Raw genomic sequence first — 72,089 nt, forward strand, 5'->3', positions numbered from 1 at the left:
GTGCTCTTACTGCACTTTGAAATTTTTTTTGTTCTCATTAATATACAATCATATGCAGAACACTAGGTTTTGCAGTCTACCCACTTCACCAAGTCCCCCCAAAATCCCAGTTAAAGTCGCTGTCCGTCAGCATGTACTATGATGCTGTAGAATCGCTACATGACTTCTCTGTGTTGTACAGCCCTACGCATGACTCCCCACCCTACACATTACACATGCTAATCCCAATGCCCCCATTCTTTTCCCACCCTTATTACTCCCTTCCCACAAACCCTACCCAGTCAATTTCTCTTTCGTAACTATTAGTTCACTCTCGGGTTCTGTGTGTCTGCTGCTGTCTTTTCCTTCAGTTTTTCATTGTTATCATACTCCACACATGAGTGAATTCATTTGGTACATGTATTTCTCCGCCTGGCCTATTGACTGAGCATAATACCCTCTAGCTCCATCCATGTTATTACAAATGATAGGATTTGTTTTCTTCTTATGGCTGCTTACTGCACTTTTTAAACTGGATTTCATTCTTCTTTGTGTTTGTAGATTCGCTATGTGCTTTCACCATTGCTCTCCTGGTTATGAGCAGTAGCTCGTGTTAATCGATATGTACCTATATCTATCTATCTGTCTGTCTATCTATTTATCAATCAATCAATCATCTTTTTGTCTGCCCATCTGTCCTTGTGTACAGAACAGTTAACCATATATCCTAAATCTCTTTCCTACACTACGCTTCCAAAAATCCTGCAAAGTATCTAGGCTGTAGAGAGAGCACTGGTTTCACCGAGACACTTTCAGGTCGAGTCGGCCACGTGTACCTACAATACCAGGAAATGGTTGTTCCTGGACTTGAACCCATGTCTCTATCCTGTGTCCTCTTTCATCTCCTTCTAACTTGCTGTCTGTATTTAGCCACATTCATTGACTAAGTGCTCCCTGAAGACCACAAGTATCATTCCTCTGGGCCTGTTGTCGGCAGAAAAGTAAACATGTTGCTTTGCTCACCACCATGTTTGAAGGACATCAGCATGAACACGTCTGATAGGATGGAGGGACAAATGAAAAGGAGCACCAATTTCTAGACAGGAGCAGTTGGGAGCTAAGAGTGCATTGTGGAGTGACGTGTTTATTTGAGTGTCCCAACTTCCCTCTTTAGGTGGTTATTAGATCTTCACATTCGTGAACATCATAAAACTCACTGATTTCAAAGGCCCAGATGCTTATTATTACAGCAACTCAGTTGTTGAGGTGAGAGACAATGAGAAGTATGTTGCTGCACCACTAAATCTATGGCTGGGAACTGCTGAAACAAAACAAAAAGAATTCACTGTGTCCAGATAGGACTATTTTCTGCTGACTGTCTCTGGGGACTCAAACAGAATCCATTTGTTTGATTGGTTGTTTTTCAGTTTCACTCGTGTAGGGTACTTGTACACACACCTTCGGCTTGTAGTTTGTCTGTGTCCTTGGATCTCAAGTGAGTCTCCTGTAAGTAAGCACGTATGTGTCTTGAGTTTTCATCCCTTCTTTTAACCCTGTGTCTTTTGTTTGCAGCACTCAGTGCCTGACCTTTTATTCTGATGATTCAGAACTGTGCACTTAGTGCACTTAAAGAATTTTTTTTATCATTAATCTACAATCATTTGAAGAACATTATGTTTACTATGCTCTCCCCTTCACCATGTCCCCCCGAAAAACCTCTTCAGTCGCTGTCGATCAGCATAGTTGGATGCTGTAGACCCCTTCACCATGTCTCCCTAAACAGGCCCTGTTACATTCGCTGTCCATCAGTGAGTAGTAAGATGCTATATGATCTCTGCTAGTCTTCACTGTTTGTACAGTACTCCCCATGCACACCCGGCCCCACGATTTATACATGCTAATCCTAATGCCCACATTCTTTCTCCCCACACTTATCCCTCCCTTCAGAACCGCCATGCCCAGTCCTTTTCCCTTTGGTAACTTTTAGTCAACTCTCGGGTTCTGTGAGTCTGCTGCTGTTTTTTTCCTTCAGTTTTTCTTTGTTGTTATACTCCACACAGGAGTGAAATCACATTGTATTTGTCTTTCTCCACCTGGCCTATTTCTCTGAACATACTACTGTCTGGGTCTATCCACGTCATTTCAAATGGTAGTATTTGTTTTCTTCTTAAGGCTGCTTACTGCACTTTTTAAACTGGATTTCATTCTTCCTTTTTGTTTGTAGTTTTGCTATGTTATTCACCATTCAACACCTGTTTGTTGACAATAGCTTTGTGTCAATCGATATGTATCTCTATCTATCTATCTAACGGTCTGTCTATCTATGTATTTATGTATCTATGTATCTATCTATCTACCTATCTTCCTATCATCTATCTATGATGTCTATCATCTATCAATCTATTTACCTATCTATCTTTCATCTGTCATCTGTCTACCTGTCTATGAATCAATAATCTTTTTATCTGCACATCTATCCTTATGAACAGAACTCTTAACAACACAACCTAAGTCTCTTCACTACATTATGCTTCCAGAAATCTTGCAAGGTAACTAAGCCATAAGGAGAGCACTGTGTTCACCGATACACTTTCAGGTAGAGTCAGCCGCGTGTGCTTACAAAACCAGTAAATGGAGGGGAAAGGACATGAACCCGTATCTCTGTCCTCTGTCCTCTTATACTTTCTGCTCGCTTGGTGACTTTATATAGCCACATTCAGTGAGAAAGTGATCCCTGAAGACCACAAGTATCCTTCGTTTGGGCCTGTTGTCGTCCGAAATGTTTACTTGGTTCTTTGCACACCACCATGTTTGAGGGACATCGGCCTGATCACTGCTGATAGGTGGAGGGACAAATATAAATGAACACCTATTTCTGGACAGGAGCAGATGGGAACAAAGAGTGTGTTGTGGAGTGAAGTGTTTATTTGAGGGTCCAAACTTCCCTCTTTAGTTGGTTATTACATCTTCACATTCGTGAACATCATAAAGCCCACTGATTTCAAAGGCCCAGATGCTTAGTATTAGAGCAACTCAGTTGTTGAGGTGAGAGAAAATGAGAAGTACGTTGCTGCACCACTAAAAGTATGCCTGGGACGTGCTGAAACCAAACAAAAAGAATTCAAGGTGGCTAGATAGGGCTATTTTCTACTGACTGTCTCTGGGGACGCAAACAGAAGCTATTTGTTTGTTTGTTTCTCAGTTTCACTTGTGTAAGGTACCTGCTCCACACCTTCGGCTTGTAGTTTGTCTGTGTCCTTGGATCTCAAGTGAGTCTCCTGTAAGTAAACACATAGGTGTCTTGAGTTTTCATCCCTTCTTTTAACACTATGTCTTTTGCTTGCAGCACTCAGAGCCTGACCTTTTATTCTGAGTATTCAGAGCTGTGCCCTTATTGCACTTAAAAAATTTTTTTTGTTATCATTGTTCTACAATCACGTGAAGAACATTATGTTCACTATGTTCCCCCCTTCGACAAGTCCCCCCAAAAACCTCTTACTGTTGCTGTCCATCAGCGTAGTTGGATGCTGTAGACCCCTTCAACATGTACCCCCTCCAGACACCGTTACAGTCGCTGTCAATCAGCGAGTAGTAAGATGCCATATATTCTCTACTAGTCTTCTCTGTGTTGTACAGCAATCCCCATGCCCCCTCCGACCTCACGCAATATACATGCTTATCCTAATGCCCCCATTTTTTCTCCCCAAACTTATCCCTCCCTTCAGACACACCCTGCCCGGTCGTTTCCCCTTTGGTAACTTTTAGTCAACTCTCAGATTCTGTGAGTCTGCTGCTGTTTTTTTCCTTCAGTTTTTCTTTGTTGTTATACTCCACACATGAGTGAAATCACTTGGGACTTGTCTTTCTCCGCCTGGCCTATTTCTCTGAACATACTACCATCTATCTCCATCCACGTCATTGCAAATGGTAGTATTTGTTTTCTTCTTAAGGCTGTTTACTGAACTTTTTAAACTGGATTTCATTCTTCCTTTTTGTTTTTACTTTAGCTATGTGCTTTCACCAGTCATCTCCTGGATATGAGCAATAGCTTTGTGTCATTTGATAAGTATCTGTATCTATCTTCCTAACGGTCTGTCTATCTCTGTATCTGTGTTTCTATCTATCTATCTATCTATCTATCTATCTATCTATCTATCTATCTATCTATCTATCTATCTTTTATCATCTATCTATGATGTCTATCATCTAACAATCTATGTACCTATCTATCTATCTTTCATCTGTCATCTGTCTACATATCTATCTATGAGTCAATCATCTTTTAGTCTGCCCATCTATCCTTATGTACAGAACAGCTAACAACATAGCCTATGTCTCTTCCCTACATTATGCTTCCAGAAATCTTGCAAGGTAACTAAGCCATAAGGAGAGCACTGTGTTCACCGATACACTTTCAGGTAGAGTCAGCTGGGTGTGCTTACAAAACCAGTAAATGGAGCTAAAAGGTCTTGAACCCATATCTCTGTCCTTGTCCACTTATACATCCTGCTCGCTTGGTGACTTTATTTAGCCACATTCAGTGAGTAAGTGATCCCTGAAGACCACAAGTATCCTTCGTCTGGGCCAGTTGTCGACAGAAAAGTATGCTTGGTTCTTTGCACACCACCATGTTTGAGGGACATCGGCGTGATCACTGCTGATAGGTGGAGGGACAAATAAAAAAGAACACCCATTTCTGAACAGTAGCTGTTGGGAACAAAGAGTGTGTTGTGGAGTGAAGTGTTTATTTGAGGGTCCAAACTTCCCTCTTTAGGTGGTTATTACTACTTTACATACGTGAACATCCTAAAAAGCAATGATTTTAAAAGCCCAGACGCATATTCTTACAGCAATTCATTTGTTGAGGTGAGAGGAAATGAGAAGGAAGTTGCTGCACCATGAAATCTATGCCTGAGCACTGCTGAACTCAAACAAAAAGATTTCTCTGTGGCTAGATAGGGCTATTTTCTACTGACTCTCTCTGGGGACTCAAGCAGAATACATTTGTTTCTTTGTTTCTCAGTTTCACTTGTGTAGGGTACCTGTCCCCGCCCTTTTAGCTTGTAGTTTGTCTGTGTCCTTGGATCTAAAGTGAGTCTCCAGTAAGGGAGTACGTAGGTGGTCTTGAGTTTTCATCAGTTCTTCTAACCCTAAGTCATTTGATTGGAGCACTCCAAGCCTGTACTTTTGTTCTGATATTAGAGAGCTGTGCTCTTACTGCTCTTTGAAATATTTTTTGTTCTCATTAATATACAATCACATGCAGAATATTATGTTTTCCAGTCTACCCCCTTCACCAAGTCCCCCCCAAATCCCAATTACAGTCGCTGCCCATCAGCATGTACTAAGATGCTGTAGAATCACTACATGTCTTCTCTGTCTTGTACAGCCCTACCCATGACCCCAGACCCTACACATTATACATGCTAATCCTAATGCCCCCATTCTTTTTCCCCACCCTTATTACTCCCTTCCCACAAACCCTACCCAGTCCCTTGCTATTTAGTAACTGTTAGTCCACTCTAGGGTTCTGTGAGTCTGCTGCTGTCTTTTCCTTCAGTTTTTCTTTGTTATCATACACCAAACATGAGTGAAATCATTTGGTACATGTATTTCACCGCCTGGCCTATTAGACTGAGCATAATACCCTCTAGCTCCATCCACGTTCTTAAAAATGATGGGATTTGTTTTCTTCTTATGGCTGCTTACTGCACTTTTTAAGCTGAATTTCATTCTTCTTTTTTGTTTGTAGTTTCGCTATGTTCTTTCACCATTGCTCTCCTGGCTATGAGCAGTAGCTTTGTGTTAGTCGATATGTAACTATATCTATCTATCTGTCTGTCTATCTATTTAGAAATCAATCAATCATCTTTTTGTATGCCCATCTCTCCTTGTGTACAGAAGAATTAACCATATACCCTATATCACTTTCCTACACTATGCTTCCAAAAATCCTGCAAAGTATGTAGGCTGTAGAGAGAGCACTGTGTTCACTGAGGCACTTGCAGGTCGAGTCGGCCGCGCGTACCTATAAACCAGGAAATGGTTGTGCCTTGACTTGAACCCGTGTCTCTATCCTCTGTCCTCTTTCATCTCCTTGTAACTTGGTGTCTGTATTTAGCCACATTCATTGACTAAGTGCTCCCTGAATACCACAAGTATTATTCCTCTGGTCCTGTTGTCAACAGAAAATTATACTTGTTGTTTTGCTCACCACCATGTTTGAAGGACATCAGCATGATCACCGCCGATAGGACGGAGGGACAAATGAAAAGGAACACCAATTTCTAGACAGGAGCAGTTGGGAGCTAAGAGTGCATTGTGGAGTGACGTGTTTATTTGAGTGTCCCAACTTCCCTCTTTAGGTGGTTATTAGATCTTCACATTCGTGAACATCATAAAACACACTGATTTCAAATGCCCAGATGCTTATTATTACAGCAACTCAGTTGTTGAGGTGAGAGACAGTGAGAAGTATGTTGCTGCACCACTAAATCTATGGCTGGGAACTGCTGAAACAAAACAAAAAGAATTCACTGTGGCCAGATAGGGCTATTTTCTGCTGACTGTCTCTGGGATCTCAAACAAAATCCATTTGTTTGATTGGTTGTTTTTCAGTTTCACTCGTGTAGGGTACTTGTCCACACACCTTCGGCTTGTAGTTTGTCTGTGTCCTTGGATCTCAAGTGAGTCTCCTGTAAGTAAGCACGTATGTGTCTTGATTTTTCATCCCTTCTTTTAACCCTGTGTCTTTTGTTTGCAGCACTCAGTGCCTGACCTTTTATTCTGATGATTCAGAACTGTGCACTTAGTGCACTTAAAGAATTTTTTTATCTCTAATCTACAATCATGTGAAGAACATTATGTTTACTATGCTCTCCCCTTCACCATATCCCCCCGAAAAACCTCTTCAGTCGCTGTCGATCAGCATAGTTGGATGCTGTAGACCCCTTCACCGTGTCCCCCTAAACAGGCCCAGTTACATTCGCTGTCCATCAGTGAGTAGTAAGATGCTATATGATGTCTACTAGTCTTCTCTGTGTTGTACAGTACTCCCCATGCACACCCGACCCCACGCATTATACATGCTAATCCTAATGCCCACATTCTTTCTCCCCACACTTATCCCTACCTTCAGACCCACCATGCCCAGTCCTTTTCCCTTTGGTAACTTTTAGTCAACTCTCGATTTCTGTGAGTCTGCTGCTGTTTTTTTCCTACAGTTTTTCTTTATTGTTATACTCCACACATGAGTGAAATCACTTGGTACTTGTCTTTCTCCGCCTGACCTATTTCTCTGAACATACTACTGTCTAGCTCAATCCACGTCATTGCAAATGGTAGTATTTGTTTTCTTCTTAAGGCTGCTTACTGCACTTTTTAAACTGGATTTCATTCTTCCTTTTTGTTTGTAGTTTAGCTATGTTATTCACCATTCAACACCTGCTTATTAACAATAGCTTTGTGTCAATCGATATGTATCTCTATCTATCTATCTAACAGTCTGTCTATCTATGTATTTATGTATCTATGTATCTATCTATCTACCTATCTTCCTATCATCTATCTATGATGTCTATCATCTATCAATCTATTTACCTATCTATCTTTCATCTGTCATCTGTGTACCTATCTATCTATGAATCAATAATCTTTTTATCTGCCCATCTATCCTTATGAACAGAACTCTTAACAACACAACCTAAGTCTCTTCACTACATTATGCTTCCAGAAATCTTGCAAGGTAACTAAGCCATAAGGAGAGCACTGTGTTCACCGATACACTTTCAGGTACAGTCAGCTGCGTGTGCTTACAAAACCAGTAAATGGAGGGGAAATTACATGAACCCGTATCTCTGTCCTCTGTACTCTTTTACTTTCTGCTCACTTGGTGACTTTATATAGATACATTCAGTGAGAAAGTGATCTCTGAAGACCACAAGTATCCTTCGTCTGGGCCTGTTGTCGTCCGAAATGTTTACTTGGTTCTTTGCACACCACCATGTTTGAGGGACATCGGCGTGATCACTGCTGATAGGTGGAGGGACAAATATAAATGAACACCTATTTCTGGACAGGAGCAGATGGGAACAAAGAGTGTGTTGTGGAGTGAAGTGTTTATTTGAGGGTCCAAACTTCCCTCTTTAGTTGGTTATTACATCTTCACATTCGTGAACATCATAAAGCCCACTGATTTCAAAGGCCCAGATGCTTATTATTAGAGCAACTCAGTTGTTGAGGTGAGAGAAAATGAGAAGTACGTTGCTGCACCACTAAAAGTATGCCTGGGACGTGCTGAAACCAAACAAAAAGAATTCACGGTGGCTAGATAGGGCTATTTTCTACTGACTGTCTCTGGGGACGGAAACAGAAGCTATTTGTTTGTTTGTTTCTCAGTTTCACTTGTGTAGGGTACCTGCTCCACACCTTCGGCTTGTAGTTTGTCTGTGTCCTTGGTTCTCAAGTGAGTCTCCTGTAAGTAAACGCATAGGTGTCTTGAGTTTTCATCCCTTCTTTTAACACTATGTCTTTTGCTTGCAGCACTCAGAGCCTGACCTTTTATTCTGAGTATTCAGAGCTGTGCCCTTATTGCACTTAAAAAATTTTTTTTGTTATCATTGATCTACAATCACGTGAAGAACATTATGTTCACTATGCTCCCCCCTTCGACAAGTCCCCCCAAAAACCTCTTACTGTCGCTGTCCATCAGCGTAGTTGGATGCTGTAGACCCCTTCAACATGTACCCCCCCCAGACACCGTTACAGTCGCTGTCCATCAGCGAGTAGTAAGATGCTATATATTCTCTACTAGTCTTCTCTGTGTTGTACAGCACTCCCCATGCCCCCTCCGACCCCACGCAATATACATGCTAATCCTAATGCCCCCATTCTTTCACCCCAAACTTATCCCTCCCTTCAGACCCACCCTGCCCGGTCGTTTCCCCTTTGGTAACTTCTAGTCAACTCTCGGATTCTGTGAGTCTGCTGCTGTTTTTTTCCTTCAGTTTTTCTTTGTTGTTATACTCCACACATGAGTGAAATCACTTGGTACTTGTCTTTCTCCGCCTGGCCTATTTCTCTGAACATACTGCCATCTATCTCCATCCACGTCATTGCAAATGGTAGTATTTGTTTTCTTCTTAAGGCTGTTTAGTGAACTTTTTAAACTGGATTTCATTCTTCCTTTTTGTTTTTACTTTAGCTATGTGCTTTCACCAGTCATCTCCTGGATATGAGCAATAGCTTTGTGTCATTTGATAAGTATCTGTATCTATCTTCCTAACGGTCTGTCTATCTCTGTATCTGTGTTTCTATCTATCTATCTATCTATCTATCTATCTATCTATCTATCTATCTATCTATCTATCTATCTTTTATCATCTATCTATGATGTCTATCATCTAACAATCTATGTACCTATCTATCTATCTTTCATCTGTCATCTGTCTACATATCTATCTATGAATCAATCATCTTTTAGTCTGCCCATCTATCCTTATGTACAGAACAGCTAACAACATAGCCTATGTCTCTTCCCTACATTATGCTTCCAGAAATCTTGCAAGGTAACTAAGCCATAAGGAGAGCACTGTGTTCACCGATACACTTTCAGGTAGAGTCAGCTGGGTGTGCTTACAAAACCAGTAAATGGAGCTAAAAGGTCTTGAACCCATATCTCTGTCCTCTGTCCACTTATACATCCTTCTCGCTTGGTGACTTTATTTAGCCACATTCAGTGAGTAAGTGATCCCTGAAGACCACAAGTATTCTTCGTCTGGGCCAGTTGTCGACAGAAAAGTATGCTTGGTTCTTTGCACACCACCATGTTTGAGGGACATCGGCGTGATCACTGCTGATAGGTGGAGGGACAAATAAAAAAGAACACCCATTTCTGAACAGTAGCTGTTGGGAACAAAGAGTGTGTTGTGGAGTGAAGTGTTTATTTGAGGGTCCAAACTTCCCTCTTTAGGTGGTTATTACTTCTTTACATACGTGAACATCCTAAAAAGCAATGATTTTAAAAGCCCAGACGCATATTCTTACAGCAATTCATTTGTTGAGGTGAGAGGAAATGAGAAGGAAGTTGCTGCACCATGAAATCTATGCCTGAGCACTGCTGAACCCAAACAAAAAGATTTCTCTGTGGCTAGATAGGGCTATTTTCTACTGACTCTCTCTGGGGACTCAAGCAGAATACATTTGTTTCTTTGTTTCTCAGTTTCACTTGTGTAGGGTACCTGTCCCCGCCCTTTCAGCTTGTAGTTTGTCTGGGTCCTTGGATCTCAAGTGAGTCTCCAGTAAGGGAGTATGTAGGTGGTCTTGAGTTTTCATCAGTTCTTCTAACCCTAAGTCATTTGATTGGAGCACTCCAAGCCTGTACTTTTATTCTGATATTTGAGAGCTGTGCTCTTACTGCATTTTGAAATATTTTTTGTTCTCAATAATATACAATCACATGCAGAATATTATGTTTTCCAGTCTACCCCCTTCACCAAGTCCCCCCCAAATCCCAATTACAGTCGCTGCCCGTCAGCATGTACTAAGATGCTGTAGAATCACTACATGTCTTCTCTGTCTTGTACAGCCCTACCCATGACCCCACACCCTACACATTATACATGCTAATCCTAATGCCCCCATTATTTTTCCCCACCCTTATTACTCCCTTCCCACAAACCCTACCCAGTCCCTTTCTATTTAGTAAGTGTTAGTCCACTCTCGGGTTCTGTGAGTTTGCTGCTGTCTTTTCCTTCATTTTTTCTTTGTTATCATACACCACACATGAATGAAATCATTTGGTACATGTATTTCACCGCCTGGCCTATTAGACTGAGCATAATACCCTCTAGTTCCATCCACGTTCTTAAAAATGATAGTTTTTGTTTTCTTCTTATGGCTGCTTACTGCACTTTTTAAGCTGAATTTCATTCTTCTTTTTTGTTTGTAGTTTCGCTATGTGCTTTCACCATTGCTCTCCTGGCTATGAGCAGTAGCTTTGTGTTAGTCGATATGTACCTATATCTATCTATCTGTCTATCTATTTAGAAATCAATCAATCATCTTTTTGTGTGCCCATCTCTCCTTGTGTACAGAAGAATTAACCATATACCCTATATCACTTTCCTACACTATGCTTCCAAAAATCCTGCAAAGTATGTAGGCTGTAGAGAGAGCACTGGGTTCACTGAGGCACTTGCAGGTCGAGTCGGCCGCGTGTACCTATAAACCAGGAAATGGTTGTGCCGGGACTTGAACCCGTGTCTCTATCCTCTGTCCTCTTTCATCTCCTTGTAACTGGGTGTCTGTATTTAGCCAAATTCATTGACTAAGTGCTCCCTGAAGACCACAAGTATTATACCTCTGGTCCTGTTGTCAACAGAAAATTATACTTGTTGTTTTGCTCACCACCATGTTTGAAGGACATCAGCATGATCACCGCCGAGAGGACGGAGGGACAAATGAAAAGGAACATCCAATTTCTAGACAGGAGCAGTTGGGAGCTAAGAGTGCATTGTGGAGTGACGTGTTTATTTGAGTGTCCCAACTTCCCTCTTTAGGTGGTTATTAGATCTTCACATTCGTGAACATCATAAAACCCACTGATTTCAAAGGCCCAGATGCTTATTATTACAGCAACTCAGTTGTTGAGGTGAGAGACAATGAGAAGTATGTTGCTGCACCACTAAATCTATTTCTGGGAACTGCTGAAACAAAACAAACAGAATTCACGGTGGCCAGATAGGGCTATTTTCTGCTTACTGTCTCTGGGGATTCACACAGAATCCATTTGTTTGATTGTTTCTCAGTTTCACTTCTATAGGGTACCTGTCCCCGCCCCTTCAGCTTGTAGTTTTTCTGTGTCCTTGGATCTCAAGTGAATCTCCATTAAGGGAGCATGTAGGTGATTTTGAGTTTTCATCAGTCCTTCTAACCCTGTGTCTTTTGATTGGAGCACTCAAAGCCTGTACTTTTATTCTGATATTTGAGAGCTGTGCTCTTACTGCACTTTGAAATTTTTTTTTCTCATTAATATACAATCACATGCAGAACATTATGTTTTCTAGTCTACTCCCTTCACCAAGTCCCTCCCAAATCCCAGTTACAGTCGCTGTCCGTCAGCATGTACTAAGATGCTGTAGAATCACCACATGTCTTCTATGTGTTGTGCAGCCCTACCCATGAAACCCCACCCTACACATTATACACGCTAATCCTAATGCCCGCATTCTTTTTCCCCACCCTTATTACTCCCTTCCCACAAACCCTACCCAGTCCCTTTCTCCTTATTAACTGTTAGTCCTGTCTCGGGTTCTCTGAGTCTGCTGCTGTCTTTTCCTTCAGTTTTTCCTTGTTACCATACTCCAACCATGAGTGAAATCATTTGGTACATGAATTTCTCCGCCTGGCCAATTTAACTGAGCATAATACCCTCTAGCTCCATCCCCGTTATTGCAAATGATAGGATTTGTTTTCTTTTTATGGCTGCTTAATGCACTTTTTTTTAAATAATTATTTTTTATTGAAGGGTAGTTGACACACAGTATTACATTACATTAGTTTCAAGTGTACAACACAGTGGTAAAACATTTATATACATAATTCTATGTTCCAGCTATCACCCTACCGAGCTGTTACAATATCTTGACTATATTCCTTTAGCTATATATTACATCTCGTTTACTTATTTATTTTACCTTTGGAAGTCTGTCCTTTTTTTTTTTTTCTTTGTGAGGGCATCTCTCATATTTATTGATCAAATGGTTCTTAACGAATATAAAATTCTGTATAGGGGAGTCGATGCTCAATACACAATCATTAATTCACCCCAAGCCTAATTTTCGTCAGTCTCCAATCTTCTGAGGCATAACAAACAAGTTCTTACATGGAGAACAAATTCTTACATAATGAATAAGTTACATGGTGAACAGTACAAGGGCAGTCATCACAGAAACTTTCGGTTTTGCTCTTGCATTATGAACTATAAACAGTGAGTTCAGATATGAATACTCATTTGGTTTTTATACTTGATTTATATGTGGATACCACTTTTCTATCTTTATATTATTATTTTCAATAAAATGCTGAAGTGGTAGGTAGATACAAGATAAAGGTAGAAAACATAGTTTAGTGTTGTAAGAGAGCAAATGTAGATGATCAGGTGTGTGCCTGTAGACTATGTGTTAATCCAAGCTGGACCAGGGCAATAAAACATCCACGTATGCAGAAGATTTCTCTCAGAACAGGGGGGGTGAGGTTCTAAGCCTCACCTCTGTTGATCCCCAATTTCTCACCTGATGGCCCCCCTGCGACTGTGCCTGTCTTAGGTTGTTCCTCCCTTGAGGAATCTTACCCGTCTCTGGCTAACCAGTCATCTTCCGGGGCCATACAGGGAAATGTGAAGTTGGTAAGTGAGAGGGAAGCCTTATTGTTTGAAAAGGTTAGCTTTTTATTTCTTTGCATATTTATGCCCTGTGGCTTCTATGCCCAGCATTTGTCTTGAGGTATCTTTACCACTTGGAAGAATTATGATACTCGGTAAATTTGATATGAGGCACGAATTCTATTTAAGGTTTGTAATTAGGAAGGAAGAAGAAAAGCTATAGAAGTAGCAGGCAGAAGAAAACATGGGAAGATTGATTATTTCTTTGACATATCTTCTTGTAGAGTACTTCAGCATGTATAGGTTTTAAGCTACTACTTAAATTGCGCACACACATTAACATAATAGGAGTATAGTTACATAACCAAAGCATATCTGTAATTACCAGCCATCTCCAGTTAAACCAAGAAAACCAGTTAGGCACCTTAGGCATTTGTGAAAACTTATCTATGATATGGTGTATATTGTCCAACTGAACTTGAACCGTCTGAGAGAAATCAGACAAATTAAAACAACCCATTCCTGGGGAATATTCACCTCCCTTATGTTCTTTTAACAGTAAATAGTCTGTAGTTGTAAGATTTTGGAGCGCTACAATTTGCACTTCTCCTAATTCTTGGTTGAGTTCCAACAGTATAGATCCAGTCAAATTTGTTGTTTTACTGTATGCACAGGCAGGCTTAGATATCTCCTTCTTCATTCCCATGGCAAGTCCAGGAACTGTTGGGATGAGTGCATCTACAGCTGTAGCAGTGCGTGGATCTTTGTTGGGGTTTTTTGATGATCATCTTCTGGCATGAGTCTTCCAGAGAGTGCAGATGTTGGAAGTTCTTTTTCATATCGTATCTTAGTTCATTTTCGGGGTAGCCCAATTAGGCTTTGATCCTCTGTATAAACACAAACAGACCCTTTGCCTACACTTTTATATGCTTTTTATACCCTTGTGTAGAACTCGTTGGAGGTTACAACACAGGAACTGCCCTTTTTTTTTTTTTGCTTTGTTTTTGGTATCACTAATATACACTTACATGAGGAATGTTATGTTCACTACTCTCTCCCCTATACCAGGTCTCCCCTATAAACCCCTTTACAGTCACTGTCTATCAGCATAGCAAAATGTTGTAGAATCACTACTTGCCTTCTCTGTGTTGTACAGCCCTCCCTTTTCTCCTACCCCCCATGCATGTTAATCTTAATAGCCCCCTACTTCTCCCCCCCTCTTATCCCTCCCTACCCAAGCATCCTCCCCAGTCCCTTTCCCTTTGGTACCTGTTAGTCCATTCTTGAGTTCTGTGATTCTGCTGCTGTTTTGTTCCTTCAGTTTTTCCTTTGTTCTTATATTCCACAGATAAGTGAAATCATTTGGTATTTCTCTTTCTCCGCTTGGCTTGTTTCACTGAGCATAATACCCTCCATCTCCATCCATGTTGCTGCAAATGATTGGGTTTGCCCTTTTCTTATGGCTGAGTAGTATTCCACTGTGTATATGTACCACATCTTCTTTATCCATTCATCTATTGATGGACATTTAGGTTGCATCCAATTCTTGGCTATTGTAAATAGTCCTGCAATAAACATAGGGGTGCATCTGTCTTTCTCAAACTTGATTGCTGCTTACTTAGGGTAAATTCCTAGGAGTGGAATTCCTGGGTCAAATGGTAAGTCTGTTTTGAGCATTTTGATGTACCTCCATACTGCTTTCCACAATGGTTGAACTTACTTACATTCCCACCAGCAGTGTAGGAGGGTTCCCCTTTCTCCACAGCCTCGCCAACATTTGTTGTTGTTTGTCTTTTGGATGGCAGCCACCATTACTGGTGTGAGGTGATAGCTCATTGTAGTTTTAATTTGCATTTCTCTGTTAATAAACGATGTAGAACCTTTTTTCATGCATCTGTTGGCCATCTGTATTTCTTTTTTGTAGAACTGTCTGTTCAGTTCCTCTGCCCATTTTTTAATTGGGTTATTTGTTTTTTGTTTGTTTAGGCGTGTGAGCTCCTTATATATTCTGGACGTCAAGCCTTTATCGGATGCGTCATTTTCAAATATATTCTCCCACACTGTAGGGATCCTTCTTGTTCTATTGATGGTGTCTTTTGCTGTACAGAAGCTTTTCAGCTTAATATAGTCCCACTTACTCATTTTTGCTGTTGTTTTCCTTGCCCGGGGAGATATGTTCAAGAAGAGATCACTCATGTTTATGTCTAAGAGGTTTTTGCCTATGTTTTCTTGCAAGAGTTTAATGGTTTCATGGCTTACATTCAGGTCTTTGATCCATTTTGAGTTTACTTTTGTATATGGGGTTAGACAATGTTCCAATTTCATTCTCCTACATGTAGCTGTCCAGTTTCGCCAGCACCACCTGTTGAAGAGACTGTCATTTCGCCATTGTATGTCCATGGCTCCTTTATCAAATATTAATTGACCATATATGTCTGGGTTAATGTCTGGATTCTCTAGTCTGTTCCATTGGTATGTGGCTCTGCTCTTGTGCCAGTGCCAAATTGTCTTGTTTACTATGGCTTTATAGTAGAGCTTGAAGTTGGGGAGTGAGATCCCCCCTACTTTATTCTTCTTTCTCAGGATTGCTTTGGCTATACGGGGTCTTTGGTGTTTCCATATGAATTTTTGAATTATTTGTTCCAGTTCATTGAAGAATGTTGCTGTTAGTTTCGTAGGGATTGCATCAAATCTGTATATTGCTATGGGCAGGATGGCCATTTTGACGATATTAATTCTTCCTAGCCACGTGCATGGGATGAGTTTCCATCTGTTAGTGTCCACTTTAATTTCTCTTAAGAGTGACTTGTAGTTTTCAGAGTATAAGTCTTTCACTTCTTTGCTTAGGTTTATTCCTAGGTATTTTATTTTTTTTGATGCAATTGTGAATGGAGTTGTTTTCCTGATTTCTCTTTCTGTTGGTTCATTGTTAGTATATAGGAAAGCCACAGATGTCTGTGTGTTGATTTTGTATCCTGCAACTTTGCTGTATTCCGATATCAGTTCTAGTAGTTTTGGGGTGGAGTCTTTAGGGTTTTTTATGTACAGTATCATGTCATCTGCAAATAGTGACAGTTTAACTTCTTCTTTACCAATCTGGATTCCTTGTATTTCTTTATTTTGTCTGTTTGCCGTGGCTAAGACCTCCAGTACTATGTTAAATAACAGTGGAGAGAGTGGGCATCCCTGTCTAGTTCCCGATCTCAGAGGAAATGCTTTCAGCTTCTCGCTGTTCAATATAATGTTTTCTATGGGTTTATCATAGATGGCCTTTATTATGTTGAGGTACTTGCCCTCTATTCCCATTTTGCTGAGAGTTTTTAACATGAATGGATGTTGAACTTTGTCAAATGCTTTTTCAGCATCTATGGAGATGATCATGTGGTTTTTGTCTTTCATTTTGTTGATGTGGTGGATGATGTTGATGGACTTTCGAATGTTGTACCATCCTTGCATCCCTGGGATGAATCCCTCTTGGTCATGGTGTATGATGCTTTTGATGTATTTTTGAATTCGGTTTGCTAATATTTTGTTGAGTATTTTTGCATCTACGTTCATCAGGGATATTGGTCTGTAGTTCTCTTTTTCGGTGGGGTCTTTGCCTGGTTTTGGTATTAGGGTGATGTTAGCTTCATAGAATGAGTTTGAGAGTATCCCCTCCTCTTCTATTTTTTGGAAAACTTTAAGGAGAATGCTTATTATGTCTTCCCTGTATGTCTGATAAAATTCCGAGATAAATGCATCTGTCCCGGGGGTTTTGTTCTTTGGTAGTGTTTTGATTACCGCTTCAATTTCATTGCTGGTAATTGGTCTATTTAGATTTTCTGTTTCTTCCTGGGTCAATCTTGGAAGGTTATATTTTTCTAGGAAGTTGTCCATTTCTCCTAGGTTTCCCAGCTTGTTAGCATATAGGTTTTCATAGTATTCTCCAATAATTCTTTGCATTTCCGTGGGGTCCGTCGTGATTTTTCCTTTCTCGTTTCTGATACTGTTGATTTGTGTTGACTCTCTTTTCTTCTTAATAAGTCTGGCTAGAGGCTTATCTATTTTGTTTATTTTCTCGAAGAAACAGCTCTTGGTTTCATTGATTTTTGCTATTGTTTTATTCTTCTCAATTTTATTTATTTCTTCTCTGATCTTTATTATGTCCCTCCTTCTGCTGACCTTAGGCCTCATCTGTTCTTCTTTTTCCAACTTCGATAATTGTGACATTAGACCATTCATTTGGGATTGCTCTTCCTTTTTTAAATATTCTTGGATTGCTATATACTTTCCTCTTAAGACTGCTTTTGCTGTGTCCCACAGAAGTTGGGGCTTAGGGTTGTTGTTGTCATTTGTTCCCATATATTGCTTTATCTCCATTTTGATTTGATCATTGATCCATTGATTATTTAGGAGCGTGTTGTTAAGCCTCCATGTGTTTGTGAGCCTCTTTGCTTTCTTTGTACAGTTTATTTCTAGTTTTATGCCTTTGTGGTCTGAAAATTTGGTTGACAGGATTTCAATCTTTTTCAATTTTCTGAGGCTCTTTTTGTGGCCTAGTATGTGGTCTATTTTGGAGAATGTTCTATGGGCACTTGAGAAGAATGTATATCCCGCTGCTTTTGGATGTAGAGTTCTATAGATGTCTATTAGGTCCATCTGCTCTAATGTGTTGTTCAGTGCTTCCATGTCCTTACTAATTTTCTGCCCAGTGGATCTATCCTTTGGGGTGAGTGGTGTGTTGAAGTCTCCTAGAATGAATGCATTGCAGTCTATATCCCCCTTTAGATCTGTTAGTATTTGTTTCACATATGCTGGTGCTCCTGTGTTGGGTGCATATATATTTAGAATGGTTATATCCTCTTGTTTGACTGAGCCCTTTATCATTATGTAGTGTCCTTCTTTATCTCTTGTTACTTTCTTTGTTTTGAAGTCTATTTTGTCTGATATTAGTACTGCAACCCCTGCTTTCTTCTCACTGTGGTTTGATTGAAATATGTTTTTCCATCCCTTGACTTTTAGTCTGTACATGTCTTTGGGTTTGAGGTGAGTTTCTTGTAAGCAGCATATAGATGGGTCTTGCTTTTTTATCCATTCTGTTACTTGTCACGCGCCCCGTCCTCGCCGGCAAGAACAGCACGCAACAACAGCAGGATTCTTCTGAAGAAAGCTTTAATCTTCAGCTCTTTGTGAAACAAATGTGTCGGGCAGGACCCAGACGGGAAGAAAGGGTCTGCTTATATAGGCCTCATGCTCTACGCTGATTGGTGCTGTTGCATAAGCCTTAATTAGCATGACACTTTGGCCTGATTGGTTCATATGCTCAGACTCAATTTGCATGGGTTTTTGTTGCACAAGTTGTTTTTCTCCCTTATGCAGGGACTTCCTCTTAAAGAGGGTGCCATTTTCAGAGTGCGGCAGGCACGGCTACCAACATCTCCCCCTTTTTTGTTTTATAGAAACTCAGAACGGAACATGTCAGCTGAGGCGGAGATAGAGGCCTGATCTCCAGAAACATTTGATGTCCTATTTTCGGAGAGGGGTTTGTAGACATCTACCCCTATGCAATCAGGCATGTCTCTCAGAGGGGTCCAAAACCTCTTGCAGTGCACAGCCTCGCATCCTCTAGCAGACGTTGGGAGCGTCTGGTACAAAGGGTCCTGGATCTTTTCTTTGACCCTCTTGCACCGTGAGTTTCTTAGGGAAAGCTGCAGGTAAGCGATAAGGTACCCGGGCCTGGTGCAATGCCACAAGGGCTCAGGGTGCAAGGGCTACCTCAAGCTAAAGCTGAGCTTCTTTATTGAGCATGTTGAGCCATACTTGGGGAGAGGCGCCAATATCTACCGCCATCAAGGCTTGAGCAAGGATCACTTTATCTTGCCTGTGTTGGGCACGGAGCCTGCATAACAACCAGAGTAGGAGCATGAGACCCCCAAGCATGAATACACCCATCCCAGCCATGCCCGCCCACTCTTTAACGTGGGAGAGAGCTCTGTGGAACCAGGAAGAGAGTCCTTCTGCTACGGAGATATCTAGCCGGGTGGAGTTGATGTGGGTTATTTCTCACCGTAGCTCTTCCAATGCTCCATCAAAGTCTTGGGACCAGTTTCCTGAAAGATACTGGGACAGGCTTCGTGACAGATTAGCTGCTCGCGTAAAGTTTTCATATTGTATGCTAGTAATGCAGAGAGCGCGAAACTTTCGCTCACATCCCAATTGGGCTAACTGCCAGAGCACATCTAGTTGCTCTTCCACTAGATCTACTCGCTGATTGAGGACCATTATTCCTCCTTTCATCTTTCCATCAAGTGAGGATTGGCGGTCCAGAGCAGTGGCTACTGAATCCGCAAGATTATTCAATTCTGCAGCCGCTTTAACAGAGGTGTCCAAGGCTATGGCAGCTGCAGTGGCAGCCACTGCAGCCAGAGATATTAAAGCCACTATGGCGGCAGTGACACCAAAGTCACGTTTCTCACGAAACAAGGTCATGGAATCAGGTGAATCCACTGGGACAGGGACCCAGCGAGGAATGCGGGCCACTAAAGCATTGGAATGGACAGTTACATTCCAGCACTGAGACAAGAAACAGGTGTCATTGGAGCAAGAGTCAAAACTGTTATTGGATAAGATAAATAGAAATGGGGGATACATGCATACTGGAGTAGGTGGATATTGGCCAGGGGCTGGTGCAACTCTTTGACATGAAATATTATAAGTAGTCTTATTCACCTGGTATACAGTTTTGCCATCTAAGGTTGGGCTTGTAGATTCATAGGTACAGGAACTATTAGACATCCCAATCCCTCCCCCTTGTAGGACAATAAAGGGAGAAAGGTCTGAACATGAACCATTAACTCCACACAGCAGCCATTTATGGAAGGGGTTCCTGCCTACATCTTGTTGGAACTCCCCTCCTTCTGCCACCCTTCTATAAACACTGCCGGAAATTTCCTCCATATCTGGGGACAAGGAAAATTTGTGTCCCTCATCTGCCCAGGTTGTTGCATGTGACTGGCAATCAGTCCAGGGCCATTGCTCTCCCTCATAATCTCCCACACAATGGGGAGCATATTTGGGTTGACGGGGACGGTAAGGAAAGAATATGTTGCTATAATTAATCTGCTTAATAGGAGGTTTCACAAATGTACCATTGATCCGAAGGACCATTTGGCTTACTGCTGCATTAGTGTAGGTCTTATTCTCACGAAAGGACTGACTAAATTCACCCGATTTTCTATCACGGCTAAACCACCCGTACATATACTGTTTAAGGGACAGGCAATTTGAGTGGTTACGAGTGGTGAAGCACAAAGATCCATCGGTTTCAAAGGTTCGGTTTTCTCCTAAAGAAGCTGCTAGAGAATCTAATGGTAAGTAAGGCAGGTACATGCTAGAGTTAGTAGTAAAAAAGCGTGGAAAAACTGCTGCATTATAGCGAACAGGCATGGGCTTAGGGAAGACTGACAATATTCCCCATCTCAGTACTCCCTGAGTCAGGATTCCCATCAACAAGAGCAGGATCCACAGGCACAGAGACGCCATCTCCTTTGTTCAGGACTTTCCTGGTCAGGCGTTCCGGGATCCAGAAGTGGTTTTCTTCACCCTGGGGAAAAACACATACAGCCCCCCTGGATCTAATTATAATTGGATCCGGGCCTTTCCATTGGTTAGATAGTACATCCTTCCATTTTACCAGTTCTTGTGGGTCTTTTGGCCACTGATTATGGCGGTCCGCCGCTGTATGGCCTTGAGCGTCCAGGTTCAAAAAATTGAGAGTGAAAAGTGCTAGGGCTATAGCTGTTTTGGGTGTAGGGGGTATGTCCTCAATTCCCCCTTTTTGTTTAATTAGATAGGATTTGAGAGTGCGGTTCACGCGCTCCACAATCCCTTGACCCTGTGGGTTGTAAGGAAGACCAGTGATATGTTTAATTCCCATGTGATGACAAAATTGAGCAAATTTGGCAGAAGTATAGGCGGGACCATTGTCTGTTTTGAGGATTTGGGGTAACCCCCATGCGCTCCAAGCCTCAAGACAGTGGTGAATGACATGGGAAACTTTCTCTCCAGACAATGGGGAGGCAAATATGACTCCTGAACAAGTATCTACAGATACATGCACATATTTCAGCTTCCCAAAGGAAGAAATATGTGTTACATCCATTTGCCAAACTTGTAAAGGCTTAATACCTCTAGGATTGATCCCAACATGAGGTGTGGGAAGAAAACTGCAGCAGTGTTGGCAGCTAAGAACAATGTTCCTAGCTTCGGCTCTGGTTATGCTAAACCGCTTGCGCAGTGTTTCAGCAGTGACATGAAATTGTGAGTGGAATTTTGAAGCTGTGGCGACAGGGTCTAGCAGAGGGAAAGCTATACTCCTAGTCGCGAGGTCTGCTAGCTGGTTTCCGGGGGCCATAGGCCCGGGAAGTCCCGAATGTGCTCTGATGTGGGTTATATATAAGGGTGATTGTCTATTAAGTAATTCTGATTGCAGCTGCTTGAACAGAGTGGCTACTGTGCTGGATGCTTTGATTAGCCTGGCCACTTCCAGAGATTTGACTGCATTAACTACATAACAAGAATCTGACACAACATTCAAGGGTCCAGGGAAGGTTTGTATAACCTCTAAAACTATGTGGCATTCTACTATTTGTGGAGTATTGGGCGTATAATTTTTTGTTACAATTTTGCCGTTATGGACATAGGCACCCGTACCAGTCTTGGATCCGTCTGTGTAGACTGTTTTTCCATGTGGCAACGGGGTTAAGCTAGTGACCCGAGGGAACACTAGGGGATGAGTTTTAGCAAAATTGAGGAGGGGATACTTTGGGAAATGATTATCAAAGGTTCCTGAAAAGCTATAAGCAAGTATGGCCCAATCATCATTCATAGCGCATAATGTTTGTATTTGCTCCATATTGTAAGGGGTTATGATTGTTGCTGGAGCTTTCCCAAAATGTGTTAATGAGGTTTTTACTCCCCTCAGAGCGAGATTGGCTATGGCAGCTGGGTAGTATTCTATCGTTCTAGCCTGAGAGGCTTGGGGATGGATCCAGATCAGTGGCCCTCGTTGCCACAAGACTGCAGTTGGCAGTCCCGGAGTAGGGAGGATGCATAACTCAAAGGGTTCATTTAATTGTATCCTATTCAATTGTGCTGTCATTAAGGCCTGTTCTACCTTATGGATAGCCTGCACTGCCTCAGGTGTAAGGGAGCGCGGAGATGTTAGTTGTGAGTCCCCTTCTAGGATTTTAAACAGTGGTTTCAAGTCAGTGGTAGGTATCTTTAAAAATGGCCGCAACCAATTAATGTCTCCTAGGTGTTTCTGGAAATCATTCAAAGTTCGCAGTTGATCATGTCTTATCTCAAGCTTTTGGGGGTAAATAACATCTTTGGAAATAGTGGTTCCTAGGAATTTGCTAATACTAGATTTCTGGACTTTCTCACTGGCAATATGCAGTCCCCATGATTCTAGGAATTTAGTGAGCTTTACATAGGCCTCTTCTACCTCTGCTGATTGTGGGGAGCAGAGAAGGATATCATCCATATAGTGAATAATTTTTAGTTTGGGGTAGTTTTCGCGGACTGGTGCTAGCGCTTGCTGAACATACAGTTGACATATGGTGGGGCTATTTGCCATCCCTTGAGGGAGGACTTTCCACTGAAATCTGGCGTCTGGTTGCTTATGATTAATAGCTGGCAGGGTGAAAGCAAACCTTTCTCTATCTTTGGTGTTTAGGTGTATGAAGAAGAAACAATCTTTGATGTCTATTATGATTACTTTCCATTCTTTGGGTAGAGCAGAGAGAAGTGGCAGTCCTCGCTGGACAGGTCCAAATAGCCTCATTTGAGCATTTACTGCTCTCAAGTCATGAAGCAATCTCCATGATCCTGACCTTTTTCTGATTATAAATATGGGCTTATTCCATGGAGATACAGAGGGTTCTAAATGTCCTAATTGGAGCTGTTCTTGTACTAAATGGTGAGCTGCTTCTAATTTCTAAGGGGATAGGGGCCACTGAGGAACCCATATGGCCTCCTCTGTAAGCCAAGGTATGGGCATGGCGTCTTCAATGGCCCCTAGGAAAAACCCAGGCCATGACGGTCATTTTTTACTTTGGGAAGGATAGGCTCTGTACGTCCCTGTTGGTGCTTCCCTAGACCTTTACCAGGGATATATCCCATATCCATCATTATGCTTTGGGCACGGGAGGAGTATTCATTAATGAGTTTCAGTCCCAATACTTGCATCACATCTCTTCCCCATAAATTGACCGGTAGGGGGAGCACATAAGGGGTAACGGTACCTTCTTGCCCCTCAGGCGCCCGCCATTTTAATGGTCTGGCGCTAATGGTGGGGCTAGCTTCATACCCTAGGCCTTGTAGAGAGTGAGAGGACTGGATTACTGGCCACTTCGAAGGCCACCAGGTGGCGGAGATGATACTTTTATCCGCTCCAGTGTCTAAAATCCCTTCAAAACTTTTTCCTTCTATCTTGAGGGTTAATTTTGGTCTGTCTGCTAAATCTAATACTATGAAAGCTGAGTTGTAGTTAGAGGAGCCGAAACTCCCTTCTCCTCTCTCAGTGGTGGCGGCTGGGTAATTGGCATGGAGACTGGGCAATACTAAGAGTTGGGCTATGCGGTCTCCCGGGGATATAGGGTAGATTCCTCTGGGGGCTGAGCACATAATTTTTACTTGTCCTTCATAGTCCTGATCAATAACTCCGGGGTGGACTACAAGGCCTTTTAAGGCAGCAGAAGAGCGCCCCAAGAGCAACCCAACTGTATCTGGTGGTAAGGGGCCTTTAAAGTCTGAGGGAATGAGTTGAACTCCCATCTGCGGGGTCAGCACTATTCTGGTGGTGGCACGGATGTCCAATCCTGCTGAACCTGGAGTGGCTCTCCTCAGGGGACTTGGTTGCTCCCAAATGATACTTGTGTGCTGGTTGCCCCATATATTTGCGGGCCCTGGTGGCGGGGGCCCCTCTGGGAGTTTTTTGGCGACTCTAAGGGTTTCCCTTCTATGTCTTTAACAGATCGGCATTCCTTAGCCCAATGCCTGCCTTTCTTACATCTCGGGCATACTCCAGGGGTTTTTTGGGCCGTCTGCTCGAAGGCTGGGCCTCTACAGTCTCTCTTCATGTGACCCAGTTGCCCACATTGAAAACACATAACATTCCTATTAAGGTTCTTAGCTTGTCTATGACTCTGCAATATAGCGGCGGCTAGGCCTGCATTGGTGAGGGGCCCTCCTACTTCCCTGCAAGCTTTCAACCAAGCAGTCAATCCTTTCTGCTTCCAGGGGGTAATTGCCTGTCTGCATTCTCTGGTGCATTGTTCAAACACTAGTTGTTGGATAAGGGGCATGGCCTGCTCTTGATCTCCAAACACTCGGCCTGCAGCTTCTATCATGCGAGCAACAAAGTCTGAAAATGGCTCGCTTGGCCCTTGAATAATCTTTGTCAAATTGCCTGAAACCTCCCCTTTGTTAGTGAGAGCCTTCCACGCTTTGGCTGCACACGCATTTATCTGCGCATACACTTGTACGGGGAAGGCGGTCTGGTTAGCAACCCACTGTCCCTGACCTGTTAACATGTCAAAATTCCACACGGGCTGCCCCTCAGCAGCATTGGTGCGTGCTTGTGTCAGGCTAAGGTCATGCCACAATGCCTTCCATTCTATATACTGCCCCATGCTAGAAAGACAGGCTTTTGCTACATACTGCCAGTCTGAGGGCATCATAGCTGTTTCTGTCAGCCTCTCAATTTGTGCTAGGGTGTAATTAGCACTGACTCCATAGGTCCGAACGGCCTCTGCTAGGTCTTTGACCTCTTTATGGGTTAGGAGCTGATGGGCACGTGCTCCATTGTCTTCGATTACGGGGAACATCTGTCTAATTGCCCTTAAATCCTCCGGAGCACAGAAGGAATGTGCGCCGTTCGCATAGGGCGACGGGGCTAAGGGCGATGAGGAGCGTCTCGCTTTCATTTTCCCTTTAGTTTGCGTCTCCGTTTTGCTGGCATCTGTACTTCTGCACTTCGTGGTCCTAAAGGTTCAAGTCTCCTCCTTCTTTTCCGAGGACACTAGTTCATCTTCTGATTCCCTATTGGAAAGTTGAAGTTCCCTCAACTCTTTCCAGGGGTATTTACTATTTTCTCCGAGGCGGTCGTCACCTGCCTCTCGGGGTTCATGAACTTTAGGCCTAGGCGGACTTTCTTCCTCACTCAGAGGTTTTTTGCCTTTTACTCGTGCGGTCCTTCTACGGCCGCGAGCTAGCTCTGTCTCTTGTTCCGTTTCTGACATGCTTTCTTGGATTTATGTCAACGCTCTCTGTCCTGCTTTTATTACAAGTTCACATTTCTCATCCTGTAGGCACGCTCTAATGAGCTTCCACAGCGGTCTAGTGCCTACCCTCAAATGTCCTTCCTCCTCTTCTCTATCAAGATCTTTTCCTAGTTTGTCCCAACTCGGGAGAGAGAGAGAACCTGAGCAAATGAACCAAGGAGCAACACGATCTATCTCTTTCACAAAAGAACCTAAAACTCTGCTAGAAACTTTCAGATTCCGCTCTTTGAGGGCTGCCTGCAATGCTGTTACTAATGATGGCACATTACCCATGTTGTCTCTTTATCTACAGAGAACCATCAACCACCACCCTTAAAAGCACGTCTCTCGGAACTTACCTCTCCGGGCTTTCTTCTGTCCTGCAGTTCTGAATCCTCTCCAGATGTCTGAAGGGTCCTCCCTGTGCCGGTGATGTTCTGGTTCCCGGGTTTCGGCACCACTTGTCGCGCGCTCCGTCCTCGCCGGCAAGAACAGCACGCAACAACAGCAGGATTCTTCTGCAGAAAGCTTTAATCTTCAGCTCTTTGTGAAACAAATGTGTCGGGCAGGACCCAGACGGGTAGAAAGGGTCTGCTTATATAGACCTCATGCTCTACGCTGATTGGTGCTGTTGCATAAGCCTTAATTAGCATGACACTTTGGCCTGATTGGTTCATATGCTCAGACTCAATTTGCATGGGTTTTTGTTGCACAAGTTGTTTTTCTCCCTTATGCAGGGACTTCCTCTTAAAGAGGGTGCCATTTTCAGAGTGCGGCAGGCACGGCTACCAACAGTTACTCTGTGTCTTTTGATTGGTGCATTCAACCCATTAGCATTTAGGGTGACTATTGAAAGATATATACTTATTGCCATTGCAGGCTTTAAATTCGTGGTTACCAAAGGCTCAAGGTTAGCCTCTTTAGTATCTTACTGCCTAACTTAGCTCGCTTATTGAGCTGTTATATAAACTGTCTGGAGATTCTTTTCTTCTCTCCCTTCTTGTTCCTCCTCCTCGATTCTTCATATGTTGTGTGTTTGTGCTGTGCTCTTTCTAGGAGTGCTCCCATCTAGAGCAGTCCCTGTAAGATGTTCTGTAGATGTGGTTTGTGGAAAACAAATTACCTCAGCTTTTGTTTGTCTGGGAATTGTTTAATCCCACCGTCATATTTGAATGATAGTCGTGCTGGATACAGTATCCTTGGTTCAAGGCCCTTCTGTTTCATTGTATTAAATATATCATGCCATTCTCTTCTGGCCTGTAGGGTTTCTGTTGAGAAATCTGACGTTAGCCTGATGGGTTTCCCTTTGTAGGCGACCTTTTTCTCTCTTGCTGCCTTTAACACTCTTTCCTTGTCCTTGATCTTTGCCATTTTAATTATTATGTGTCTTGGTGTTGCCCTTCTTGGATCCTTTCTGTTGGGGGTTCTGTGTATTTCCGTGGTCTGTTTGATTACTTCCTCCCCCAGTGTGGGGAAGTTTTCAGCAATTATTTCTTCTAAGATACTTTCCATCTCTTTTCCTCTCTCTTCTTCTTCTGGGACCCCTATAATACGGATATTGTTCCTTTTGGATTGGTCACACAGTTCTCTTTATATTGTTTCATTCCTGGAGATCCTTTTGTCTCTCTCTATGTCAGCTTCTATGCGTTCCTGTTCTCTGATTTCAATTCCATCAATGGCCTCTTGCATTCTATCCATTCTGCTTATAAACCCTTCCAGAGTTTGTTTCATTTCTGCGATCTCCTTTCTGGCATCTGTGATCTCCTTCCGGACTTCATCCCATTTCTCTTGCGTATTTCTCTGCATCTCTGTCAGCATGTTTATGATTCTTATTTTGAATTCTTTTTCAGGGAGACTGGTTAGGTCTGTCTCCTTCTCTGGTGTTGTCTCTGTGATCTTTGTCTCCCTGTAGCTTTGCCTTTTCTTGGTGATAGGAATAGTCTGCAGAACTGGGACGAGTGACGGCTGGAAGGACTTCCTTTCTTGTTGGTTTGTGGCCCTTCTCTCCTGGGAGAACAGCGACCTCTAGTGGCTTGTGCTGCGCAGCTGCACGCAGACAGGGTTTCTGCTTCCTGCCCGGCTGCTATGGAGTTAATCTCTGCTGTTGCTGTGGGTGTGGCCTGGTTCGGGCAGCTACTCCAAAATGGTGGAGTCGCGTTGGAGCATGAGCTGCTGGGAGGCCATTTATCTCCGTAAGGGACCTCCCTGCTCCCTGCAGCCCAGGGGTGAGGGTTCCCAGAGATCCCGGATTCCCTATCTCTGGATTAAGTGACCCGCCCTGCGCCTTTAAGACTTCCAAAAAGCACCCGCCAAAACAAAACTACGACCACCAAAAAAAAAAAAAGAAAAAAAATTTTTAATTAAAAAAAAAAAAAGTTTTTAATTAACTAATAAAAAAAAGGTGGTCGTTCGTTTTTCTTTATTCTCCTGTGCCAGCCTCAGGCCTCTGGTCACCGGTCTTTCTGCCCTGTTTCCCTAGTATTGGGTTCCCTATCCCTTTAAGACTTCCAAAAAGTGCTCGCCAAAACAAAACAGCCAAAAAGCAAAAAAAAAATGGTCGCACGCTTTTCTTATGTCCTCTGGTGCTCAGCCTCCAGTGCCCACTCACTGTTCTTGCTGCCCTGTTTTCCTAGTATCGAGCCCCCTGTACTCTGGCCCGGATTGCTGGGGCTGGGTGTTCGGCATTCCTGGGCTCCGTCTCCCTCCCGCTCTGCCTGCTCTTTTCCCTCCAGGAGGTGGGGGGAGGGGCGCTCTTCTCCCGCGGGGCCGGGGCTTGTATCTTACCCCCTTCGCGAGGCACTGGGTTTTCTCAGGTGATGATGTGGTCTGGATATTGTCCTGTGTCCTCTGGTCTTTATTCTAAGAAGGGTTGTCTTTGTTATATTTTCATAGATATATGTTGTTTTGGGAGGAGATTTCCGCTGGTCTACTCACGCCGCCATCTTCCGCCCCTCCTCTGCACTTTTTAAACTGGATTTCATTCTTAATTTTTGCTTGTAGTTTAGCTATGTTATTCACCATTCAACTCCTGGTTAGGAACAATAGCTCTGTGTCAATCAATATGTATCTGTATCTGTCTATCTAACGGTCTGTCTGTCTATCTATGCATCTATGTATCTATGTATCTATGTATCTATCTATCAATATATATATCTATCGATCTTCCTATCATCTATCTATGATGTCTATCATCTATCAATCTATGTACATTTCTATCTATCTTTCATCTGTCATCTGTCTACCTATCTATCTATGAATCAATCATCTTTTTGTCTGCCGATCTATCCTTCTGTACAGAACAGTTAACAACATAGCCTTTGTCTCCTCCATACATTATGCTTAAAGAATACTTGCAAGGTAACTAAGCCATAAGGAGAGCACTGTTCACCGATACACTTTCAGGTAGAGTCAGCCGCGTGTGCTTACAAAACCAGTAAATGGAGGTGAAAGGACTTGAACGCGTATCTCTGTACTCTGTCCTCTTATACTTCCTGCTCGCTTGGTGGCTTTATTTAGCCACATAAAATGAGAAAGTGATCCCTGAAGACCACAAGTATCATTCGTCTGGGCCTGTTGTCGACAGAAAAGTGTACTCGGTTCTTTGCACACCACCATGTTTGAGTGACATGGGCGTGATCACTGCTGATAGGTGGAGGGACAAATGTAAAGGAACACCTATTTCTGGACAGGAGCAGTTGGGAACAAAGTGTGTGTTGTGGAGTGAAGTGTTTATTGGTGGGTCCAAACTTCCCTCTTTAGGTGGTTATTACTTCTTTACATTCGTGAACATCATAAAAAGCCATGATTTTAAAAGCCCAGACGCATATTATTACAGCAATTCATATGTTGAGATGATAGGAAATGAGAAGGAAGTTCCTGCACCACTAAATCTATTCCTGAGCACTGCTGAAACCAAACAAAAAGAATTCACGGTGGCTAGATAGGGCTATTTTCTACTGACTCTCTCTGGGGACTCAAACAGAATCCATTTGTTTTTTTCTCAGTTTCACTTGTATAGGGTACCTGTCCACGCCCCTTCACCATGTAATTTGTCTGTGTCCTTGGATCTCAAGTGAGTCTCCAGAAAGGGAGCACGTATGTGGTCTTGAGATTACATCAGTTCTTCTAACCCTGTGACTTTTGATTGGTGCACTCAAAGCCTATACTTTTTTTCTGATATTTGAGAGCAGTGCTCTTATTTCACTTTGAAATTTTCTTTGTTCTCATTAATATACAATCAAATGCAGAACATTATGTTTTCCAGTCTACCCTCTTCACCAATTCCTCCCCAAATCCCAGTTACAGTCGCTGTCCATCTGCATGTACTAATATGCTATAGATTCACTACATGTCTTCTCTGTGTTGTACAGCCCTACGTATGACCCCCAACCCTACATATTATACATGCTAATCCTAATGCCCCCATACTTTTTCCCCGCCCTTATTACTCCGTTCCCACAAACCCTACCCAGTCCCTTTCTCTTTCGTAACTGGTAGTCCACTCTCGGGTTCTGTGAGTCTGCTGCTGTCTTTTCCTTCAGTTTTTCTTTGTTATCATACTCTACACATGAGTGAAATCATTTTTTAAATGTATTTCTCCGCCTGACCTGTTTGACTGAGCATAATACCCTCTACCTCCATCCACGTTATTGCAAATCATAGGATTTGTTTTCTTCTTATTGCTGCTTACTGCAATTTTTGAACTGGATTTCATTCTTCTTTATTGTTTGTAGTTTCGCTTTGTGCTTTCAGCATTGCTCTCCCGGTTAAGAGCAGAAGCTTTGTGTTAATCGATATGTACTTATATCTATCTATCTGTCTGTCTATCTATTTATCAATCAATCAATCAATCAACTTTTTGTCTTCCCATCTGTGCTTGTTTACAGAACAGTTAACCACATATCCTATATCACGTTCCTACACTATGCTTCCAAAAATCCTACAAAGTATTTAGGCTGTAGAGAGACCACTGGGTTCACCGAGGCACTTGCAGGTCGAGTCAGCCGCGTGTACCTACAAAACCAGGAAATGGTTGTGCCAGTACTTGAACCCTTGTGTCTATCCTCTGTCCTCTTTCATCTCCTTCTAACTTGATGTCTGTATTTAGCCACATTCATTGACTAAGTACTCCCTGAAGACCACAAGTATCATTCCTCTGTGCCTGTTGTCGACAGAAAAGTAAACTTGTTGTTTTGCTCACCACCATGTTTGAAGGACATCAGCGTGATCACCGTCGATAGAATGGAGGGTCAAATAAAATGGAACACCAATTTCTAGAAAGGAGCAGTTGGGAGCTATGAGTGTATTGTGTAGTGACGTGTTTATTTGAGTGTCCAAACTTCCCTCTTTAAGTGTTTATTAGATTTTCACATTCATGAACATCATAAAACCCTCTGATTTCAAAGGCCCAGATGCTTATTATTACAGCAACTCAGTTGTTGAGGTGAGAGAAAATGAGAAGTATATTGCTGCACCACTAAATCTGTGGCTGGAAACTGCTGAAACCAAAAAAAAAGAATTCACGATGGCCAGATAGGGCTATTTTCTACTTACTCTCTTTGGACTCAAACAGAATCCATTTATTTGTTTGTTTCTCAGTTTTACTTGTATAGGGTACCTGTCCCGGCCCCTTCGGCTTGTAGTTTATCTGTGTCCTTGGATCTCAAGTGACTCTCCTGTAAGGGAGCACTTAGATGATCTTGACTGTAAGATAACTTTGTTTAGTCTGATGCTTTCCTATCTACCTACCTACCTATCTCTTTATCTATCTGTCTATCTATGTTCTACATCAATCTACTGTCATCTGTGTATCTGTCTAATTATTCTATCATCTATATGTGTGCATATCAATCCTGTCTATGTATCAGTCATCTGTCTATGCATCTGTTTTCTCACTTTTGTCAACGATCTGTCACTAGGTGCACTTTGATCCCTCTGTGTCCTTCTCAGTCTCAGTTCCTTGTGTTTTTTTTACATGAGTTAGCTGTGTGTTTGTGTATTGAGAGGAGTGGCCTTGGGTGAGAACTTCTCCTGTCTAGGTGGCACGAGTCTGCTGGGTATGGAAGGTGTGGTTGACGTGCTGGGCTCTTGAACCTGTGCAGGCCAGGGCCATCTGGCCCTTCTGTCCCTGGGCTGTTCCTGCTCTGGCGGCTGCGTGATCTGTGGGGCATATCTGAAGCCCCATGCAGGGAGCACTCTGGCTGGCCTGCGGGGTCCGAGGCAGGTGCATGCCCACTAGTAGGTCTTTTTGCCTGTGCACCGATGTTACCTAGGCTGCCCTGCTTGGTGGTCCATCTCCAGAGAGCATGTGTATAATCACTGGTTAAGGGAACTGACCTTTGGTGACACGCGGGACTCTTGTGCTCCAGTGGCACATGGGCTTGCTGATGTGACAGGCCAGGTAGCTTGTGTTGAAACTGCTCCCCTCTGCTTTCAAGGTGGGGGTGGAGTTTCAGTGCATTTAGGCATTTAGATGTGAGAGAGGTCTCTCTGAAATGGAATACTGGCATTGAGGGCTATGTTTCCATTCGTATGAAAAGGGCGCTGAGCATAAAGTGTTGGGTGATGGTGGCAGGAATTCTAGGAATGTTTATGTCCCGGCAATTATTTATTTTCTGTTAAGGGAGGTGATTCTGAAGTAAATTTTTATTCACGGATGAAGGTGGTGCATAAGGTCATCCCATGTCAGGCATGGTGAGATGAAGTGCTGTAGTAGATTTAAAGCCTGTACACCTTGGCCTGACACATAGGAGACACCGTGGGTGCCCTTTGCAGTTCTCCTGTCCTGGCTTATTACCTTAACTACCTTGATGGTTCAGAGTGGTCCCAGCACCATTTCCATCGAGATCTTTCTAAAATTCCCTAGAAACACTTGGCAAAGATATCCACAGAGGGTAGTGGATAATTTTACTCTTTCTGGTCATAGTTTGCAAGACGTTTGCCTTATCCTGCGTTCCTTTGTTACATTTGCATGTCCTGTGATTGTAGACCGATACTGGCAGTGGTGTACACACACACACGCACACGCACAGACACACACACACACACACACATGACTGAGAGTTATCGGAGACCCCAGTTATTGGATACTGCAGCCCACACTTTATAAAAGAAACGTGAATAAGTTGTGCTCCTGGTGTTCCCCCCATAGAGGATAGACTTCAAAGTGCAGAGGTTGTTGGACACAGATACCTATGCAGACACCTAAGCACAGATATCTATGCATATTCTCTCTCCATCCATCCTCTAAGTATATCTCTCTTTACCTACATATCTGTTTAGTCTACTCAAGCTGATTACCAGAGTGTCATTTAGAGGGGGCTTCATCCATAGACACTGATTTCTCGCCATTCTGGAAGCAGAATTCCAAAACCAAGGCAGTTTCAATTCCTGATGAGGTCCCTTCCTCTGGCTTGCATACAGCCGCATCCCTGCTGTGTCCTCACAGGGTCGAGGGAGAATGCTCTGTCCTCTTTCCCTCTTAATAGGACTGATTGCGAAATGGCAGCTCCACCCACAACCTCATGATATCTTCCGAACTTAATTACCTCCAAAGGCCCAACCTCCCCATACCATGACAGTGTGGGATAGGGCTTCAAACCCTGACTCAATTCAAATATGAACTTTGTGGGTTTGTGTGTGTGTGTGTTTGTGTGGTGGGGCGGGGCTTTAGGCGGAGCGGAAAATGGTGAATTGAGGGACCAAAAATTCAGTCCATAACTCTGTATCTATCGTCTATATCTTGTCTATCTAATCTATCGATATCTATCATCTATCTGTGTAATCTTACCTACCTATATCATCTATCCTATCTAGTCTATCATCTGTCATCTATATACATCTTATCTGTCTGTCATCTCTCAATCTATTCATCTAATCTATGAATATCTATCATCTATCTAATGTATCTATTTCTAATCTATCATCTGTCACCTGTCGTCTATCTGTCATCTAACTGTCGTCACCTTTTTGTCTACCCATCTATCCTTATGTACAGAACAGTGTAAGATAATTCTAGCTGAAATAAGCAGGTGAAGAGAGGCAACTAAGTTCCCGGTAGTTTATATGAATGCAAACACCCGGGGGATATTTCCCTAGTCTATAAAATGGAGGCTGGGGAATTCCCACGTAAGTAGACAGGGAGCGAGATTTTAAAGAGTTAGAGCTTAGATTTACAGCAATGCGTGGTTTGGCTAGCCCAAGGCATATTTTTCAGTTTGGGATGGGGCAACAGCCAAGAACTTCAGCACATCTTCAGTGTCCAATGTGGGATGGGGCCGCAGCAGGAGACATTGGCACATCGTCAGTATCCGACGTGCAAGCTCCTCCCATCAGTGACCCCAGCCTTACAGTTAACAACACGGCTATCTACCATGGCTATCTATCTATCTATCTATCTATCTATCTATCTATCTATCTATCTATCTATCATCTATCTATCTATCTATCTATCTATCTATCTATCTATCTATCTATCTATATCTATCTATCTATCATCTATCTATCAATCTATCTATCTAATCTATCTATCCAATCTACCTATACCTATCATCTATCCTATCTAATCTTTCATCTATCTGTCTGTCTAACTGTGCTATCTATCATCATTTTTGTCTACCCAACTAACCTTACGTACAGAACAGTTCACAAGATGGCTTATATATCACTTCCCTACTTATGTTTCCAAAAGCCTGAAAGGTAACTCGGCCCTAGAGACAGACAGCACTGGGTTCATTGAGACATTTGAACGTCGAGTCAACAGCATGTGACTACAAAACTATTAAATGGTGGTGCGGGGTCCTAGTCTGGGGTTGGGGGCCTTTGTATGAGCCTTTCCCGAGGGCGTTCGAGTGCCCATCGGGTCCGAGGCTCATTTATGGGTAGGGGCGAGGCTGTCGTATGTGCCTCCCACAGCATCGTATGGGTCCAGATGAGACCAGATGATGACTGCCCATGCGTTGCTTGTCTGGGGTGCACAGTAGGCTGGCGGTGGTGCTGCCCATGACCTCGTTCATGGCCGAGGCGGGCACGAAGATGATAGCCAGCGATGGTGGCGTCGTGTCCATCATTTCGTCCTAAGCGTCAGAGCCAGCCATTGGGCTGGTGCCTGTGCTGCCCAAGGCCCTGTCTGTTGGCTGACTCTTGATGGCGGTTTAGCAGAGGCAGGACACCACGAGGCGGGCTGGTAGTGGTGCCCGTGTGCCCTGAAGAGGAGGAGCTCGTCTAGGTGGTCTCTCTCCAGCATCTGCTGAGAGACTAGTATGGTCCAGAGGCCCAGGACTGCTCCCTGTGGAAGTGGGAACTCTGCTGTGAAAATTGGGAAATGCCAGCTGCTAAAGGCACAGGATCCTGGTGGAGCAGCCTTTGACCAGGGCAGCGGGCAGGTGCAGGGTGCTCCCTGGCAGGAGGGATAGGGGGCAGCGACCCGGGGATGGGAAAGACAAGCGGGTGAAGAAGGTGGTGCTGGGGAGTCGGCGGGCATTGTGAGGTACGAAACTTAGTAAGGATGAAACTGTGCACATGGAAAAATTGGTTATGGCGTGCGCCAAACGATCCGAGGAAAGTGTGTGAAGCTACAGAGAGGGTCTCCTTTGTCACTAACTCTTTCTCAGGCCTAGTATGCACTGAGCTGAACAGCTATGGTGAGCCTTGTATGTATGTCAGCCAGGGGACGCATCACAAAGTGGCCTGGGCCGTGTGACGTCACCCAGGGGCCGCATCACCACGTCCCCATTGCCTTAAGCACACCAGCCCCGCCCAGAGGAGATCCTAGTCCAAGGCCACTGTGAGACCCCAAGGCCAAACACCGTAGTATCCCTAGCCCACGGGACTGCCCACTGAGGGCCGTGCAGATGTACAGACCAACGAGGTCACCATGGGTCCCTCGAATGCTGCAGTGCCCTCGTCTGTCACAGCTCAGCCCGTCTGGGTGCCGGCTATGCATGGGCTCAGAATCCGGGGTGCGGTGGGCATCAACTGCCTTGCCAGCCCTGCACCCCCCATGATCCCGGAGGTCAGGGCCTGCACACAGCCAGGCGCGGAGGCACCCAGTTGCTGTCCGGGGAAAGGCAAGCCCTTTCCCGGGCTTTCCCAGCTTCTCTGGGACTCCTGGAGCCAGGCATGCCTTCTCGGCCATGGCCAGCCAGGCGACCGGGTCTTAGCATAGCCACATCCCGCATTCTGACTTGGACCGGCCGCCCAGATTTTCTCTCTAATCTAGCTTTGAGGGCCTGTGTCTCGTACGTGAATAATACAACACAGTAAACTGGGAAAAACTTTTTATTTTTAAAATGCTTCTCCTTTAGACTCTTGCTCTCAATGGCGTCGCCATTCTTGCCCATCAGCCAAGCTGGGTGCTTGTGGGGCAACCTCGCCTCCTCTCAGCAGTCAGCCTGTCCATTCCCGATCCTGAATCTTCATCCTTTATGTTATAACCTGTGGAGCTTGTGTCCCGTGTCAGTAAACCTGCTTCTGTTTTCTCAGGTCTTCCCTGGTGCACCTAGGCCCTGCTTTTTCACTGCTTCACTGTGGAAGCAATGACATTGTTACAGAATAAAATGTGAAATTCTCCAGCCCCAACTCACGGTCTGGCCTTCACTTTGTCTACATCTCCATCCCTATGAGCCAAGCTCCCTGCTCTTTGAAAAGATCCTGTCTCGTGCCTTTTTGTCTCTGAATTATTTCCTCTGGGGGTTCCCACCTCTTGCTTATGGTATTTAAGTCATTTCACCCCAGCAGAAGAACAAGGATCGTTGAAGACCCACCACTCTACTCACCTCCTCTTCTAGGCTACTGTGCATTCTCACTTAGGCGTGCCCTACTCTCCCTTCTCTGTACTTGGTGAGGACCTCCCTTATGAAATGTGAGTGTGTCAGCTCGTGCACATCAATCTTCATGTCATGGGATCTGTTGAACAGTGGTGACAGTGAATGACTGGACTCGGCTTCAGTGCTCAGCTTCCCGTTCAGTGATACCTTGTGCCGCTCGCTCGTCCGCCAACCGTTCGTAATGTTCCAAACAGTGCGAACATAAATGCGGGTGAGATGCCACTGACGACCCCTCAGTCCCCGCTGTGTATGCCTCCGGGTGCTTAGGGAGAGCTGCAGCGAGCCGAGCCCACGGACTTATCTTTAATAGCGATGAGCACAGAGAGTGTGGGGCAAGCCCCAGCTGATGCTGCTGTTGCTGTGATGACTCCTCTCCCTGGCCCAGTGGGGGTAAGATTCCAGATCTCTTCTTGTTGTCTGCCTGTGCTTTCTCTGTAGTGGTGCAGTTTTGTTGTATGGGGGCGTCCTCTTTCGTGTCTTTGAAGGAAATAAGTACAGGTCTCAGAAGTCCCTTGTGTCAGTTTTCATTGTACTGTACGGTCTTCTATGTCTATGTCTTTGGGTTTTCTCCCGCTGCTACTGCTTTTCCTCTGAGAGGACCTGTACCACAGGCCTGTTGTAGACAGAAGAGTAAACTTGGTGCTTTGCTCACCACCATGTTTGAGGGACATCGGTGTCACCACTGATAGGAAGGGGGACAGGTAAAAGGAACACCGAGTTCTAGACGGGAGCAGTTGGTAGCAAATAGTGTGTTGTGGAGTGACGTGTTCGTTTGAGCATCCAAACTTCCCTCAGTATCTGGTTTTTGCTTCTTTACATTCGTAAACATCATAAAATCCACTGATTTCAAAAGCCCAGATGCATATTATTACATCAATTCAGTTGTTGAGGCGAGAAAAAATGAGAAGGGCTTCGCCTTACAAAAGAATCTATGACTGTGCCCTGCCAAAACCGAACAGAAAGAATCCAAGGTGGCGGGAATGGCTATTTTCTACTGTCTCTCTGGGCACTCAAACAGAATCACTTTTATTTATTTACTTTTTGGTGTCAGTAATGTACAATTACATGACAACGTTATGGTTACTAGACTCCCCCTCCCTCCCCACCCCCCATTATCAAGTCTGCTCTCCACACCCCATTACAGTCGCTGTCCATCAATATAGTAAGATGCTATAGATTCACTACCTTTTTCTGTGTGTTATACTGCAATCCCCTTGGCCCCCCACGCCCTACATTATGTGTGCGGATCGTAATGCCCCCTTTACCCCCTTATCCCTCCGTTTCCACTCGTCCTCCCAGGTCCCTTTCCCTTTGGTAACTGTTAGACCATTCTTGGGTTCGGTGAGTCTGCTGCTGTTTTTAATTTCTGATTTGCTTTGTTCTCATACCTCACATAGGAGTGAAATCCTTGGATACTTGTCTTTCACCACCTGGCTTATTTCACTGAGCATAACACCCTCTAGCTCTGTCCGTGTTGTTGGAAATGCTGGGAGGATTTGTTTTCTTCTTATGGCTGAATGATATTATATAGTGTGTATGTACCAAATCTTCTTTATCCATTCACCTCCTGATGGACACTAAGGTTGCTTCCATTTCTTGGGTATTGTAAAGAGTGCTGTGATCAACATAGGGGTGCATCTGTCCCTTTCAAACTGGGCTCCTGCACTCTTAGGGTAAATTCCTAGGAGAAGAATTCCTGGGTCAAATGGTATTTCTGTTCTATGTTTATGTGGGGTACCTCCATACTGCTTTCCGCAATGGTTGGGCTGACTGACATTCCCACCAGCACTGTAGGAGGGTTCCCCTTTCTCCACACCCTTGACAACATCTGTTGTTTTCTGTCTTTTGGGTGGTGGCCATCCTAACTGGTGTGATGTGATAACCCATTGTGGTTTTAATGTGCATTTCTCTGATGGTTAGCTATGTGGAGCGTCTTTACATGTGCCTGTCGGACACCTGAAATTGCTTCTGTGGAGAAGTGTCTGTTCAGATCCTATGCCCATTTTGTAATTGAATTCATTTGCTTTTTGTTGTGATGAGGTTCGTGAGCTCTTGATATATGTTTTCAATGGCAACACCTTATCAAATATTGCATCAGTGAATATATTCTCCCATACTGAAGGATGTCTTTTGGTTCTACTGATGTTGGTTAAACAGAATCTTACTAAACCCCATACCACTTCACTCCATATCTGACTAATTATTCCTTATTTCCAGATCACCAAAGAGCCGAGAAAACTGGAACGATGAGGAGAGGCTGTGATGCAGGAACATCTAGCGTAAAACTGAGAAGTGAGGTGGTGTTTAGAGTGGTAGGTTTGTATATTACCATGTGCTGCTTTCAAGGGTCTTAGGTAAAAAAGATTGCTAATTAGATGAAGACCGGGTTTTAAATGTCACCTGGTATTGGTGGAGCCACGTAGCCTCTAGCCATTGATGGGTAGGCTAGAATGCGGCACTGTTGTCTTTCCTGCGGTGTTAGATGAGCGGCGTCCCCCATATGCAGTTCAGTCAGAGCCCATGTGGGACTGTCCTGACACAGGCTGGGTGGACCCGAGAGCTGTGCCGTTCCTGCTCAGCTGTCGCAGCACCCCTCTCAGAACAGGGCTTCAGCAGCGCTCCCGGGAGGGATAGAGAGATAGAGAGAGAGACAGAGACAGAGAGACAAAGAGAGAGAATAGCACTCCAGAGACACGGAAGGTTTTATTTTCTGTAGCTCCCTGAGCATGCTCCTGATGTTTATTTTGAGATTTCTTTCTCAGGACGATTGATTTGAGTCCAGTTACAAGGTTCCTTTGAAGGTTCATATTTATAGGTGGCGCCTCTCGCTCCCAGAAGCGTTTCTCTCTGGAGATGCTCAGCCCTTGTTGGGATGGCAGGGGACCCAGGGGAGCGGTGCCAGTGCCCACCCCTCCCGGGGGTAAAGAGGTCTTTCCTGCTACCCGGCCACAGTGCCCGTCTCCACTGCCAGGGCCAGTTTGCGGAGCACACAGGGAGAAGCTGCCGTAGGTGGGGGCGGCCGTTTTGCAGGCTTTTGCTGGTTGTGAGGTAGTACATGTACCAGTCACATCACGGTAAGGGGCCTTGGAGTTGCGAGGCCAGCCAGGGGAATGGAGCTCCCGGAATTCCTGAAAAATTCCCCACCTGCCGGGCAGAGTGCACCTGTTCAGTTTGGCGCACCTGTCCTTTCTCCTGAGCTGCAAGCCCTGTGGAAGCCATGCCCCTTTAGCAGTTCTCTCGCTGTAAGGAAGTCTCTCAGACTGTCCGCCATTTTTTTGTCCCACAGCGGCCAGTTGTGGATCCCTGTGTTGTCCCACATGTGGCTGGAATCTCAAGTCTCTCGAAGTCTTCCTCCTGTCTTTTCTTTCCATCCCCACCGATCCTCCAGAGCGCAGTACATTTACGGTAGGTTCATGCTCCCAGAGCACTTCTCCAGGACTGTACGTCACACTTCTCCTTGAGGTGACAGCCTGCCAAAGCAGCGTTCTTCCCTGCTGCTCTTCCAGGATTTGGTGTAGTTGTTCTATTTCCATATAGTACGTATGTATATGGTTTTGGTTTTGGGAGGAGGATTCTGACTCCCCTCTCACGTGAGCCACCATCTTCAAACACATCAGCATATCTTTTTTTTTTTTTTGTCAGTTTCACTTGTCTAGGGTACCTGTCCCAACCACCTCAATTTGTAGTTTGTCTTCGTCCTTGGATCAGAAGTGAGTCTCCTGTAAGGGAGCACATAGGTGGTCTTGAGTTTTCATCCATTCTTTTAACCATGTGTCTTTTGATTGGAGCACTCAGATCGTGTCCCTTTACACTGACAATTGAGAGCTGTGTACTTATTGCACTTAAAAAATTTTTTTTGTTATCATTAATTAACAATCACGTGAAGAACATTATGATCACCAAGTACACCAAGTTCCCCCAAAAACCCTGTGAGAGTCGATGTCCATCAGCATAGTTGGATGCTGTAGACCCCTTCACCTTGCCCCCCTACACACACCGTTAGGGTTGCTGTCCATCAGCGTGTAGTAAGATGCTATACAATCACTGCTTGTCTTCTCTGTGTTGTACAGCCCACCCCATGCTCCCCCCACGCCACACATTATATATGCTTATCCTAATGCCCATTCCCTTTCTCACCGCCCTTATCCCTCCCTTCCAACGCACCCTGCCCTGTCCCTTTCCCTTTGGTAACAGTTAGTCCACTCTCGGGTTCTGTGTGTCTGCTGCTGTGTTTTTCCTTGAGCTTTCCTTTGTTGTTATACTCCACACATGAGTGACATCATTTACTACTTGTCTTTCTCTGCCTTGCCTATTTCACTGAGCATAATACCCTCTAGCTACATCCACTTTGTTGCAAATGGTAGGATTTCTTTTCTTCTTAAGTCTGCTTACTGCACTTTTTAAACTGGATATCTGTCTTTTCTTTTGTCTGTAGTTTCGCTATGTTCTTTCACCATTGCTCTGTTGGTTATGAGCAACAGCTTTGTGTCATTCGATATGTACCTCTATCTATCTATCTGTCTATCTATCTATCTATCTATCTATCTATCTATCTATCTATCTGTCTATCAATCAATCAATCATCTATTTGTATGCCCGTCTGACCTTGTGTACAGAGCAGTTAACAACACAGCCTATGTCATTTCCCTACATTATGCTTCCCAAATCTTACATGGTAACTAGGCCTTTTGGAGAGCTCTGGGTTCACGGAGAATCTTGCAGGTCAAGTCAGCCGCGTGTACCTACAAAACTAGGAAATAGTGGTGCAGGGACTTGAACCTGTGTCTCTATCCTCTTTTATCTTCTTCTCACATGCTGACTGTATTTAGACACATTCATTGACAAAGTGCTCCCTGAAGACCATAAGAATTGTTCCTCTGGGCCTGTTCTCTACAGAAAGTAAACTTGGTGCTTGGTCACAAAGATGTTTGAGGGACATCGGCGTGATCACCACTGATAGGAGGGAGGGACAAATAAAAAGAAACACCAATTTCTAGACAGGTGCAGTGGGAAGCATAGAGTGTGTTGTGGAGTGACGTGTTTATTTGAGTGTCCAAACTTCCCTCTTTAACTGTTTATTGCTTTTTTACATTCGTGAACATCATAAAAACCACTGATTTCAAAGACCCAGACGCACACTATTACAGTAATTCAGTTGTTGAAGTGAGAAGAAATGAGAAGGACGTTGCTGCACCACTAAATCATGGCTGCGCACTGCTGAAACCAAATAAATATAGTTCATGGTGGCCAGATAGGGCTATTTCCTACTGACTGTCTCTGGGGACTCAAACAGAATCCATTTGTTTGATTGTTTCTTTTTCACTTTCACTTGAGTAGGGTACCTATACCCACCCATTCGGCATGAAGTTTGTCTGTGTCCTTGGATCTCAAGTGAGTCTGCTGTAAGGGAGCACATAGGTGGTCTTGAGTTTTCATCCCTTCTTCTAATCCTGTGTCTTTTGATTGGAGCATTCAAAGCCTGTCCTTTTATTCTGATGATTCAGAGCAGTGCCGTTACTGCACTTAAAAACTTTTTTTTGTTATCATTAATCTACAGTCACGTGAAGAACATTATGTTTACTAGGCTCCCCTCTTCACCAAGTACACCCCAAAAACCTCTTACAGTCGCTGTCCATCAGCGTCGTTGGATGCTATAGACTCCTTCACCATGTCCCCCCACACACAACCCATTACAGTTACTCTCCATCAGCGTGTAGTAAGATGCTGTAGAAACTCTACTTGTCTTCTCTGTGTTGTACAGCCATCCCCATGACCCACAGAACCCACACATTATGCATGCTAAACCTTATGTCCCCTAACTTTCTCTCCACCCTTTTCCCTCCCTTCCCACCCACCTTACAAAGTCCCTTTCCCTTTAGTAACTGTTATTCCACTCTCCGATTCAGTGAATCTACTGATGATTTTTTCCATCAGTTTCTCTTTGTTGTTATACTCCACACAAGAGTGAAATTATTTGGTACTTGTGTTTCTCTGCCTGGCCTATTTCACTGAGCATACTACCGTCTAGCTCCATCCACGTCATAGCAAATGGTAGGATTTGTTTTCTTCTTACGGCTTCTTACTGCACTTTTTAAACTGGATTTCATTCTTCCTTTTGTTTGTAGTTTCACTACGTGCTTTCACCATTGATCACCTGGTTATGAGCAATATTTTTTGTTAATTGATATGTATTTTTATCTGTCTATCCATCTGTCTGTCTATCTGTCCATCTATGTATCTATCTATCTTTATATCCTTCTATCTTTCTGTCTATCTATATAACTATCTATTTTCCTTTCATCTATTTATCTATCTATCTATCTATCTATCTATCTATCTATCTATCCATCTATCAATCTATCATGTATCATCTATCATCTCTCTATCTATGAATCAATCATCTTTTTGTCTGCCTATCTATCCTTATGTACAGAACAGTTAACAACATGGCCTACGTCACTTCCCTACATTATAGTTCCAAAAATCTTGCAAGGTTACTAGGCATAGTTAGAGCACTGGTATCTCTGAGACACTTGCAGGTCGAGTCAGTGGCGTGTGCTTATAAAAAAAGTAAATGGTGGTGCAGGAACATGAACCCGTATCTCTGTCCTCTGTCCTCTTTTACCTCCTTCTCACTTGCTGAATGTATTTAGCCTCTTCATTGCCTAAGGCCTCCCTGAAGACCACAAGTATCCTTCCTCTGGGCCTGTTGTAGACCGAAAAGTATACTTGGTGCTTTGCTCACCACCATGTTTGAGGGACATCGGCGTGATCACTGCTGATAGGAGGAGGGACAAATAAAAAAGGAACACCTATTTCTCCACAGGAGTAGTTGGGAACAAAGAGTGTGTTGTGGAGTGACGTGTTTATTTGGGTGTCCAAACTTCCCTCTTTAGGTGGTTATTACTTCTTTACATTCTTGAACATCATAAAATGCACTGATTTCAAAAGCCCAGTCGCATATTATTATAGCATTTCAGTTGTTGAGGTTAGAAAAAATAAGAAGGACGTTGCTGTAAGTCTAAATCTATGGCTGGGCACTGCTGAAATCAAACAAATGAATTCACGGTGGCTAGATAGGGCTTTTTTCTACTGACTGTCTCTGGGTACTCAAACAGAATCCATTTGTTTGTTTCCCAGTTTCACTTGTGTAGGGTTTCTGTCCCCGCCCCTTTAGCTTGTAATTTTTATGTATCCTTGGATCTCAAGTGAGTCTCCAGTAAGGGAGCACATAGGTGGTCTTAAGTTTTCATCCATTCCTCTAACCCTGTGTATTTTGATTGGAGCACTCAGAGTCTGTCCTTCTATTGTGACAATTGAGAGCTGTGTCCTTATTGTACATAGAAAAAATTTTTTGTTATCATTAATCTACAATCACGTGAATGTCTTTATGATCACAAAGTACACCAAGTCCCCCCAAAAAGCCCCGTTACAGTCGCTGTCCATCAGCGTGTAGAAATATGCTGTAGAAACACTACTTATCTTCTCTGTGTTGTACAGCACTCCCCATGCCCAACCGACCCCATGCATTATTCATGCTAATAATAATGTCCCCTTTCTTTCTTCCTGCCCTTATCCCTCCCTTATCACCCACCCTGCGAAGTGCCTTTCCCTTTGGTATCTGTTAGTCCACTCTCAGGTTCTGTGATTCTGCTGCTGTTTATTTCCATCAGTTTTTCTTTGTTGTTGTACTCCACACATGAGTAAAATCATTTGGTACTTGTGTTTCTACTCCTGGCCTATTTCACTGAGCATACTACCGTCTAGCTCCATCCACATCATTGTAAATGATAGGATTTGTTTTCTTCTTATGGCTGCTTACTGCACATTTTAAACTGGATTTCATTCTTCCTTTTGGTTTGTAGTATCACAATGTGTTTTCACCATTTATCTCCCAGTTATGAACAATAGCTTTGTGTTAATAGAGTTGTATCTGTATCTATCTATCTATCTATCTATCTATCTATCTATCTATCTATCTATCTATCTATCTATCTATCTATCTATCTATCTAACAATCTATCTATCTATCTATCTATCTATCTATCTATCTATCTATCTATCTATCTATCTATCTATCTATCTATCCGTCTGTCTGTCTATCTATCTATCTATCTATCTATCTATCTATCTATCTATCTATCTATCTATCTATCTATCTATCTATCTATCTATCTATCTATCTAACTATCTATCTATCTATCTATCTATCAATTTATCTATCTACATATCTTTCCTACTATCTTTCTATCTAACTACATATCTATCTATCTATCTGTCTATCTATCTATCTGCTTTTCTTCCTATCTATCTATCATTTCTATCATCTATCTATCTATCATCAGTCGTCTATCTACCTATCTATGAATCAGACATCTTTTTGTCTGCCCATCTCTCCTTATGTACAGAACAGTTAACAACATTGCCTATGTCACTTCCCTACATTATGCTTCCAAAAATCTTTCAAGGTAACTAGGCTGTAGGAAGAGCACTCGGTTCACCGAGACACTTGCAGGTCGAGTCAGCCATGTGTACCTACAAAACCAGTAAATGGTTGTGCAGGGACTTGAACCTGTGTCTGTAACCTCTATTATCTTCTTCTCACTGGCTGACTCTATTTAGCCACATTCATTGACTAAGTGCTCCGTGAAGACCACAAGTATTGTTCCTCTGAGCCTGTTGTCCACAGAAAGAAATTTTGGTGCTTTGCTCATAACCATGTTTGAGGGACATTGGCGTGATCACCTCTGAGAGGAGGGAGGGACAAATAAAAAGGAACACCAATTTCTAGACATGTGGAGTTGGGAGCAAATTGTGTGTTGTGGAGTGAAGTGTATATTTGAGTGTCCAAACTTCCCTCTTTATCTGGTTATTACTTCTTTACATTCGTGAACATCAAAAAACCCACTGATTTCAAAGGCACAGACGAATATTTTTACAGTAATTCAGTTGTTGAGGTGAGAGAAAATGAGAAGGACGTTGCTGTACCACTAAATCTATGGCTGGGCACGGATGAAAAAAAAGAAAAGAATTCATGGTGGCCTGATAGGGCTATTTTCTTCTGACGATCTCTGGAGACACAAACGGAATCCATTTGGTTGATTGTTTGTTTTTCAGTTTCACTTGTGTTGGGTACCTGTTCCCACCCCTTCGGCTTGTAGTTTGTCTCTGTCCTTGCATCTCAAGTGGGTCTCCTGTGAGGGAGCACATAGGTGGTCTTGAATATTCATCCGTACTTTTAACCCTGTGTCTTTTGTTTGGAGCTCTCAAAGCCTGTCCTTTTATTCTGATGATTCAGAGCTGTGCCCTTATTGCACTTAAAAAATTTTTTTATTATAATTAATCTACAATCACGTGAAGAACATTATGTTTACTTGGCTCCCCCCTTCACCAAGGCACCCTTAGAAACCTCTTACAGATGCTGACAATCAGTGGAGTTGTATGCTGTAGACCGCTTCACCATGAACCACCCCACAGACACCATTACAGTCGCAGTCCATCGGCGTGTAGTAAAATGCTGTAGAATCTTTACTTGTCTTCTCTGTGTTGTACAGCCCTATCCAAACTCTCCTGACCCCACGCATTATACATGCTAATCCTAATCTCCCATTTCTTTCTCCACACCCTCATCCCGCCCTTCCCAACCACCCTGCCCAGTCCCTTTCCCTTTGGTAACTGTTAGTCCGCTTTTGGGTTCTGTGAGTCTGCTGCGGTTTTTTTCCTTCAGAGTTTATTTGTATTTATAATCCACACATGAGTGAAATCATTTGGTACTTGTCTTTCTCCACCTGGCCTATTTCACTGAGCATAATACCGTCTTGCTATATCCACGTCATTGCAAATGGTAGGATTTGTTTTCTTCTTATGGCTTCTTACTGCACTTTTTAAACTGGACTTTCTTCTTCCTTTTTGTTTGTAGTTTCGCTATGTGCTTTCACCATTGATCTGTTGGTTATGAGCAATAGCTTTGTGTTAATCGATATGTATCTGAATCTGTGTGTCTGTCTGTCTATCTATCAATCTGTCTATCTATCCTTCTACCTTTCTATCTATGTATCTACCTATCTTCCTATCATCTATCTATCATGTCTATCAACTATCTATAATCTCTCATCTATCTATGAATCAATCATCTTTTTGTCTTCCCATCTATCCTTATGTACAGAACAGTTAACAACATCGCCTATGTCACTTCCTTACATTATGCTTCCAAAAATCTTGAAAAGTAACTAGGACGTATGGAGAGCACTGGGTACACTGAGACAATTGCAGGTCGAGTCTTCCCCGTGTGCTTAAAAAACCAGTAAATGGTTGTCCAGGGACTTGAACCCATATCTCTGTCCTCTGTCCTCTTTTACCTCCTTCTCGCCTGCTGACTCTAATTTGCCACAATAATTGACTAAGTCTTCCCTGAAGACCACAAGTATCCTTCCTCTGGGCCTGTTGTAGTCAGAAAAGTATACTTGGTACTTTGCTCATCAACAAGTATGAAGGACATCAGCGTGATCACCTCTGATAGGAGGAGGGACAAATAAAAATGAACACCTATTTCTAGAAAGAGCAGTTTTGATCAAAGAGTGTGTAGTGGAGTGACGTGTTTATTTGAGTGTCCAACCTTCACTCTTAAGTGGGTATTACTTTTTTACATTCATGAACATCATAAAACGCCCTGATTTCAAAAGCCCAGACGCATATTATTACAGCAATTCTGTTATTGAGGTGAGAAAAATTGAGAAGGACTTTGCTGTACAATGGAATCTATTTCTGGGCACTGCTGAAACCAAACAAAAAAAAATTCATGGTGGCCAGATAGGGCTATTTTCTACTGACTGTCTCTGGGTACTCAAACAGAATCCATTTGTTTGTTTGTTTGTTTCTCAGTTTCACTTTTTTTGGGTACCTGTCACCGCCCCTTCAGCTTTTAATTTGTCCGTGTCCTGGGATCTCAAGTGAGTCTCCTGTAAGGGAGCACATACATGATCTTGAGTGAAAGATAGCTTAGTTTAGTATGATGCTTTCCTATCTACCTACCTATCTACCTCTTTACCTATCTATGTTATCTTTCTATCTATCTATCTGTCATCTATCTATGTATGGTCTGTCATCTATATACTATCATCTGTGTATCTATCTAATTAATCTATCATCTATATGTATGTATATCAGTCCAATCTATGTATCAATCATTTGTCTCTCTATATATCTGTTTTCTCACTTTTGTCAACGTTCTTTCAATAGGAGCACTTTGATTCCTCTGTGTCCTTCTCAGTCTCAATTCCTTTTGTTTGTTTTTGTGAGTTGGCTGTGTGTTTGGGTCTTGAGAGGAGTGGCCTTGGGTGGGAACTTCCCCTGCGTAGGTGGCACGAGTCTGCTGGGTGTGGATAGTGTGGTTGGTGCGCTGCGCTCTTGAAACTGTGCAGCCCAGTGCCCTCCAGCTGCTCTACCCCTGGGCCGTTCCTGCTGTGGCAGCTGCATGAGCTGCAGGGAATATCCGACGCACTGTGCAGGGAGCACCCTGGCGGGCCTTCGGGGTCCGTGGTAGGTACATGCTCAGTAGTATGTCTTTTTGCCTGTACACCGATGTTACCTCGGTCGACCTGCTTGGTGGCCCACCTTCAGAGAGTATGTTTATAGTCACTGTTTAAGGGAACTGCATTTTGGTGACACGCGGGGTTCTTCTGGGCCAGTGGCCCATGGACTTGCTGAGGTGGCAGCCCAGCTAGCTTGTGGGGAAACTGCTCCAATCTGCTGTCAAGGTGGAGGTGGAATTTCAGTGCATTTATGCATTTAGATGTGAGTGAGGTCTATCTGAAATGGAATAGTAGCGTTGAGAGCTATGTTTCCACCCCCTCAACTTGTAGTTCATCTTCATCCTTGGATCTCAATTTAGTCTCCTGTAAGGGAGCACATAGGTGGTCTTGAGTTTTCATCCCTTCTTTTAACCCTGTGTCTTTTCATTGGAGTCCTGAAGAGCCTGTCCTTTTATTCTGAGAATTGAGAGCTATGTCCTTATGGCACTTAAAAAATTTTTTTTGTTATCATTAATCCACAATCAAGCAAAGAACATTATGATCACCAAGTACACCACGTCCCGCCCAAAAAACCCCGTTACAGTAGCTGTCCATCAGCATAGTTGGATGCTGTAGACCTCTTCACCATGTCCCCCCCACACCCCGTTACAGTCGCTTTTCATCAGCGTGTTGTAAGATGCTGTAGAAACACTACTGGTCTTCTCTGTGTTGTACAGCCCTCCCCATGCTCCTACCACCCACACATTATACATGCTAATCCTAATGCCCCCTTTCTTTCTCCCCACATTTATCAAACCCTTCCCATCAACCCTGCCTAGTCCGTTTCCCTTTGGTAACTGTTAGTCCACTCTTGGGTTCTGTGAGTCTGCTTCTGTGTTTTACCTTCAGTTTTTCATGGTTGTTACACTGAACACATGAGTGAAATCATTTGGTACTTGTCTTTCTCCGCATGGCCTTTTTTACTAAGCATAATACCCTCCAGCTCCATCCACGTTGTTCAAATGGTAGGAATTTTTTTCTTCTTACGGCTGCTTACTGTACTTTTTAAACTAGATTTCTGTCTTCTCTTTTGTCTGTAGTTTCGCTATGTGCTTTCACCATTGCTCTCCTCGTTATTAGCAATAACTTTCGTTAATAAATATGTTCCTATGTCTATCTATCCATCTGTCTGTCTGTCTATCTATCTATCTATCTATCTTCCTATCATCTATCTATGATATCTATCATCTATCAATCTATGTACCTATCCATCTATCTTTCATCTGTCGTCTGTCTAGCTATCTATCTATGAATCAATCATCTTTTTGTCTGCCCATCTATCCTTATGTACAGAACAGTTAACAACATCGCCTTTGTCAGTTCCCTACATTATGCTTCCAAAAATCTTTCAAGGTAACTAGGCTGTAGGAAGAGCACTCGGTTCACCGAGACACTTGCAGGTCGAGTCAGCCATGTGTACCTACAAAACCAGTAAATGGTTGTGCAGGGACTTGAACCTGTGTCTATATCCTCTATTATCTTCTTCTCAATGGCTGACTCTATTTAGCCACATTCATTGACTAAGTGCTCTGTGAAGAGCACAAGTATTGTTCCTCTGGGCGTGTTGTCCACAGAAAGAATACTTTTTGCTTTGCTCACAACCATGTTTGAGGGACATCGGCATGATCACCGCTGATAGGATAGAACGACAAATGAAAAGAAACACCAGTTGCTTGACAGGAGCAGTTGGGAGCAAAGAGTGTGTTGTGGAGTGATGTGTTTATTTCAGTGTCCAAACTTCCCTCTTTATATAGTTATTACTTCATTACATTCATGAACTTCATAAAACCCACTGATTTCAAAGGTCCAGACGTTTAATTTTACAGCAATTCAATTGTTGAGTTGAGAGAAAATGAGAAAGACTTTGCTGTACCACTAAATCTATGGCTGGGCAAAGCTGAAACAAAACAAAAAGAATTCACGTTGGCCAGATAGGGCTATTTTCTACTGACTGTCTCTGTGGACTCAAACAGAATCCATTCTAGGATTGTTTGTTTTTCAGTTTCACTGTGTTGGGTACCTGTTCACACCCCTTCGGCTTTTAGATTGTCTCTGTCATTGGATCTCAAGAGAGTCTCCTGTAAGGGGCACGAAGGTGGTCTTGAGTCTTCATCCCTACTTTTAACCCTGTGTCATTTGTTTGGAGCACTCAAAGCCTGTCCTTTTATTCTGGTGATTCAGAGCTGTGCCCTTATTGCACTTAAAAAATTGTTTATGTTATCATTAATCTACAATCACGTGAAGAACATTATGTTTCCTAGACTCCCCCCTTCACCAAGTCCCTCCCAAAAACCTCTTACAGTTGCTGTCAGTTAGCAGAGATGGATGCTGTAGACCCGTTCACGATGTATCCCCCCACACACCCCATTACAGTCGCTGTACTTCAGCGTGTAGTAAGATGCTGTAGAATATCTACTTGTCTTCTCTGTGTTGTACAGCACTCGCCATGCGACCCCGCCCTCACGCATTATTCATGCTTATCCTAATCTCCCTTTTCTTTCTCCACACCCTTATCCCTCCCTTCCCAACCACACTTCCCAGTCCTTTTCCCTTTGGTAACTGTTACTCCACATTCGGGTTCTGTGAGTCTGCTGCTGTTTTTTTTTTTTCAGTGTTTCTTTTTTGTTATACAACATACATAGGTGAAATCATTTGGTACTTGCCTTTCTCCGCCTGGAAAATTTCACTGAGCATACTACCGTCTCGCTCCATCCACGTCACTGCAAATGGTAGCATTTGTTTTCTTCTTATGGCTGCAAACGGCAGTTTTTAAACTGGACTTCATTCTTCCTTTTAGTTTGTAATTTCGCTATGTGCTTTCACCGTTGATCTCCTGGTTATGAGCAATAGCTTTGTGTTATTTAATATGTGTCTCTATGTTTCTTTCTATCTATCTATCTGTCTATCTATCTATCTGTCTATCCTTCTATCTTTCTATTTATCTATCTTTCTATCTATCTATCTGTCTATCATCTATCTGTCTATCAATCTATCTTCTTATCTACCTATCATGTCTATCATCTTTCTATCTATCATCTGTCATCTATCTATCTATCTATGAATCAATCATCTTTTTGTCTGGCCATCTATCCTTATGTACAGGACATTTAACAACATCGCCTATGTCACTTCCCTACATTATGCTTCCAAAAATATTGCAAAGTAACTAGTCCTTAGGGAGAGCACTGAGTTCACTGAGACACTTCCAGGTCGAGTCAGCCGCTTGTGCTTACAAATCCAGTAATTTATGGTGGTGCAGGGACTTGCACCCATATCTCTGTCCTCTGTCCTCTTTTACCTCCTTCTCACTTGCTGACTGTATTCAGCCACATTCGTTGACTAAGTGCTTCCAGAATACCACAAGTATCCTTCCTCTGGGCCTGTTTAGACAGAAAAGTATACTTGGTGCTTTGCTCAAAACCAAGTTTGAGGGACAATGGCATGATCACCGCTGATAGGAGGAGGGACAAATAAAAAGAACACCTATTTCTAGGCAGCAGCATTTGGGAGCAAAGAGAGTGTTGTGGAGTTACGTGTTTGTTTGAGTGTCCAAACTATCCTCTTTAGGTGGTTATTACTACTTTACTTTCAAGAACATCATAAAATCCACTGACTTCAAAAGCCCAGACACATATTATTACAGCAATTCAGTTGTTGAGGTGAGAAAAAATGAGAAGGACGTTGCTGTACCACTAAATCTATGGCTGGGCACTGCTGAAACCAAACGAAAAGAATTCACGGTGTCTAGATAGGGCTATTTTCTACTGACTGTCTCTGGGGACTCAAACAAAGTCCATTTGTTTGTTTGTTTGCTTTTCAGTTACACTTGTGTAGGGTTGTCGTCCCGACCCCTTCGGATTGTAGTTTGTCTGTGTCTTTGGATCTCAAGTGAGTCTCCTAAAGGGGAGCACTTATGTGATCTTGAGTTTTCAACCCTTTTTTTAACCGTGTGTCTTTTGTTTGGAGCTCGCAAAGCCTGTTTTATTGCTGTGCCCATATTGCACTTAAAAACATTTTTTTTTATCAATAATCTGCAATCACGTGAAGAACATCATATTTACTAGGCTACCACATTCACCAAGTCCCCACCAAAACCTCTTACAGTCGTTGTCCATCAGCATTGTTGTATGCTGTAGACTGCTTCACAATGTCCCCCCACAAACACCCCATTGCAGTCGCTGTCCATCAGCATGTAGTAAATGCTGTAGAATCTCTACTTGTCTTCTCTGTGTTGTACATCCCTCCCTTTGCCCCCCGACCCCACGCATTATACATGTTAATCCTAATGTCCCCTTTCCTCTCCCTGCCCTTATCACTCCCTTCCCACACAACCTGCCCATTCCCTTTCCCTTTGGTAACTGTTATTGAACTCTAGGGTTCTGTGAGTCTGCTGCTGTATATTTCCTACAGTTTTTCTTTGTTGTTATACTCCACACATGAGTGAAATCATTTGCTACTTGTCTTTCTCCACCTGGTATATATCACTGAGCATGCTACCGTCTTGCTCCATCCACGTCATTGCAAATGGTAGGATTTGTTTTCTTCTTATGGCTTCTTACTGCACTTTTTAAACTGGACTTCATTCTTCCTTTTTGTTTGTAGTTTCGCTATGTGCTTTCACCATTGATCTGTTGGTTATGAGCAATAGCTTTGTGTTAATCGATATGTATCTGAATCTGTGTGTCTGTCTGTCTATCAATCTGTCTATCTATCCTTCTACCTTTCTATCTATGTATCCATCTATCTATCTTTTTATCATCTATCTATCATGTCTATCATCTATCTATAATCTCTCATCTATCTATGTATGTATGAATCAATCATCTTTTTGTCTTCCCATCTATCCTTATGTACAGAACAGTTAACAACATCACCTATGTCACTTCCCTACATTATGCTTCAAAAAATCTTGCCAAGTAACTAGCACGTATGGAGAGCACTGGGTACACTGAGACAATTGCTGGTCGAGTCTGCCGCGTGTGCTTACAAAACCAGTAAATGGTTGTCCAGGGACTTGAACCCATATCTCTGTCCTCTGTCCTCTTTTACCTCCTTCTCGCCTGCTGACTCTAATTTGCCACAATAATTGACTAAGTCTTCCCTGAAGACCACAAGTATCCTTCCTCTGGGCCTGATGTAGTCAGAAAAGTATACTTGGTGCTTTGCTCATCAACAAGTATGGAGGACATCGGCGTGATCACCTCTGATAGGAGGAGGGAGAAATAAAAATGAACACCTATTTCTAGACAGGAGCAGTTTTGAACTAAGAGTGTGTAGTGGAGTGACGTGTTTATTTGAGTGTCCAACCTTCACTCTTAAGTGGGTATTACATTTTTACATTCATGAACATTATAAAACGCACTGATTTCAAAAGCCCAGACGCATATTATTACAGCAAATCTGTTATTGAGGTGAGAAAAATTGAGAAGGTCTTTGCTGTACAACGGAATCTATTTCTGGACACTGCTGAAACCAAACAAAAAAAAATTCATGGTGGCCAGATATGTCTATTTTCTACTGACTGTCTCTGGGGACTCAAACAGAATCCATTTGTTTGTTTGTTTGTTTCTCACTTTCACTTTTTTTGGGTACCTGTCACCGCCCCTTCAGCTATTAATTTGTCCGTGTCCTGCGATCTCAAGTGAGTCTCCTGTAAGGGAGCACATACATGATCTTGAGTGAAAGATAGCTTAGTTTAGTATGATGCTTTCCTACATACCTACCTATCTGTCTCTTTACCTATCTATGTAATCTTTCTATCTATCTATCTGTCATCTTTCTCTGTATGGTCTGTCATCTATCTACTATCATCTGTGTATCTATCTAATTAATCTATCATCTATATGTATGTATATCAGTCCAATCTATGTATCAATCATTTGTCTCTCTATATATCTGTTTTCTCACTTTTGTCAACGTTCTGTCCCTAGGAGCACTTTGATACCTCTGTGTCCTTCTCAGTCTCAATTCCTTGTGTTTGTTTTTGTGAGTTAGCTGTGTGTTTGGGTCTTGAGAGGAGTGGCCTTGGGTGGGAACTTCTCCTGCGTAGGTGGCACGAGTCTGCTGGGTGTGGATAGTGTATTTGGTGCGCTGCGCTCTTGAAACTGTGCAGCCCAGTGCCCTCAAGCTGCTCTGCTCCTGGGCCGTTCCTGCTGTGGCGGCTGCATGAGCTGCAGGGAATATCCAACGCCCCATGTAGGGAGCACCCTGGCGGGCCTGCGGGGTCCATGGTAGGTACAAGACCAGTAGTATATCTTTTTGCCTGTGCACCGATGTTACCTCGGTGGCCCTGCTTGGTGGCCCATCTTCAGAGAGTATGTGTGTAGTCACTGTTTAAGGGAACTGCCTTTTGGTGACACGCGGGGTTCTTCTGGGCCAGTGGCCCATGGACTTGCTGAGGTGGCAGCCCAGATAGCTTGTGGGGAAACTGCACACCTCTGCTGTCAAGGTGGAGGTGGAATTTCAGTGCATTTACGCATTTAGATGTGAGTGAGGTCTATCTGAAATGGAATAGTAGCGGTGAGTGCTATGTTTCCACCCCCTCAACTTGTAGTTCATGTTCGTCCTTAGATCTCAAGTTAGTCTCCTGTAAGGGAGCACGTAGGTGGTCTTGAGTTTTCATCCCTTCTTTTAACCCTGTGTCTTTTCATTGGAGTCCTGAAGAGCCTGTCCTTTTATTCTGAGAATTGAGAGCTATGTCCTTATGGCACTTAAAAAATTTTTTTTGTTATCATTAATCCACAATCAAGCAAAGAACATTATGATCACCAAGTACACCACGTCCCGCCCAAAAAACCCCGTTACAGTAGCTGTCCATCAGCATAGTTGGATGCTGTAGACCTCTTCACCATGTCCCCCCCACACCCCGTTACAGTCGCTTTTCATCAGCGTGTTGTAAGATGCTGTAGAAACACTACTGGTCTTCTCTGTGTTGTACAGCCCTCCCCATGCTCCTACCACCCACACATTATACATGCTAATCCTAATGCCCCCTTTCTTTCTCCCCACATTTATCAAAACCTTCCCACCCACCCTGCCTAGTCCCTGTCCCTTTGGTAACTGTTAGTCCACTCTTGGGTTCTGTGAGTCTGCTGCTGTTTTTTACCTTCAGTTTTTCTTTGTTGTTACACTCAACACATGAGTGAAATCATTTGGTACTTGTCTTTCTCCGCATGTCCTTTTTCACTGAGCATAATACCCTCTAGGACCATCCACGTTGTTCAAATGGTAGGAATTTTTTTCTTCTTATGGCTGCTTACTGTACTTTTTAAACCAGATTTCTGTCTTCTCTTTTGTCTGTAGTTTCGCTTTGTGCTTTCACCATTGCTCTCCTCGTTATTAGCAATAACTTTACGTAAATCATTATGTACCTATATCTATCTATCCATCTGTCTGTCTGTCTATCTATCTATCTATCTATCTATCTATCTATCTATCTATCTATCTTCCTATCATCTATCTATGATGTCTATCATCTATCAATCTATGTACCTAACTATCTATCTTTCATCTGTCGTCTGTCTACCTATTTATCTATGAATCAATCATATTTTTGTCTGCCCATCTATCCTTATGTACAGAACAGTTAACAACATCGACTTTGTCACTTCCCTACATTATGCTTCCAAAAATCTTTCAAGGTAACTAGGCTGTAGGAAGAGCACTCGGTTCACCGAGACACTTGCAAGTCGACTCAGCCACGTGTACGTACCAAACCAGTAAATGGTTGTGCAGGGAATTGAACCTGTGTCTATATAATCTATTATCTTCTTCTCAATGGCTGACTCTATTTAGCCACATTCATTGACTAAGTGCTCTGTGAAGACCACAAGTATTGTTCCTCTGGGCCTGTTGTCCACAGAAACAAAACTTGGTGCTTTGCTCACCACCATGTTTGAGGGACATCGGCGTGGTCACCGCTGATAGGATGGAATGACAAATGAAAAAGAACACCAGTTGCTAGACAGGAGCAGTTGGGAGCAAAGAGTGTGTTGTGGAGTGACATGTTTATTTCAGTGTCCAAACTTCCCTCTTTAAATAGTTATTACTTCTTTACATTCATGAACTTCATAAAACCCACTGATCTCAAAGGTCCAGACGTATAATTTTACAGCAATTCAATTGTTGAGTTGAGAGAAAATGAGAAAGACGTTGCTGTACCACTAAATCTATGGCTGGGCAATGCTGAAACCAAACAAAAAGAATTCACTTTGGCCAGATAGGGCTATTTTCTACTGACTGTCTCTGTGGACTCAAACAGAATCCATTCTAGGATTGTTTGTTTTTCAGTTTCACTGTGTTGGGTACCTGTACACACCCCTTCGGCTTTTAGATTTTCTGTGTCCTTGGATCTCAAGAGAGTCTCCTGTAAGGGAGCACGAAGGTGGTCTTGAGTTTTCATCTGTTCTTTTAACCCTGTGTCATTTGTTTGGAGCACTCAAAGCCTGTCCTTTTATTCTGATGATTCAGAGCTGTGCCCATATTGCACTTAAAAAATTGTTTTTGTTATCATTAATCTACAATCACGTGAAGAACATTATGTTTCCTAGACTCCCCCCTTCACCAAGTCCCTCCCAAAAACCTCTTACAGTTGCTGTCAGTTAGCAGAGATGGATGCTGTAGACCCGTTCACGATGTACCCCCCCACACACCCCTTTACAGTCGCTGTCCTTCAGCGTGTAGTAAGATGCTGTAGAATATCTACTTGTCTTCTCTGTGTTGTACAGCACTCGCCATGCGACCCCGCCCTCACGCATTATACATGCTTATCCTAATCTCCCTTTTCTTCCTCCCCACCCTTATCCCTCCCTTCCCAACCACCCTTCTCAGTCCTTTTCCCTTTGGTAACTCTTACTCCACATTCGGGTTCTGTGATTCTGCTGCTGTTTTTTTTTTTTTTCAGTATTTCTTTGTTGTTATACTCCATACATGAGTGAAATCATTTGGTACTTGTCTTTCTCCGCCTGGAATATTTCACTGAGCATACTACCGTCTCGCTCCATCCACGTCATTGCAAATGGTAGGATTTGTTTTCTTCTTATGGCTGCAAACGGCAGTTTTTAAACTGGACTTCGTTCTTCCTTTTAGTTTCTAGTTTCGCTATGTGCTTTCACCATTGATCTCCTGGTTATGAGCAATAGCTTTGTGTTATTTAATATGTATCTCTATGTATCTTTCTATCTATCTATCTATCTATCTATCTATCTATCTATCTATCTATCTGTTTATCCTTCTATCTTTCTATTTATCTATCTTTCTATCTATCTATCTATCTATCATCTATCTGTCTATCAATCTATCTTCTTATCTACCTATCATGTCTATCATCTTTCTATCTATCATCTGTCATCTAACTATCTATCTATGAATCAATCATCTTTTTGTCTGGCCATCTATCCTTATGTACAGGACAGTTAACAACATCGCCTATGTCACTTCCCTACTTTATGCTTCCAAAAATATTGCAATGTAACTAGTCCTTAGGGAGAGCACTGAGTTCACTGAGACACTTGCAGGTCGAGTCAGCCGCTTGTGCTTACAAATCCAGTAATATATGATGGTGCAGGGACTTGCACCCATATCTCTGTCCTCTGTCCTCTTTTACCTCCTTCTCGCTTGCTGACTGTATTCAGCCACATTCGTTGACTAAGTGCTTCCAGATGACTACAAGTATTCTTCCTCTGGGCCTGTTTAGACAGAAAAGTATACTTGGTGCTTTGCTCAACACCAAGTTTGAGGGACAATGGCATGATCACCGCTGATAGGAGGAGGGACAAATAAAAAGAACACCTATTTCTAAGCAGCAGCATTTGGGAGCAAAGAGAGTGTTGTGGAGTTAGGTTTTTGTTTGAGTGTCCAAACTATCCTCTTTAGGTGGTTATTACTACTTTACTTTCAAGAACATCATAAAATCCACTGACTTCAAAAGCCCAGACACATATTATTACAGCAATTCAGTTGTTGAGGTGAGAAAAAATGAGAAGGACGTTGCTGTACCACTAAATCTATGGCTGGGCACTGCTGAAACCAAACAAAAAGAATTCACGGTGTCTAGATAGGGCTATTTTCTACTGACTGTCTCTGGGGACACAAACAAAATAAATTTGTTTGTTTGTTTGCTTTTCAGTTACACTTGTGTAGGGTTGCTGTCCCCACCCCTTCGGATTGTAGTTTGTCTGTGTCTTTGGATCTCAAGTGAGTCTCCTATAGGGGAGCACTTAGGTGATCTTGAGTTTTCAACCCTTTTTTTAACCCTATGTCTTTGTTTGGAGCTCGCAAAGCCTGTTTTATTGCTGTGCCCATATTGCACTTGAAAACATTTTTTTTATCATTAATCTGCAATCACGTGAAGAACATCATATTTACTAGGCTCCCACCTTCACCAAGTACCCACCAAAACCTCTTACAGTCGTTGTCCATCAGCATTGTTGTATGCTGTAGACTGCTTCACCATGTCCCCCCACAAACACCCCATTACAGTCGCTGTCCATCAGCATGTAGTAAATGCTGTAGAATCTCTACTTGTCTTCTCTGTGTTGTACATCCCTCCCTTTGCCCCCCGACCCCACGCATTATACATGTTAATCCTAATGTCCCCTTTCCTCTCCCTGCCCTTATCCCTCCCTTCCCACACAACCTGCCCATTCCCTTTCCCTTTGGTAACTGTTATTGAACTCTCGGGTTCTGTAAGTCTGCTGCTGTTTATTTCCTCCAGTTTTCCTTTGTTGTTATACTCCACACATGAGTGAAATCATTTGCTACTTGTCTTTCTCCACCTCTTATATATCACTGAGCATGCTACCGTCTTGCTCCATCCACGTAATTGCAAATGGTAGGATTTGTTTTCTTCTTATGGCTTCTTACTGCACTTTTTAAACTGGACTTCATTCTTCCTTTTTGTTTGTAGTTTCGCTATGTGCTTTCACCATTGATCTGTTGGTTATGAGCAATAGCTTTGTGTTAATCGATATGTATCTGAATCTGTGTGTCTGTCTGTCTATCTATCAATCTGTCTATCTATCCTTCTACCTTTCTATCTATGGATCCATCTGTCTATCTTCCTATCATCTATCTATCATGTCTATCATCTATCTATAATCTCTCATCTATCTATGTATCTATGAATCAATCATCTTTTTGTCTTCCTATCTATCCTTATGTACAGAACAGTTAACAACATCACCTATGTCACTTCCCTACATTATGCTTCCAAAAAACTTGCCAAGTAACTAGGACGTATGGAGAGCACTGGGTACACTGAGACAATTGCAGGTCGAGTCTGCCGCCTGTGCTTACAAAACCAGTAAATGGTTGTCCAGGGACTTGAACCCATATCTCTGTCCTCTGTCCTCTTTTACCTCCTTCTCGCCTGCTGACTCTAATTTGCCACAATAATTGACTAAGTCTTCCCTGAAGACCACAAGTATCCTTCCTCTGGGCCTGTTGTAGTCAGAAAAGTATACTTGGTGCTTTGCTCATCAACAAGTATGAAGGACATCGGCGTGATCACCTCTGATAGGAGGAGGGACAAATAAAAATGAACACCTATTTCTAGACAGGAGCAGTTTTGAACAAAGAGTGTGTTGTGGAGTGACGTGTTTATTTGAGTGTCCAACCTTCACTCTTAAGTGGGTATTACTTTTTTACATTCATGAACATAATAAAACGCCCTGATTTCAAAAGCCCAGACGCATATTATTACAGCAAATCTGTTATTGTGGTGAGAAAAATCGAGAAGGACTTTGCTGTACAACGGAATCTATTTCTGGGCACTGCTGAAATCAAACAAAAAAAAATTCATGGTGGCCAGATAGGGCTATTTTCTACTGACTGTCTCTGGGAACTCAAACAGAATCCATTTGTTTGTTTGTTTGCTTCTCAGTTTCACTTTTTTTGGGTACCTGTCACCGCCCCTTCAGTTTTTAATTTGTCCGTGTCCTGGGATCTCAAGTGAATCCCCTGTAAGGGAGCACATACATGATCTTGAGTGAAAGATACCTTAGTTTAGTATGATGCTTTCCTACCTAACTACCTACCTATCTCTTTACCTATCTATGTAATCTTTCTATCTATCTATCTGTCATCTATCTCTGTATGGTCTGTCATCTATCTACTATCATCTGTGTATCTAATTAATCTATCATCTATATGTATGTATATCAGTCGAATCTATGTATCAATCATTTGTCTCTCTATATGTCTGTTTTCTCAATTTGTCAACGTTCTGTCCCTAGGAGCACTTTGATTCCTCTGTGTCCTTCTCAGTCTCAATTCCTTTTGTTTGTTTTTGTGAGTTGGCTGTGTGTTTGGGTCTTGAGAGGAGTGGCCCTGGGTGGGAACTTCCCCTGCGTAGGTGGCACGAGTCTGCTGGGTGTGGATAGTCTGGTTTGTGGGCTGCGCTCTTGAAACTGTGCAGCCCAGTGCCCTCCAGCTGCTCTGCCCCTGGGCCGTTCCTGCTGTGGCAGCTGCATGAGCTGCAGGGAATATCCGACGCACTGTGCAGGGAGCACCCTGGCGGGCCTTCGGGGTCCGTGGTAGGTACATGCTCAGTAGTATGTCTTTTTGCCTGTACACCGATGTTACCTCGGTGGACCTGCTTGGTGGCCCATCTTCAGAGAGAATGTTTGTAGTCACTGTTTAAGGGAACTGAATTTTGGTGACACGCGGGGTTCTTCTGTGCCAGTGGCCCATGGACTTGCTGAGGTGGCAGCCCAGCTAGCTTGTGGGGAAACTGCTCCAATCTGCTGTCAAGGTGGAGGTGGAATTTCAGTGCATTTATGCATTTAGATGTGAGTGAGGTCTATCTGAAATGGAATAGTAGCGTTGAGAGCTATGTTTCCACCCCCTCAACTTGTAGTTCATCTTCATCCTTGGATCTCAAGTTAGTCTCCTGTAAGGGAGCACGTAGGTGGTCTTGAGTTTTCATCCCTTCTTTTATCCCTGTGTCTTTTCATTGGAGTCCTGAAGAGAGTGTCCTTTTATTCTGAGAATTGAGAGCTATGTCCTTATTGCACTTAAAAAATTTTTTTTGTTATCATTAATCCACAATCAAGCAAAGAACATTATGTTCACCAATTCCACCACGTCCCGCCCAAAAAACCCCGTTACAGTAGCTGTCCATCAGCATAGTTGTATGCTGTAGACCTCTTCACTATGTCCCCCCCACACCCCGTTACAGTCCCTTTCCATCAGCGTGTAGTAAGATGCTGTAGAATTACTACTGTTCTTCTCTGTGTTGTACAGCCCTCCAAATGCTCCCCCCAACCACACATTATACATGCTAATCCTATTTCCCCCTTTCTTTCTCCCCACATTTATCAAACCCTTCCCTTCTACCCTGCCTAGTCCGTTTCCCTTTGGTAACTGTTAGTCCACTCTTGGGTTCTGTGAGTCTGCTGCTGTGTTTTACCTTCAGTTTTTCTTTGTTGTTACACTCAACACATGAGTGAAATCATTTGGTACTTGTCTTTCTCCGCATGGCCTTTTTTACTAAGCATAATACCCTCTAGCTCCATCCACGTTGTTCAAATGGTATAAATTTTTTTCTTCTTACGGATGCTTACTGTACTTTTTAAACTAGATTTCTGTCTTCTCTTTTGTCTGTAGTTTCGCTATGTGCTTTCACCATAGCTCTCCTCGTTATTAGCAATAACTTTCGTTAATAAATATGTTCCTATATCTATCTATCCATCTGTCTGTCTATCTATCTATCTATCTATCTATCTATCTATCTATCTATCTATCTTCCTATCATCTATCTATGATATCTATCATCTATCAATCTATGTACCTATCCATCTATCTTTCATCTGTCATCTCTCTACCTATCTATGAGTCAATCATCTTTTTGTCTGCCCATCTATCCTTAGGTACAGAACAGTTAACAACATCGCCTTTGTCACTTCCCTACATTATGCTTCCAAAAATCTTTCAAGGTAACTAGGCTGTAAGAAGAGCACTCGGTTCACCGAGACACTTGCAGGTCGAGTCAGCCTCGTGTACCTACAAAACCAGTAAATGGTTGTGCAGGGACTTGAACCTGTGTCTATATCCTCTATTATCTTCTTCTCAATGGCTGACTCTATTTAGCCACATTCATTGACTAAGTGCTCTGTGAAGACCACAAGTATTGTTCCTCTGGGCGTGTTGTCCACAGAAAGAAAACTTGGTGCTTTGCACACAACCATGTTTGAGGGACATCGGCGTGATCACCGCTGATAGGATAGAACGACAAATGAAAAGAAACACCAGGTGCTTGACAGGAGCAGTTGGCAGCAAAGAGTGTGTTGTGGAGTGATGTGTTTATTTCAGTGTCCAAACTTCCCTCTTTATATAGTTATTACTTCTTTACATTCATGAACTTCATAAATCCCACTGATTTCAAAGGTCCAGACGTTTACTTTTACAGCAATTCAATTGTTGAGTTGAGAGAAAATGAGAAAGACGTTGCTGTACCACTAAATCTATGGCTCGGCAATGCTGAAAACAAACAAAAAGAATTCACTTTGGCCAGATAGGGCTATTTTCTACTGACTGTCTCTGTGGACTCAAACAGAATCCATTCTAGGATTGTTTGTTTTTCAGTTTCACTGTGTTGGGTACCTGTTCACACCCCTTCGGCTTTTAGATTGTCTCTGTCATTGGATCTCAAGAGAGTCTCCTGTAAGGGGCACGAAGGTGGTCTTGAGTCTTCATCCCTACATTTAACCCTGTGTCATTTGTTTGGAGCACTCAAAGCCTGTCCTTTTATTCTGATGATTCAGATCTGTGCCCTTATTGCACTTAAAAAATTGTTTATGTTATCATTAATCTACAATCACGTGAAGAACATTATGTTTCCTAGACTCCCCCCTTCACCAAGACCCTCCCAAAAACCTCTTACATTTGCTGTCAGCAGAGATGGATGCTGTAGACCCGTTCACGATGTATCCCCCCACACACCCCATTACAGTCGCTGTACTTCAGCGTGTAGTAAGATGCTGTAGAATATCTACTTGTCTTCTCTGTGTTGTACAGCACTCGCCATGCGACCCCGCCCTCACGCATTATTCATGCTTATCCTAATCTCCCTTTTCTTTCTCCCCATCCTTATCCCTCCCTTCCCAACCACACTTCTCAGTCCTTTTCCCTTTGGTAACTCTTACTCCACATTCGGGTTCTGTGAGTCTGCTGCTGTTTGTTTTTTTTCAGTGTTTCTTTGTTGTTTTACAACATACATGAGTGAAATCATTTGGTACTTGTCTTTCTCCGCCTGGAATATTTCACTGAGCATACTACCGTCTCGCTCCATCCACGCCATTGCAAATGGTAGCATTTGTTTTCTTCTTATGGCTGCAAACGGCAGTTTTTAAACTGGACTTCATTCTTCCTTTTAGTTTGTAGTTTCGCTATGTGCTTTCACCGTTGATCTCCTGGTTATGAGCAATAGCTTTGTGTTATTTAATATGTATCTCTATGTTTCTTTCTACCTATCTATCTGTCTATCTATCTATCTGTCTATCCTTCTATCTTTCTATTTATCTATCTATCTTTCTTTCTATCTATCTATCTATCATCTATCTGTCTATCAATCTATCTTCTTAACTACCTATCATGTCTATCATCTTTCTATCTATCATCTGTCATCTATCTATCTATCTATGAATCAATCATCTTTCTGTCTGGCCATCTATCCTTATGTACAGAACAGTTAACAACATCGCCTATGTCACTTCCCTACTTTATGCTTCCAAAAATATTGCAAAGTAACTAGTCCTTAGGGAGAGCACTGGGTTCACTGAGACACTTCCAGGTCGAGTCAGCCGCTTGTGCTTACAAATCCACTAATTTATGGTGGTGCAGGTATTTGCACCCATATCTCTGCCCTCTGTCCTCTTTTTCCTCCTTCTCGCTTGCTGACTGTATTCAGCCACATTCGTTGACTAAGTGCTTCCAGAAGACCACAAGTATCCTTCCTCTGGGCCTGTTTAGACAGAGAAGTATACTTGGTGCTTTGTTCACCACCAAGTTTGAGGGACAATGGCATGATCACCGCTGATAGGAGGAGGGACAAATAAAAAGAACACCTATTTCTAGGCAGCAGCATTTGGGAGCAAAGAGAGTGTTGTGGAGTTAGGTGTTTGTTTGAGTGTCCAAACTATCCTCTTTAGGTGGTTATTACTCCTTTACTTTCAAGAACATCATAAAATCCACTGACTTCAAAAGCCCAGACACATATTATTACAGCAATTCAGTTGTTGAGGTGAGAAAAAATGAGAAGGACGTTGCTGTACCACTAAATCTATGGCTGGGCACTGCTGAAACCAAACAAAAAGAATTCACGGTGTCTAGATAGGGCTATTTTCTACTGACTGTCTCTGGGGACTCAAACAAAGTACATTTGTTTGTTTGTTTGCTTTTCAGTTACACTTGTGTAGGGTTGTCGTCCCGACCCCTTCGGATTGTAGTTTGTCTGTGTCTTTGGATCTCAAGTGAGTCTCCTAAATTGGAGCACTTAGGTGATCTTGAGATTTCAACCCTTTTTTTAACCGTGTGTCTTTTGTTTGGAGCTCGCAAAGCCTGTTTTATTGCTGTGCCCATATTGCACTTGAAAACATTTTTTTATCAATAATCTGCAATCACGTGAAGTACATCATATTTACTAGGCTACCACATTCACCAAGTCCACACCAAAACCGCTTACAGTTGTTGTCCATCAGCATTGTTGTATGCTGTAGACTGCTTCACCATGTCCCCCCACAAACACCCCATTACAGTCGCTGTCCATCAGCGTGTAGTAAATGCTGTAGAATCTCTACTTGTCTTCTCTGTGTTGTACATCCCTCCCTTTGCCCCCCAGAGCCCACGCATTATACATGTTAATCCTAATGTCCCCTTTCCTCTACCTGCCCTTTTCCCTCCCTTCCCACACAACCTGCCCATTCCCTTTCCCTTTGGTAACTGTTATTGAACTCTCGGGTTCTGTGAGTCTGCTGCTGTTTATTTCCTCCAGTTTTTCTTTGTTGTTATACTCCACACATGAGTGAAATCATTTGCTACTTGTCTTTCTCCACCTGGTATATATCACTGAGCATGCTACCGTCTTGCTCCATCCACGTCATTGCAAATGGTAGGATTTGTTTTCTTCTTATGGTTTCTTACTACACTTTTTAAACTGGACTTCATTCTTCCTTTTTGTTTGTAGTTTCGCTATGTGCTTTCACCATTGATCTGTTGGTTATGAGCAATAGCTTTGTGTTAATCGATATGTATCTGAATCTGTGTGTCTGTCTGTCTATCTATCAATCTGTCTATCTATCCTTCAACATTTCTATCTATGTATCCATCTATCTATCTTCCTATCATCTATCTATCATGTCTATCATCTATCTATAATCTCTCATCTATCTATGTATCTATGAATCAAACATCTTTTTGTCTTCCCATCTATCCTTATGTACAGAACAGTTAACAACATCACCTATGTCACTTCCCTACATTATGCTTCCAAAAATCTTGACAAGTAACTAGGACGTATGGAGAGCACTGGGTACACTGAGACAATTGCAGATCGAGTCTGCCGCGTGTGCTTACAAAACCAGTAAATGGTTGTCCAGGGACTTGAACCCATATCTCTGTCCTCTGTCCTCTTTTACCTCCTTCTCGCCTGCTGACTCTAATTTGCCACAATAATTGACTAAGTCTTCCCTGAAGACCACAAGTATCCTTCCTCTGGGCCTGTTGTAGTCAGAAAAGTATACTTGGTGCTTTGCTCATCACCAAGTATGAAGGACATCAGCGTGATCACCTCTGATAGGAGGAGGGACAAATAAAAATGAACACCTATTTCTAGACAGGAGCAGTTTTGAACAAAGAGTGTGTTGTGGAGTGACGTGTTTATTTGAGTATCCAACCTTCACTCTTAAGTGGGTATTACGTTTTTACATTCATGAACATAATAAAACGCACTGATTTCAAAAGCCCAGACGCATATTATTACAGCAATTCTGTTATTGAGGTGAGAAAAATTGAGAAGGACTTTGCTGTACAACGGAATCTATTTCTGGGCACTGCTGAAACCAAAAAAAAAAAATTCATGGTGGCCAGATAGGGCTATTTTCTACTGACTGTCTCTGGGGACTCAAACAGAATCCATTTGTTTGTTTGTTTGTTTCTCAGTTTCACTTTTTTTGAGTACCTGCCAGAGCCCTTTCAGCTTTTAATTTGTCCTTGTCCTGGGATCTCAAGTGAGTCTCCTGTAAGGGAGCACATACATGATCTTGAGTGAAAAGTAGCTTAGTTTAGTATGATGCTTTCTTACCTACCTACCTATCTATCTCTTTACCTATCTATGTAATCTTTCTATCTATCTATCTGTATTCTATCTATGTATGGTCTGTCATCTATCTACTATCATCTGTGTATCTATCTAATTAATCTATCATCTATATGTATGTATATCAGTCGCATCTATGTATCAATCATTTGTCTCTCTATATATCTGTTTTCTCACTTTTGTCAACGTTCTGTCCCTAGGTGCTCTTTGATTCCTCTGTGTCCTTCTCAGTCTCAATTCCTTATGTTTGGTTTTGTGAGTTAGCTGTGTGTTTGGGTCTTGAGAGGAGTGGCCTTGGGTGGGAACTTCTCCTGCGTAGGTGGCACGAGTCTGCTGGGTGTGGATAGTGTGGTTTGTGGGCTGCGCTCTTGAAACTGTGCAGCCCAGTGCCCTCCAGCTGCTCTGCCCCTGGGCCGTTCCTGCTGTGGCAGCTGCATGAGCTGCAGGAAATGTCCGACACCCCATGCAGGGAGCACCCTGGCGGGCCTGCAGGGTCCGTGGTATGTACATGCCCAGTAGTATGTCTTTTTGCCTGTGCACCGATGTTACCTCGGTTTCTCTGCTTGGTGGCCCATCTTCAGAGAGTATGTGTGCAGTCACTGTTAAAGGGAACTGCCTTTTGTTGACACGCGGGGTTCTTCTGGGCCAGTGGCCCATGGACTTGCTGAGGTGGCAGCCCGGCTAGCTTGTGGGGAAACTGCTCCCCTCTGCTGTCAAGGTGGAGGTGGAATTTCAGTGCATTTACGCATTTAGATGTGAGTGTGGTCTATCTGAAATGGAATAGTAGCTTTGAGAGATATGTTTTCACCCCCTCAAATTGTAGTTCATCTTCGTCCTTGGATCTCAAGTTAGTCTCCTGTAAGGGAGCACATAGGTGGACTTGAGTCTTCATCCCTTCTTTTAACCCTGTGTCTTTTCATTGGAGTCCTGAAGAGCCTGTCCTTTTATTCTGAGAATTGAGAGCTATGTCCTTATTGCACTTAAAATTTTTTTTTTGTTATCATTAATCCACAATCAAGCAAAGAACATTATGATCAGCAAGTACACCACGTCCCGCCCAAAAAACCCCTTTACAGTAGCTGTCCATCAGCATAGTTGGATGCTGTAGACCCCTTCACCATGTCCCCCCCACACCCCATTACAGTCGCTTTCCATCAGCGTGTTGTAAGATACTGTAGAATCACTACTGGTCTTCTCTGTGTTGTACAGCCCTCCCCATGCTCCCCCCACCCATACATTATACATGCTAATCCTAATGCACCCTTTCTTTCTCCCCACATTTATCAAAACCTTCCGCACCCACCCTTCCTAGTCCCTTTCCCTTTGGTAACTGTTAGTCCACTCTTGGGTTCTGTGAGTCTGCTGCTGTTTTTTACCTTCAGTTTTTCTTTGTTGTTACACTCAACACATGAGTGAAATCATTTGGTACTTGTCTATCTCCGCATGGCCTTTTTCACTGAGCATAATACCCTCTAGCTCCATCCACGTTGTTCAAATGGTAGGAATTTTTTTCTTCTTATGGCTGCTTACTGAACTTCTTAAACTAGATTTCTGTATTCTCTTTTGTCTGTAGTTTCGCTATGTGCTTTCACCATTGCTCTCCTCGTTATTAGCAACAACTTTACGTTAATCAATATGTACCTGTATCTATCTATCCATCTGTCTGTCTGTCTATCTATCTATCTATCTTCCTATCATCTATCTATGATGTCTATCTTCTATCAATCTATGTACCTAAGTATCTATCTTTCATCTGTCGTCTGTCTAACTATCTAACTATGAATCAATCATCTTTATGTCTGCCCATCTATCCTTATGTACAGAACAGTTAACAACATCGCCTTTGTCACTTCCCTACATTATGCTTCCAAAAATCTTTCAAGGTAACTAGGCTGTAGGAAGAGCTCTCGGTTCACCGAGACACTTTCAGGTCGAGTCAGCCACGTGTATCTACAAAACCAGTAAATGGTTGTGCAGGGAATTGTACCTGTGTCTATATCCTCTATTATCTTCTTCTCACTGGCTGACTCTCTTTAGCCACATTCATTGACTAAGTGCTCTGTGAAGACCACAAGTATTGTTCCTCTGGGCCTGTTGTCCACAGAAAGAAAACTTGATGCTTTGCTCACCACCATGTTTGAGGGACATCGGCGTGATCACCGCTGATAGGATGGAACGACAAATGAAAAGGAACACCAGTTGCTAGACAGGAGAAGTTGGGAGCAAAGAGTGTGTTGTGGAGTGACGTGTTTATTTCAGTGTCCAAACTTCCCTCTTTATATAGTTATTACTTCTTTACATTCATGAACGTCATAAAACCCACTGATCTCAAAGGTCCAGACGTATAATTTTACAGCAATTCAATTGTTGAGTTGAGAGAAAATGAGAAAGACGTTGCTGTACCACTAAATCTATGGCTGGGCAATGCTGAAACCAAACAAAAAGAATTCACGTTGGCCAGATAGGGCTATTTTCTACTGACTGTCTCTGTGGACTCAAACAGAATCCATTCTAGGATTGTTTGTTTTTCAGTTTCACTGTGTTGGGTACCTGTTCACACCCCTTCGGCTTTTAGATTGTCTCAGTCATTGGATCTCAAGAGAGTCTCCTGTAAGGGAGCACGAAAGTGGTCTTGAGTTTTCATCCCTACATTTAACCCTGTGTCATTTGTTTGGAGCACTCAAAGCCTGTCCTTTTATTCTGATGATTCAGAGCTGTGCCCTTATTGCACTTAAAAAATTGTTTTTGTTATCATTAATCTACAATCACGTGAAGAACATTATGTTTACTAGACTTCCCCCTTCACCAAGTCCATCCCAAAATCCTCTTACAGTTGCTGTCAGTTAGCAGAGATGGATGCTGTAGACCCGTTCACGATGTACCCCCACACACACCCCATTACAGTCGCTCTCCTTCAGCGTGTAGTAAGATGCTGTAGAATATCTACTTGTCTTCTCTTTGTTGTACAGCACTCGCCATGCGTCCCCGCCCTCACGCATTATACATGCATATCCTATTCTCCCTTTTCTTTCTCCCCACCCTTATCCCTCCCTTCCCAACCACACTTCTCAGTCCTTTTCCCTTTGGTAACTCTTACTCCACATTCGGGTTCTGTGACTCTGCTGCTGTTTTTTTCTTTTTCAGTGTTTATTTGTTGTTATACTCCATACATGAGTGAAATCATTTGTTACTTGTCTTTCTCCGCCTGGAATATTTCACTGAGCATACTTCCGTCTCGCTCCATCCACGTCATTGCAAATGGTAGCATTTGTTTTCATCTTATGGCTGCAAACGGCAGTTTTTAAACTGGACTTCGTTCTTCCTTTTAGTTTCTAGTTTCGCTATGTGCTTTCACCTTTGATCTCCTGGTTATGAGCAATAGCTTTGTGTTATTTAATATGTATCTCTATGTATCTTTCTATCTATCTGTCTGTCTATCTATCTATCTGTCTATCCTTCTATTTTTCTATTTATCTATCTATCTATCTATCTATCTATCTATCTATCATCTATCTGTCTATCAATCTATCTTCTTATCTACCTATCATGTCTATCATCTTTCTATCTATCAACTGTCATCTATCTATCTATCTATGAATCAATCATCTTTTTGTCTGGCCATCTATCCTTATGTACAGGCCAGATAACAACATCGCCTATGTCACTTCCCTACTTTATGCTTCCAAAAATATTGCAAAGTAACTAGTCCTTAGGGAGAGCACTGGGTTCACTGAGACACTTCCAGGTCGAGTCAGCCGCTTGTGCTTACAAATCCAGTAATTTATGGTGGTGCAGGGACTTGCACCCATATCTCTGTCCTCTGTCCTCTTTTACCTCCTTCTCGCTTGCTGACTGTATTCAGCCACATTCGTTGACTAAGTACTTCCAGAAGAAAACAACTCTCCTTCCTCTGGGCCTGTTTTGACAGAAAAGTATACTTGGTGCTTTGCTCACCACCAAGTTTGAGGGACAATGGCATGATCACCGCTGATAGGAGGAGGGACAAATAAAAAGAACACCTATTTCTAGGCAGCAGCATTTGGGAGCAAATAGAGTGTTGTGGAGTTACGTGTTTGTTTGAGTGTCAAAACTATCCTCTTTAGGTGGTTATTACTACTTTACTTTCAAGAACATCATAAAATCCACTGACTTCAAAAGCCCAGACACATATTATTACAGCAATTCAGTTGTTGAGGTGAGAAAAAATGAGAAGGACGTTGCTGTACCACTAAATCTATGGCTGGGCACTGCTGAAACCAAACAAAAATAATTCACAGAGTCTAGATAGGGCTATTTACTACTGACTCTGGGGACTCAAACAAAGTACATTTGTTTGTTTGTTTGCTTTTCAGTTACACTTGTGTAGGGTTGCTGTCCCCACACCCTTCTGATTGTAGTTTTTCTGTGTCTTTGGATCTCAAGTGAGTCTCCTATAGGGGAGCACTTACGTGATCTTGAGTTTTCATCCTTTCTTTTAAACCTGTGTCTTTTGATTGGAGCTCGCAAAGCCTATTTTATTGCTGTGCCCATATTGCACTTAAAAACATTTTTTTTAGTCATTAATCTGCAATCACGTGAAGAACATCATATTTACTAGGCTCCCACCTTCACCAAGTACCCACCAAAACCTTTTACAGTCGTTGTCCATAAGCATTGTTGTATGCTGTAGACTGCTTCACCATGTCCCCCCACAAACACCCCATTACAGTCGCTGTCCATCAGCGTGTAGTAAATGCTGTAGAATCTCTACTTGTCTTCTCTGTGTTGTACATCCCTCCCTTTGCCCCCCGACCCCACGCATTATACATGTTAATCCTAATGTCCCCTATCCTCTCGCTGCCCTTATCCCTCCCTTCCCACACAACCTGCCCATTCCCTTTCCCTTTGGTAACTGTTATTGAACTCTCGGGTTCTGTGAGTCTGCTGCTGCTTATTTCCTCCAGTTTTCCTTTGTTGTTATACTCCACACATGAGTGAAATCATTTGCTACTTGTCTTTCCCACCTGGTATATATCACTGAGCATGCTACCGTCTTGCTCCATCCACGTCATTGCAAATGGTAGGATTTGTTTTCTTCTTATGGCTTCTTACTGCACTTTTTAAACTGGACTTCATTCTTCCTTTTTGTTTGTAGTTTCGCTATGTGTTTTCACCATTGATCTGTTGGTTATGAGCAATAGCTTTGTGTTAATCGATATGTATCTGAATCTGTGTGTCTGTCTGTCTATCTATCAATCTGTCTATCTATCCTTCTACATTTCTATCTATGTATCCATCTATCTTCCTATCATCTATCATGTCTATCATCTATCTATAAACTCTCATCTATCTATGTATCTATGAATCAAACATCTTTTTGTCTTCCCATCTATCCTTATGTACAGAACAGTTAACAACATCACTTATGTCACTTCCCTACATTATGCTTCCAAAAATCTTGACAAGGAACTAGGACGTATGGAGAGCACTGGGTACACTGAGACAATTGCAGGTCGAGTCTGCCGCGTGTGCTTACAAAACCAGTAAATGGTTGTCCAGGGACTTGAACCCATATCTCTGTCCTCTGTCCTCTTTTACCTCCTTCTCGCCTGCTGACTCTAATTTGCCACAATAATTGACCAAGTCTTCCCTGAAGACCACAAGTATCCTTCCTCTGGGCCTGTTGTAGTCAGAAAAGTATACTTGGTGCTTTGCTCATCACCAAGTATGAAGGAC

This window comes from Manis pentadactyla, chromosome X (genome assembly GCF_030020395.1).
Source record: "Manis pentadactyla isolate mManPen7 chromosome X, mManPen7.hap1, whole genome shotgun sequence".
Classification (NCBI taxonomy): domain Eukaryota; kingdom Metazoa; phylum Chordata; class Mammalia; order Pholidota; family Manidae; genus Manis; species Manis pentadactyla.